This window comes from Coloeus monedula (genome assembly GCF_965178545.1).
Source record: "Coloeus monedula genome assembly, chromosome: 2".
Classification (NCBI taxonomy): Eukaryota; Metazoa; Chordata; class Aves; order Passeriformes; family Corvidae; genus Coloeus; species Coloeus monedula.
This window is the reverse complement of record NC_138782.1, coordinates 70,782,436-70,854,524: the sequence shown is the minus strand read 5'-3', so window position 1 is coordinate 70,854,524 and position 72,089 is coordinate 70,782,436. Positions and strand designations below refer to the sequence as shown.

At 38.0% G+C, this 72,089-nt stretch overlaps 1 protein-coding gene across 1 annotated transcript; it reads right to left on the bottom strand.

Moving 5' to 3' along the window:
* Positions 1-17,625: 17,625 nt before the first annotated feature.
* On the bottom strand, positions 17,626-66,662 carry FRK (fyn related Src family tyrosine kinase; the record flags this gene model as incomplete). The annotated part of the gene is made up of 8 exons (XM_082276755.1): positions 17,626-17,819; positions 19,691-19,856; positions 21,998-22,179; positions 27,069-27,227; positions 35,989-36,157; positions 36,790-36,950; positions 44,676-44,797; positions 66,232-66,662. The coding sequence occupies 8 exons, from the start codon at positions 66,660-66,662 to the stop codon at positions 17,626-17,628; spliced, it is 1,584 nt and encodes a 527-aa protein (XP_082132881.1).
* Positions 66,663-72,089: the final 5,427 nt, after the last annotated feature.

Here is a 72,089-nt window from a genome sequence, read left to right as displayed (position 1 = left end):
AGGTGGCAAAGACATTTTTCCTGCAGTTTTGTGGCAATTTGAACAGATATCAACATATACACAGTAGAAAGATTGCCCCCAACTTTAGCCTGGACAGGCTGGTCCTTTGGAAAGGCAAAAGGGCAGGGAAGCTTCTTCATCTCTGGCATCTTTAGCACCTTCTTTTACAAGCCTTGTCCTTGGCAGGAGCACTTGAGCTGATGAAGCATGCATTCACCATGGGTTTAGACTGAGACCCCCATGCTTTGGCCTGCTGTATTGTGGCCATGGCTAGGTTGGCAGCCCAGCTGTGTTTTGGAGCTGATCTCAGAGTTCATGTCTGCTCAGGGGTCACCTGGCAGAATAGGAATAGCTGGCCAAACCTCAGCTCCTTTATACTGACCCAAAAGGGACCAAGAGATGAGAGAGCCTAGGAAAGGTTTGAAACAAGTAAGAAAGAAGTTCTCTAACATTTGAATCCAGCGTTTAAGCCCAGAGGTGACATACAGTGTAAATGCTGCTATAATATTATGTATCCTAAGATTTGGATTGTTTAGTGCTAGTCCAACTGTAGTAGGTTTTCATGCCAGTAGTGTTTAGACATATGTAAATAAATGTTTACTGATAGAGTAATTACTACAGCTGTAGAAAAGTAAAGAAAGTACAAAAGCCTTTTTGCAAGCCATTAAAAGGTCACTAATTTTGTCTTCCCCCAGTCTATTAGCTGACATAATAAAAAACAATGTCTGCATCCACAGACTTTATCCCACTTTGCATGTATACTTTAATCTATATCTAATAGCAAAATCCTGAACCAAACTGTTGATGAACCTTTATATCCTTGTAAAACTACTTTAAAGTGCCCCCATGGTACTGCAAAGCCAAAGAGGTACCAAATTCACTACTTTGAGTCCATTGTTGCCAAAATACTCACAGGCTGGACAAAATAATTTTCATTTCCAACATGATAAATTGATAATATGACTACAAACAACTCACAAACTTTGAATTCTCCTTCCAAAATAGATGACTACCTAAAGATGGGATTAAGTCCAAAGGATATTTCAGTTTTTTCATAAATATTCAATCATTTCATGATTGAAAAGTAAGGAGCAAAATATAAATACATGGTCAGCAACATATTTTCTAAATGTGTACCCATTTCATTTAATTATTTGATTTTGTGTTGATTTATTCTTTTTAATAGAAAACAAATCATGGTAGAAAGCTAGTACATTTCATATTTTCTGTCAAAAAATCACATCTTTCTTTTTTTATGTTGCACAGTACTTCATTCATCATCGATTTAGGTATTTTTCTGTTACAGTCTTTAAAAGTTGACGAAGGAGAAATGTCTTGTTTAGAGAAAAGTGAAATACTACACTCAGTTTCTTTTTTGTTTTATTTAAAGTTTCAACAGGTCTTCACTGCATGTTAATGTGGAATTTGTTATTGTTGCTGTATTTTCGTGTTAAACTCTACAGGTTTGTTGGGCAATTTCTAAATCTTTAATAGTAGTTCTAATGGCATTACTTGTTACAAATTAGAAAAAACCAACTTGGAATGCCATCTTAAATTATATAAACCCAGGGTTATTCATGGTTCTAAAACAATATAACATTTGATAGTTCAGAGGTTGTCTAGATTAGAGATAATTCATTTGACCACAATATCAAATAGTCTTGGGATTTCAAGAATATAAAAATGTGATTTTTATGTGTCTAAATGTTCACTGTTTTAATTTCTTTCGGGGAGTTGGAAAATCTCTTAGACATTATCTGTGTGAATTAGGTTATTTAAAGAAAAATGGCATTCTATTTCTATAGAAATTTTAAGATTTTCCAGTTGGCTTACAATTAAAATGAAAAGCAGAAATTGCTGTCTTCGTTCAGAGCAAATTTCAAAACCATTAGCTTAAAAAGAAGTGAAAGATGTTTCTATTTCTAGTGAAATAAAAAATTTTAACATCTGAAGTGAATTTAGTATTTCACATAATTTTTAACAAATGATATTGACATTGTAAGAAAAAATATTTTTATTTGGATACACATTTTCAAAAGTTGTCTAATCAGACTAATAAAAAATTTGGAAAAAGTAGCAAAACTGGTGTATTTTTTCATATTTATATATATATATTAGATTTGTGTGTGTGTGAAGATGTTTTGAGTAGTTCTGTTGCCTAACTTTCAAGAACAGCATCTAACATCATCTTTTTACACTGGACAAACAGTGCTTTGCATAAACAGCCTTTTCAGTGGTGATAGCTATTCTTCCTTAACCACTTGGAGCAGAAGGAAGATTAGAATTCCGCTTTACCCTAATAAATCTGATAAAAATTACACAAGTATCTTCTTCAGATTATACAGAAAATGTCTTCAAAGTGTGACACAGAGTAGTTAAAATATTTTAAGTCCTATTGGTGCTACAGATTTGCAAAACCACCAGCTCCAAATGAAGGAAGGCAGAAGTCACTTGAGAGATTCTCAGCTTGAGAAACCTACTAAACTCTTCAGGTTTAACTACAACCTGCTCAGCAAACTTGTGCCTACCAGCAATGAGGAAGTCTCATTTTCAAGGGCACCATGAAGGACAGAATACTGAAGAGCAGGTTGAGGGATTCCAACAACTTTAAAGAGACAAGAAATGATCAGCAATCCTATCCCTCCACACGTTTCTTCTCTGTATGCCAGGTGCTTCGCTTTGAACGCAAAAAAGCTTAGAGGGGTGAGACTTCTGGATAGACACCAAGGGTTATAAACCTTGCAGTTAAAAGAGTTTTCAATCAAGCACTTCCTTTGCCTCCAATATGTGGCCTTTCATTATTTTTAAGAACGATCCTAATCTATGAAATGAAAACTAGTTACAGTGCAAGTGTTTTGGGAATTTTTTTCAGGAAGATGTCTGTTTTCACAAAAAATAAATATTACGGAGAGAAATAGATATAAAAGAAGTAAACTGGCATATATTTGTGTGGTCTGAAGGACTATAAACAATTGCATATTTAAACCATATTCTAAATTATAGGCAAAAAAATAAAAATAGTAGGAAGTAAAATGAAAGTTTGAAATTGAATATTGAGTTAAAAGGAGAAATAATTTAAAATTGATAGAAAATAAAAAAATTTAAATTATTTTTCCACTGTTACGAAGTTACCTATTTAACCCACTGAACACTAACCATTACACAAAGTGAAATTTCTTTAACACATATAAAACATTGTGAAAAATGTTATTCTTTCAGCAATTTCCTTGTAGTTTAAAAAACCTAACCCCTCACCCCAAAAAAAACCCAAAAAACAAAGCAACAACAAAAAAACCAAAAACAACCCAAAAAAAGCCCCCAAAAAACCAAACCAACCAAACAAAAAAACCCAAACAAAAAGAAACACCTAAACCACACCCAAAAAAAAGCAACAAAATCCGCCTTTGGCTAAAATAACCAAGCCCAGGCACTAATATAACAGCTTCCAAAATCTAGCCTCCCATCCCCAGTACTCTGTATATAGGGATTTGTTTCTCTGAATAGAGCTGGACGATTTTCTTACCCCATATTTCTACCCAGAGGTACAGCAGAAGTTCTGCACATAGGTCAGTTTCAATACATTTTAAGATTAAAGGCTAAGATGCTCTGGTCAAGTCTCCTAGGATTTTCTTCTGTATTATTATTTGGAAACACTTTTTATCCTCAGTATAGACAGAAAGCCATAGAAACTGAATGGTGTTTTTCAAATACTCTTGCAACATGCAGATTCACCCCAGACATCTCACCTCAGTTGTGATTCTCCATGTGATATCCCTTTTCATTATACCATACTGCATAATTTATGTCTATGTTTCTCCTGGATTTTCTTGAGCTTGATGCTTCTCCTGGGCCACCAAAATTGAAGCAAGTTATTAGTATTTCATCTGCTGTAGATATCCATTAATGAATATTGTTTAAAGAATTCCATGATTAGGCAGCAGCACATCTCCATTTTCCTTTCACTTTGCTTTGCATTAACCCATTTTGTTCAGAACCTTACGGTAAGTCCCAGGCACAGAAGGACACTGGGCTCAAGGAAAGACGGGAGTCTCTGTAATTTAAGCCATGGCAGAAGGCACCACATTACATGCTAAATTAAAGTACTTCACAGTGATGCATTAGCAAATCCAAGGGCAGAATCTGGCCCTGAAAAATAATAATTTTGAGAGGTAGAGGATGCCGTCTGCAATTGTTTCCTTGCCTTAAAGACAGAGAGACATTCTGCTTTCCCAGCACTTTGTGTTTTTATGAAAGCCATCAGCATTAGATACATCAAACTGCATTCACTCCAAGCACCCCTGGATAATTTGCTTATTTCCACAGCCTCCAGTCTGACTTGCTGGAGAAGGTCTGCCAGCCCAGCCTGTTCTATAGCCATCTCTGTGAGTCGTAACACAGCAGCTCCAGATGGAAGACAGGGCAAACATCTCCCTCCAGAGTTATCACCAACTCAGTTCCCATCAATCAACCAGCAGCTGGGACTGAAGGAACATTCACTGCTCTGCCTGGCTCCCTCATGCCAAAGACTCAGCACGTTAGAGCTGTGCTTTCTCTCACATCCAGTCCTTGGGGGTGGAAAAGCCTGAAGACTGTCACAGATTTCCCATGTGGCTACTCAGCCCACCACCTTCAAACATCATGTCAAACTTAGTGTACAAAAGCACTGTCTTAGCACTTTGATTTGGTGTTTTTAATTCAGGGAATGAAGCTTCCTGGCCTACAGGTGACATCTTGTCAGTCTTGCCTCCATCCAAGACACAGAGGAGCATTACATGTATTATTCTAACGGCACAGGAGCAAGTGATTGGCAAGCCAAAGGCATGTCTGGGTTAACATGTGGGAAGCATGCACGCTGAGTAAATGCAACTGCTCATGCCCATTCTGCAGCTGGTAGAAGTGGTAGGAGTTGGCTGATGAACTGCAATAATGGTGGGAATCCAGTTTTTGCTCTACAGTAGCAGACGTGGCAGGAGGTTGCTGTTCCTTGAGCCAAGACAAAAATGGAGAGTGAACAGTTGGAGCACTCCAGCAGCAGAATTTTGGCACGAAGCTTCACACAAATGCTGCCTCTTGCCAGGGTGACCTGGTGCACAGTGTTCTCAGCCATCACCTGTGTGTGGGGAGGGCTGCAGAAGCTGATACCTTGGGGGCTACAAAAGAAACAAAACTTCATGGAAAACAAATACATTGAGTGAATAGCATCTTCTGATCTGTTACAAGCACAAGCTGCAAACACCAGAGAATACTTCTCTGCTCAGAATTACCTGGCCTGGCCTAGATTTCCTGTGAGTTAATAGCCCCTCACTCCCAAACAAGAATGTTTGCTTTTACAGGAGATGATGGTCTTGTCTAAGCGGGAACAGGGACCTGGTCTGCAGGTCTGACTGCTGTTTTCAGAAAGAAAATTCAGTGCTCTAAATTTGCCCCTCCATGAGGTAAGCAGGCCTAAAAGTCTGAAGTTTTCTTTTGGGGCATTTGAGAAAAAATAACCCAGGATTTTCTGGCCATGCATTCAATAACAAGAGGGAGCTAAAACAAATTTACACCACAAAATTTAGGGTCCATTTTAGGGGCGTCTATTTCATAAAAATTTAATCAGAGACATAATTCTGAATCTTACCTTTGTCTAACTATGAAAAGGTGTTATTTTCCTGTGCTGCCTGGACAAAATGGGCAGGATAACTTTGCATTATTTTAAATGTATTCATCTGTTAAAAATTTGACTCAAATACTATTGTATATCTGAGGAAAAAAGGAATGGTGAGCAGATAAAAAGAAAATCATACACTGCAGGACAGAGAGGAGAAAAGAAGTCAGCCCAAGAGGAACAAAAACAGTAAAGAAAGAAATTCAGCTGGGAAATGAAATCATACTGTATACAAATTATATATGGAAAGAGAGAGAGAAGGAAATCTACTTCTGTAGGCTGGTCTTTTGTGAGCATCACTTTTATGCCTAGCTTCTGTATAGGTAGTACACCTTGCTTTTGCAGAAAACCTGCATTAGGAACAGAAAGCTTGAATCACCTATAGGGAAAAATAGAAAGGCCATAGGGCTAAATCATAGGAGAGGAAGATTTGAAACATTGAACTAAAGGTACAAAGCCAAAAAATACAGTGACAAATTCATGAATTCTACATAGTTGCTCCATTCAACATAAGGTATTCTTCACTGTCTCTAGTCCTGGAAGATATTTTATTCACCTGGAAAATTGCCTTCAGTCTATCCAAAATACTATTTTAGTTCTAAGATGTAGGAATGTCATTAAATAGAGGGCATCTGACATTGCCCTAGGGCTTCTCTATTGCAAAAATGCGCTATCAGATAAGGGAATTTGGCACCACTTTATTGTTACTATCTACTGAGACTAAAAAAAATTACACCTTCTTTGCACCTCTTGTACTTTGGAGTCTCCAGGGAATTCAGGCCAATCACAACCAAGTTAAGATTCCAAACTGTCAATCAGAAGAAAAAGGAGTTTTCAATATTTTAAGTTGGTCAAGTGGATCACTCCCCAGTTTCAGCCAAAGGAGTGAAATAGCAAAGAAGCCCAGTTTGACTCTTTTTCTGATTTCCCATAGTAGCACTGAACAGATCTTTTGTAGCCTATTGAAAAGAATCTGTAAGATTTTAATATGCCTTTTTTCACCCCCATCTCCCTTTTTCCCAAACTCATAAACACTGGAAACTTGTGTGAAACTCAGTGATAAAGCACGTTTGTAGTTTAAAAAAATGTCTGTTTCCTTAGAGCACTGTTCTGCTTGTTCTTAAGCTTTCTTCTCTCAACCCACCTATCACAATTCAAAAATGTCATGTTAATGTTTTATGGGCAGACTCCTTCTGGATTCTTCTTAGAAATAGCAGCATCCTTGAATAATTTATACCAGTCTGTTTCTGCTCTACTTTTTTCCTGCACTTCAGTAAGCTTCCATGAAGGAGGGGGAGAAGGAATCAAGTAAGCAGCTGCTGGCAAGTGTCTGCCTCTACATCCAGCTTTTGTCTTCTGTTATCCCCATCCCCCACCACGTCAGGAAAGACAGGAAAGGAAATTCTTCTCTCAGAAATATTAAAGGTAGAATTCAAGTTCAAGACTAGCAAGGCTTTTCATAGCTGAAAGGATCACAGCAGGTAAAGTCACGATGAGCGAATACCTGCATGTCAATAGTGTGTGTGGCATCATAACTGAAAGATGATTTAGTGAAATTTGGAGTGAGAAGGGAGTTTGACCATGCAGGGGTCTCCACACAGAGTTTTACATTGCCTCCCAAACTGTTCTATAGCTTAAATTGTTTATGCTTTTGCTGGAGAAAATTCAAAAACAAAGCAAAGCAAAATCAAACCACACACATACAAAACTCACAATCGCACACCCACCACCTCAAAAAAAAATATATATAACCTGTAAATATTGCAGGACTGCTGGAGTGTCCCTTTTTAATCTGAAACACAAAGCAAGAGAAAAAGCAGAGGAGGCACCAGGGTGAAGTCCAGGCTGGAAAACCCCTGCTCTGAAGGAATGAACTTCCTGGTTGCATTTTCCACAAGTGTGAAAACTAGAACTACATTATTATTTTGTAGCTTGCTACTGATTACAGTAGAAACCAAGTGGTTAATGTAAGCTGCTAGGTGCTGTGAGATGTGGGTCTGCCCCAGCTATGCCCTGTGCCAAAGAGCCTGGAGACAGAAGTGACAGAAATAACTACACAGCTCATCACTGCACTTGCTACGGAGACTGTACTGAAGGCTTACTGATGTCATGCACCACATAAACTTTGAAAAAGCCTTTTATAAATTTTATACCAGCACTACTACCTCCTATTCCAACACAAGGAAAGGCAGTCAAACTGCCAAAGGAATTTGTGCCTTTAAAAAAAACTTGATGGCTTTCTTTGAATTATTCTTTTCTAGCCAAAATAAACAAAGGACAACTAAATCCTACTGGACTCACAGTAGTGTCACAAGGAGACCCAGCCTTTTAGTCTCATTATTTTGGAAACATCCAAAGGAGGACTGCAGGTATTTAGCTGTCACGTTCTTGACTGCAGTGCTGGTCTTTAGACAGGAACATTTTATTCCCATAGTCATTCTCCCTCTTTGTTTGTCTATTAATCTTACCTTCACCCACTTAAGGCAGACAAATTCTTTTCAGTGGCTTTCATTGTAAATCAAAAGTAAGTCTGCGTTTTGTGCAGGTCATTCCTCACCCATTAACTGAATCCAGTAGCAGCATCTGCAGTAACACAGGGTAAAAACAGCCTTCAGCAGAACACCTGCAGTGTACCAAGATCCAAGTTACCTGGGATGGGTAAGAAACAATGGCATTTTGAGAGCTAGCTCAAAATGTCACTCAGGAGACTTTTAATCTTTCATCTTCCACTTTTGAAACCAAAATACCGAACATGGATGACCAGGTGATAAAGCCTTCACCTGCCATGGTTCAGTTGAGGTGGTGTTAGGGCATGGGTTGGACTCGATGATCCTGAAGGTCTCTTCCAACCCAGTGATTCTGTGATTATCAGTTTCTCAGAAGTACAGAGAATATATATCTTCATTACAGTTGTTGAAACTTATGCTAACCTACCTGATATAGCTTCACCAGCTAGGGCAGGAGTTGCTAACAGCTAGACCAAATCATCACAAAGTTGCAGAGGCTAACTTGGTGATACATTTTCCCAGTTTTCTCAGAGAGGCTGGTAATAGGTTCTAATTTTCTACAACTATTTGGTGATGGTACCAAGTTTCTCTATTTTAAAGTAAAGCTTTCTCTATTTTGTCCACAGAGAATGAAGTTACACCTTTGCCTGCAGCATGAAAATACCATAGAGAAAAATGATATTTCTTAATTTCAAAAAGCCTCTTTTGAAGTGCCAGAAGGTTTCTAAGCTGCTTTCGTAGCCACAGAAATGTATTCATGTAGAGAGTGTGCAACTGTAAATTTTAATTTTAGAAGGGCAGAAGTTTAATTTTGCTAATAAAAGATAAAAGATAATAAAGTAAGGGGTCAGATGTTTGTAGCCTTAAGAAACAGCACCATTATGACTTAGATACCAGTCATAAGTCAACTCCAAATCAATATCTGACACTTGCACTATATTTAAATTATATTGCTCTAAAGTACATTAAGAATTCACTGTTGAGAATACAATTATTCCACAGATCAGGCTAAAGAAGGATGAACATTATAAACAACTTATAATTGTAAGTATGTTTCCCAGAATTATGTTTCAAAATCCATCTTAAATAAATAATTTGTAATTGTAATTTATAAATCTCATTATAACTCATAATTTAGTTATATGAAGAATTAAAGAAATAAAATGTGGTTATTGTCTAATACTCTGGATGTTTTATCTTTGCCCTTAAGAATCATTTCACATGATAACTGATTGCTGGAGCCACATTTCTCATATCAAGGGTGATTAGGAAAAACACAATTATTTTAGAGTTTTGGGACCTTTAAGAGGATGTGATGTGCACTTATCAGACCTCCAGAAGCCACAAGTATATGAAACCTCTTATCACTGTATGAGGCAGGCATTAGCAAATACCCTTCCTTTATTAGCATGACAATTGATTAGAGGAAATCACAGCTACATTGCATGGTCCTGAAATGGAGAGGGTAAGTGTTTTCAGGAGACAGACATGCAGAGATACAAACGTGTACCACTGCAGTGGCAGGATGGGAAGAGCTGTTGGATCATCCTGAAGCTGTTTCATCTTACCAGTGACCCTATGACCCAGCCCTGCAATCTGTGGCATTACTGGGATATACAGGGCTAAAACTACAAGCTGGATAGGAAATGAGCTTGGTGTGGGAGTGCTTCCAACTTTTATCTAATTCAGTCAGTTTGACACTAAAAAGTTTCACTTGCCAAGCTGAATTAAAATAAGCTATACATTCGAGACAATAGTAATGCCTTTGGTTAGGACTAGCTTTTCCTGAGAGGGAAAAATACTCCCAAATTTTGGATGTTTCTAAGCGTATAGGATAAAATGAAATAACCATACAGACTTGAAGATTTAAATGGATAACTGATTCAAAACCCAATTCATTTATTGCTCTGAACTTTCAGCTTCCTTTTTCACCTCTTATTTATATTCTGTTGAGAAACAATGCTAACTTACCTAGGTCATTGTCTACTTCTGCTGATACAGAAAGTCAGTGGCTGTAGGACTGGGTCTTCTGCTGCAACCTGAGGTCTTGTTAAATCTCTCAAAGATCATGGGAAAGCAGCTGAGCAGGGTATAAGCACTTTCCAAAAAATAAAAAGCTTTCCCTGCAGAATGTTGTCTTGGTTGTTGCACCAATGTTATTTCAGAAATCAGATGTCTCATTCACATCAAAAGTCAGAATGATCCCAATCAGGAACAGCTGTTTTCACATGCCATAGCCAGATGACAGCAGCGACTGAAGGCAGACAGCTGAAGCTAGTTGAGATATTCCGACACACATCCACAGTGTGCAAACAAATACTTAAAATTTGTCACCAGTGTTTGCCTTACAGGATTGTAAGGCAGAAGTGTTCTTAAAGGTAATTGACAGTGGTGAAATTTCCTCTCAGTTTTGGTCTCCAGTGTGTGTGTGTTTGCCTTTTGTGGCAAACAGCTTAGGAGCCAGACCCTCCTGTAGTCACAGTACAGATAGAAAAAGAGCTTGCCAGCCTTCTCTGCAACCAGCCATGATTGCAGATTTATGTTTTACTAACTCCTTAAATTACAGTCACCCCTGTACCACTGGTTTTTCCTACACTAGAAGTCTAGTCCATTTTCTATTTCTAGTTGCACAGGAAAATGCCAGATCAACATTAAGACCCTGACATCAGGAATTTAGGGAACCCTCACAATCTCTTGCACCCTGACATCAATGAATTTCTCCTTCCATCACTCCTTTCCTAAAGAAACAGGCCTGTGTTTCTCTTTCAGGGAATGCTGTTGTGAAGCTTGTAAAGTAGCAGCTCTCGTACCTCATTTATTCTAAATTTCAGTACATTATTAATCTGACTATAGTAATGTTATTCATTCATAGTTGAGGGTTCCCAAACATTTGTCTTGACTCATTTCTCATCAGCTCCAAAGGCAGTCTGTCAGCTGCAATAGGAGTCTCTGTTATTATCATAATCCAATGTATGTGTGCATGGCAGAAGGACACTTAAATAAATCAGGGAAGACTTCTGGGTTTCTGACTTGTTACTGCATGTCTCTCTTTCCATAACTGATCTGGTATCTGGCAGAGATGATAGTATGGATGAGAGCCAGCTTGCTAAGGAGACAGCCAATGCTGACGGTGGAAGAGGAGACAGTTATTATCAAAGTGTTGTGGTAAGAGTGTGGCTTCAGGTAACATTGCTGACTTTGGAGGACTGGTGCTTATGTTTGGAAGATGAGGTAAAACAAACAATGAAATGCATATTTTTCCAACTTTTGATTTTGGTGCAAATTAATCCAGAGCTAAGGAGTTCCAGAAGAACATGGAAGCTCAGTTTTCATTATTCTGGCTTCTGAGAGGGCTGTGGAACTAAGATGCTGGTGATGACAGAGAGAAGACAGGTATTTCTTGTAAGAAGCTGCCCCAGAGAAAAAACAACCCACCAAATACTTTGTGTTCTATTTTTGGTCACTTTAAACATTTGGCAGAGTAATAGAGCACTTTGGAATATGAGTGGGTTTTGCTCTTTGCAAATGTAAATAAATAGATCATAGCATAAAGGCATCCAAGTAAATGATTTTTTTTAAATATCAAGAACAGAAAAAAATAGTGAGAGGGGAAAAAAAATGTTGAAAACCATGAAAATCATCATGAACAACAATAGAAACTTTAGAATGTTTAGCTATTCTCTTAAGCAGAGAGGTATAACTGTCCAGCTAGAGAGAGAAACAGGAAATGGGTTTGATATTGCTGCATATATATATTTGAATTCTCCAGTATATTAAAACACAATTCCAATCAGTATGCTCAGATAGTCATATCAAAGTAATTAAAGAACAAGAATGCAATACAATATGCTTACCTTTAATAGTGTAAATAGCATAATCAGCTTATTCCAAACATTTGTTACAAATTCAGTAGCAGCTTTCTGAAATGCTCAATTTCTTTGCTCTGAAATGTTCACCACTGTATTTTCTAAAGACATGAACACTTGTGAAAGTATGAAAAACTGTTCCCATCTCTCTCTCTCTCTCTCTCTTTTTAATGTAGTTTTAGGAATACTCTTTACGGCTCAACTTATTTTTTTTCTTTATTTTAGAAAAAGAACAGAAGAAACTTCTTTATCTTTAACTAAAGAGTCTGTTCACTCAGTGGCAATTCTAATCTTCCTGTAATGATATTGGTAAATAAACAGGGGAAGGGGAAAGAAATCAAGACGTTGTATGTCTGTCTTCTCCATATCTGCTTAATTTTGGAGAATTTATTTTGTTGAAAATAGTGGTAGGAACCAAGGTACAATTTCTATCATGGTTTTCAATTCTAGTGATATTGAGATCCAGAAATTGGCTAAGATTCATTTCTAGGCTACTGAATGCTTCAAATATACATTTTAATATTCTCTATACCAAACTAAGGCCAGACTGAATTCTTCAGCCCAATAGAGCCATGAAGATTAAAATGCCAAAGTACTTTTCAGTGATTTCCCCAGCTTTCTCATACATGCCATTGATTTTTTTTATTTTGCATTATTCTTTCCTGAAAAGCCTGAGACTGAAAAAATAAATTACATGGGCCTGCTAATAGTAAGCATGGATAGAATTAAGTCTTTTTTCATAAACCCTAGTACAGTATTTTGTTCAAGCAGAGACAGAGTTCTTCTGAGCAAAGTTTTGCAGCAGTGGCTGAGGCATACACTGGCCCAGATGTTGTTGGAACAGAATGGAAACCACACAGCTTTCCATAAAAATCTAACACACACTTGTATCTCTTCGAGCACAGTGGCACAGCTCCTACATGTAGCATTTTTATCTGCTCCAAGATCCATACACTACAAGTAGCTGACCAGTCACAATGGCTGGGGGGCACTGAGTGGACGTGTTGCTACTGCAATTTTTAAAGGTGAGAAACAGAAGCATGTAGGAGAGAGAGCATAAGGAGCAATCACTTGAATAAGTCATGTGCTTCATTTCTATGTGCTGATAATTTGTTGAGTCTGAACCACCACAAAATTATGCACTCGGTTGGTTCAGTTTCTTGTTTGCTGTAAGTTACAAACATACACAAAGAAAATTTCTGCTCATAGTCAAGTAATTCAGAGAGCAAGCATGGGATACAATGGCTGGAAAAAGAAAGCAATACAAGAGGTAGAAGATTCCCTGTTATCACATTTAATATCCCTGCATATGTTCTTGAATGCAGATTAAGTGAGCAAAGTTCTCCAATAGAGGTAAAAAAATAAACACCAGGGACTCTCTAACACTTACTGCTCAACTGCATTTTTCCATAACTTTCTGAAGAATGGAGAGTTTAAAAAAAATAGAGGTTCTTTCTTTATGGTTGGACATCTTTAAGTTATCATTTGTAAAACCACATAAAATGATTTAGTTGTCAAAGAATAACTGAATTACATAAATAAAACATCACATAAAAGACATCTCAGCACAATTTATGTGAAGTGAATTTCACAAGGACCAGTCTATTGTAGAAAATTCAACTTATCTCTTCCTGGTCCTTTTATTCTATCTAAACACAGAAATTTATGTCAGTTCAAAAAAATCTATTACTGTTTCTCATAACTGAATCCATTATTTTCCCTCCATGATCCAGCAGGTAAAAACAAGTGCAATAGAGAGTTCTAGCAGAGCCTTGAACATAAAATGCCTCAAGAATAGAATGAGATCTGTTAAACCTATCTTGCTGTGCGCTGTAACTGGAAATGATAACCTTGAGGTTTAATTTAAAACAAGTCATAGCAAAGACTTCTGACTGTAATTGTTATCTGTCATATAAATAAAATTATTATAAAATGGAAATGGGCTTGAAAAGGTACAGTTTTCTTGTAGCATTGCCTGTAAGCAAAGTGAACTCTGTGAAGGTTTATCACTCTTTGCTGCCTTCTTCCTCCAGTCTTTCTTAATAATGGATCCATTTGACTGCAAAAATATGGAAAGAAAGAGCTGAAAGCAAATGATTAATTTTCCATATTACTTTTTATTTTCAGAGCTTTACTGATTCTGTTGCCCTTAGTGATTTTTGTCTCCTTTGCTCCCCTGCTAGCCCAAGGAAAAACCAAAGTCCAAAATTAGACCTCATATTAGAGTGGCAGCATTTCCCTTGTACAGCAGCAGTTTCCAGACAGGCAAAATGAGGGCATGAGTGCAAGCGCATGGATTTAAGCCAGAAAGAGGAATCAATGGATCTGAGATCAGCATCTGTGGTATCCAATCTTGGATTGTTCCACTGGATTGTTCATAGTGGCAAAGGGACTCTACCAGGCACCAGACTTAGTGCAACCCAGAGAAAGGGAAAGATGAACCTACTTTCCTGCTTTTCCTTGCTTTCAAGTTTGGTATGAAAAAAAAGTGCACTAGTCTCAGGACACACATAAGTGAGGTGGAAACGCAGCTCATGCTTGGAAGACAAAGATTCACTGCACCTTTTCACCTACAGTACATTTTGGGGAGGCCAGACATACGGAGGCTGCCTCAAAGACTAACTCAAAATTAACTTACTTGATGTAGTGCCTATAGTGAGACACACCAAAGTGAACCTCCCTGCTGCTTTCAGCCAGCACTGCACGTCTCCCACCCCAGGCCAGCACATGGGAGAGGCAGCTGGCAGACCCAAACTCCATTAACCAGCTGTGGCTGTGCAAGCACGCAAAGAGGAAGCAGAGGTGGAGTGGCAGGATGCAACAGCAGGGAAAGGTGCCTGCCAGCAGCAGTCCCGAGTGCCAGGCTGCATCACCTGGAGGCCATCACATGCAGGTGCCTGCCCCTCACACAGCTCAGCAGGGCGCAGCTCACTTGCAGCTCCTGCTCCTTTCAGCCTAAGGTGGCTGCCGAGGCCACACTTGGTAGAGGGAGCTTGAAACAGCTGATTGCAGTTTGCAGCATGTGGACTACACACACTCCTCTGCAAAGGGTCTCTGCCAGATTCCTTCACAGCAGCAAACACAGAGCATGCTGTCAAGGGTGCTTCAGAGAGAAATGCAGTTTTGGGGCACTGATTCATCGTTTCAAGGACCCTTTTTCTCTCTCCTTTGAATATAGAAGAAATTAAGGAGACAAAGAAGTCAATTTAGCTGTACAAATAGACTTTCTACTGCGTAAATGTTGGTTTAGGAATATATTCATTATTCAGGTGGGATTTCTTCAGAATTACTGGTGTCAATTCAGTGGGGTTCTGCTATATCCTGTTGACTTCAACCCAAGGGCAGAGGTCAGCAGAGAGCAGCTTGGACCAGTTGGTGTAATTTGAAATTCTGAAAACTTTCCTATTTCCCTGCTGTCAATTTTTTTTTCCTAGCAATTTGTCTCCTGTGAAATGCACACATCTGTGCTTTTTAAGATTATATCTTTTATCAGCAGTTTTGGGTGGATTTTTTTTGATTGGGAAAACTCAACTTTTATTAACAACATTTTTAATGTTATAAGTCTGAAAAATCATGTTAGAAATATTACTTGAACATGAAGATCACAAGTTTGACTCAGAGATCTTTCCAAATAACAGCATTAGTATTGTTATTACATAAAACCCACTCTGTGGGGTTTGTTAACCTCATACTGCAACAGTGTTAAACACAGCTCCTAGCTAGATGAGAGACGCATGGGTTGATGGAGGTTTGATAATCATAAATAACATCTTGTTGAGGCCATGAGCCAGTAGCTAGCACAAGTCTCAAAACAAGCATGGATGGAGGACAGCAGGAAACTGCCTGGGAATCTCCCAGATCCTTCCATGCCAATTCTTATCAGATGGGTTTGGCAAAGCCATTTAACCTCTTCTTCTTTCAGAGTGGATGATTACTTTCCAAAATCACATGGATGCTATGACAGCTAATTAATTATGGCCGTATTATGCTTTACAAATTTAATTAGTATAAAGAGGGTTAGTAGAGAGAAACACTGCACAGAAAATTAAGTTGAACATAGACACAGTGCTGGAAAGATGCTGTAGTGAGATAGAAAGAGGAGAAAAACAATAAATAAGGAAAGGGCTTTTGAATAATGAGTACATAAGAGGTGTGTATGAAAGAAACAAGCGGTGTTCTGCCTTCCAAAGGTAGAGAGGGAAAGGAAATTAAAAATTAGAAGCAAGACAAGCAAACGAGATTAATAGATTTGAAATATAAAGCAAAGAAAACAGTATGAAAAAGATGTAATAAAAGCCACCTAGACCTTAAAGTCATGAACATTTCTGATATTAGAGGAAAATGGCAGCAGACTTATACTGACCTCACACTGTGTTAACACAATACAGCTCTTAATTCCTGAATTATGCTGTTAAATAATTAACTGATGAATCATAAGTAAATAATTAAAATTTGGTTCTGTAAACCTCACAAATGAGAATATAAAACTGTCACAGTGATACCAGATTTTAACAGAACCAATATTGTAGTTAGGGAAAGGACAAAAAAAATTTAACATCTCTAGCTATAAAGACTGCTAGAAGAAACACCTGGGCTCCATTTCTCCATGGAACACAATAAAATGGATTATTACTTAAGTCTCCTGTATTAGAGCTGAATCTGGAGAAGGTAGAAGAAGAGATTGCTAGTTACTCTGTCAAGTACATAGACCTGCCCTGTTGGAGTGGGTTCATGATCTGGAGGAGCAGGATTGAAAAGGCTGTCACTCTAAAACACTGAGACAGTCTTGAGTTCATGTTAAAATATCTTTTCCTCCAATATCTCTACAATTAAGAGCCATAAAATAAATCCTTACAGTACAATGGACAATAACTCATAGGTTCTGTAGCACTATTTGATGATCTTAAGAACAAACAGCTTCAAAAATCTAATAATAATTTTGTTTATTCTTGTAAAAGAAATACAGTAGACAAAATATAAAAAGATCAGCTTGTGCATCCACAAAGCAAAATAATTCCTTTTCTCCCATGAATATCTGTTTATTTTCAGATATAGCAAAAGTACATGTACTTCAAGTCTAAGCAAGGCAATTAATTTGGACTCTGCCAAATCAGAGTCATCACAGTCACGGGATTACTTTTATTATTTTTTACAATGAGAGGACTCAGGGAGCACAGATCCTGCTGTGTAGAGCCATCACATTCCTTCGTGAGAACAAACTGATAGGAATGAAAAATCTAAGTAACAGCAAGTAATTATTCCAATAAAGAAATGACAAAAAGCTACAAGAGTTGTTTAGCTAGACTCGTTTAATTTGTTTATTCTTCCAATCTGTCATTTTAAAATAAATAGAAGACACTTTATTTTTTAGAAACACCCACTTCTCCAGCTTCCTGTTGCTTTGTTTTGCAAAACACTTGCCAGCAGCAAAACTTTTAAGAGTCTTTTAAGATCAGAGAAGGGATTAAATGTACCAGGATTTCTCAGCACCCCCAAATAACCTACACACCTGGGGTTAGGCTGATTCCACAGCCCCCTATTAGCCATGTTGGCTAGGACATGTCCTTCAAGAATTTCCTGAGGGTTCATTTACCATGGCCTGGGCCTAGGCATTGGAAACGGATTCGATGTCAAAGTAGCTCTCCAGCTGCTTGCTGAGGGCATCGAAGGTGGGCCGCCCACCGGCCTCCGCGCTCCAGCACCGCAGCATCATCTCGTAGAGCTGCACTGGGCACCTCTCCGGCTGAGGAAGTCTGTACCCGTTGTCCAGCAGCTGGATCACCAGGTGTCCTGGCATACCTGCAACCCGAAATGAGTTCATCAGGCTACTCAGGGCTTACTTAGGGATGCCATAAGTTCCTCCCTCTCTCCATCATAGAATCACAGTAGAATGGTTTGGGTTGGAAAGGACCTTAAAGATCACCAAGTTCCAAAACTGGGACACCTTCCACTAGACCAGGTTGCTCAAAGCCCCTTCCATCCTGACCTTGAAAAATTCCAGGGACAGGGACTCATCTCTTACTGTTTATCAGCAATTAAAAACCACCTTCAACATTTCCCAATCACCTCACCCTGACTGCGCCACCTGCAAAGCATCACAAATAGGTTTGTCTGGGTGCGAGGCTTTTCCTCCACTATTTGGGTTTGTCAAAATTTTTCTGTCATCTATTTAGCTAAAATAGTTCCTAAATCCTTCTAGTCTCAGTGACTGCAAAATCTCCCAAGAAAACCTGTCCTGCTGCTGAATTTTCCTCACATTCAGGAGCTTTCCCTAAAGTCAACCCTAACTTTCCTCAAGGACATCTGGGTAATGGCATCCTGCCTGCTACATCGCCACCAGTCATGGAGAAGCAACCATTCCCCTATCTTTGCTACACCTTTATATACTCTTGCAGAGTATACTATTGTCCTGTTCCCTTCCAATTTTTCACTCGTTAAGTTAAATTTTGAGTTGTGTTAACTTCTTTTCCTTAGATCTCTGAATGGTGTTTCCTCTGCACATTACCCACTGCCACCACAAATCAACACAACCTCTTCTCCTAGCTGATTACTGAGAACAAACTCCTGGAAGTAATACCAAGTAAGCAAATAGCCATGGCAAAAGGACATTTTCTACTTTCAAGATACCGATAAACTTTGCAAAGAGGTAATACAGAATAGATTTTCAGACAATATCCAGAGCCACAGTGTTACATATTTTTTTGTACTAAAATGATTTATTTATGTATGTGTGTCCACATGCACACACCTATAGTTTATATAAGACTTCAGGATATTTTGCTTTCTTTTTTTTTCTTCAGAACAGTTTTGCAGGGGATGAGGATGGGAATCAAAAAGCAAAATCAATTTTTCCTTTTACAGAAAATATCAGTTTGGGACCCTGTGAAATGTAGTTTATGGTGAACACACCACCCCTCAGGCCTGTATAGATGCAACATAACTTTTTCTTTGCTTTAGTCCTTCCCTTGAGTTCTACTCACCAGCACAAAATGAGTCACAGTCAATCATCTCACTGATACCTTGTGTTATTGGAGCCACAGTTCTTTGAGCATTTCTCACAGTACTAGAAATAGTAGCTGCTCTCAGACTACTATATCTACTTTGAGGCTGGTGACATTTCATTTTTTAATTATTTAAAATCCTTTCTTTTATGAAGACTTTTCACTGCAATAGTCAAATATGAGGGAAGGGGGTAAAAATACCCTGATTTAATTTTCAGACACCTTCTTCCTGAAGTGCTTGTGCAGCGCTTCATACAATTTATTCTTCCATCGGATATACTAAAAAAAAAAAAGTAAAAAAGGAAAGGTTGGGCAATAAAAACCCCTTCCTTTCTTTCTTCCCTTTTTTCATATTCCAAGAATTGGCATCTTTGATCTGATGCTGGAAGAAAATAGCCAGCTGGCTTAGGTGCCTGTGCAGTGCAGGTTGACTCCAGCAAGAGAAAGCTTAAATGTGTGCTAATCACAGCCTTTGCAAAGCTTCCAGGGAGCCTGGGGAAGCCAGAAGATCTGACCCACTAAATTCACCTCATCTGTACAGCCTTCTTTCTCTCTTTAAAGTTTTAACCTTTTAACATGCCTGTAGTACAGGCATTCAACCTTCTTTTTTTTGTGTCATTCTGAAAGAAAGAAAAAATTAGACATCATTCTTTAGGTAAAAGTACTTACCAGCATAAGGCATCTTCCCATAGGTGATTATTTCAAACAGAAGTATCCCAAATGACCAGACATCTGATTTAATGCTGAATCTGTTGTAGCGGATTGCCTCCGGGGCTGTCCATTTCACTGGGAGTTTTGTTTCCGTCTTAGCTTCATATACGTTTTCATTTTCTACCTGTCATGGGTAAAACAAAGCAAGCCTGGTTTCAGATCTGCTTCAGCAAAGCACTTAAGCATCTGACTAAGCTCAGTACGTGCTTTATCTTATCATCTTTTATCCAAACTCATGTCTTTCATGGCATTAAAGTACCCATTATCTGAAGTCTATCATTGGATTCGGCTTCACAGTTGAGAAATGCCAAGGCTTCATCAGAGGCTTTTCTAACACATTTATCATTTCAAGCAAGCACACAGCATTGGAGTGTCTCCTGATTAATTATGACTTGTTACTGTGAATTCTGGACTGGGCATGCAAGATTTCAGAAGTCTGTCAGGAGTGGCAGTGTAAGCATCCTGCTGACACTAGAGACCAAATGTCGCCACGTCTGGTCTTCAGTAAACAGAGAAGGCAGGAGCAAGAGCTAATGAATTTCAGAACCTTTCTTCTGTAATTTATTGTGGTGCTGAAGGGCCATTGACTTTGATAACAGTCACTTAAGCAGTTTTTTGGGGACAGAAGAATAAACTCTGGCTGATTCAAATTAACATATTAGCTCTCAGTGAGTCAAATTAATTAATGTAAAGTGTAGGTGAAAGACACATAGAAAAACTGTTGACTTGCAAATTTGTAGAATCATGTCCTTAAAGGTTTATAGCACAGACATCTAAATTTTGTGAACATTTATTCCCTCTTTAATTGCTACATGTAATTTACTGTACACAAGTCACACTCAAGCCTTGGTGAAGTTTTTCACATGTAAATCCAGGCATACATGTACCAGATTTTGCTTTTTTGATTGTTTAAATACAAAATGTATGTTTCCCAGCTGCAATGCTCTATAGTTTTGAAAATACTGGTTGTTACTGATTTCTATCTCTATACTGATACTGATACACTCATCTTTAGAAACAAGAAATTATTTCATTATATAAATAACACATGTGAAAATACAGATTTTATTTCTCACACTTAATCCTTTGTATGTGACCATGTTAGTGTTTTCACTTAGGAGACAAAATATTCCTAAGAAAGTCTGCCTAAATGACTCTATGACTGAGTATTTTAGTAAAGTTCAGTTTTAACAAGAAATGTCAACAGCTGTAAATTATTACCTTCTCTAGTGAGGACAAAAGAGAAATATCCATTATGAGCCTTGTTCATTTAAAAATGTATATTTTTTTATATTAAAAACTTGCAATATGAACTAATGCATACATAGAAGAATCAAGCTAAACTGAAAAGAATTTTCAGAGTCCCTTGATGCTGTTTTTAAGCCATTATTCTATACTTCAGTATGTAATAAATCTAGTTCTGTTATGAACTTCAATTTCTGCTGCTTGAATGAAAAAACCAAATGAGAAGCAGAGAACTTTTTTCTCCGTTTTTCCTTCTCAGTGCAAGAACATAAATAAATAATAAAAGCCAAACAAACACAGACTCACAAATTATGGATTTCATATTGAAATCCATAAAATATGGCAAATTAAATCTTTCCAACACTGATAAAATCATTTTTAGAGGTAGGAAATCTCATTTCTAAACCACAACTCTTTCATAGGGAGATTTTGGTCAATGATACTTGGCATTCTCTGCCTTCAAGGACTAGAGAAAAGAAAACAAAACAGTGCAGTGGTGAAGAATTTGTGACCGCATCAGATATAAAAGCTCTGAGAGCTCACTTTATGAACTTTGCTGTTAGCTGTGGAGAGGAATAAGGTCATTTTATGATTACTGCCTGCGCTCGCAACCATCATGGAGGCAGTGGGGAAGTGAACAAGGGGAGAATAGCTGTCAAGACATTTTTATATGCCTTCCCTTACAGGCCCAGGTGTATAATCTTTCCACCATTCCTCTCCATGCTGTGGATAAAGCTTGTCCAACAAAGGGTATTGCTTGCCAAGCTCCTTCCTGGGTGGCTGGGTGGGAAGCAGACACCAGGATTCTTCAGACTGACACAAAGGCACAGGACAAATTCTAACCTTATATGGGATAATGCAGGTAGAAGATACAAATGAACATTTTATAGGTCCTTTTCTCCCTGAGTTTGCCTTTTTCTGAATCCAGCAATTCAGGGCTACAATTCATTCTTTAGTTGGCCTCTTCCACCTTGTTCTCCAGAGTTAAAAGCAGAGACAATTAACGCTCTCACAACCTACCTTGAAAACTCTTGCAAGTCCAAAGTCTGCCACTTTGTAAATATTGTGCTCACCAACAAGAACATTCCTGGCTGCCAGATCCCGATGGATATAGTTCTGAGATTCAAGGTATGCCATCCCAGAAGCCACCTGAGCAGCCATGTCTACTTGATGTGTCAGGGAGATTTCAGAGCCTCCATCCTCTGTTTAAAAAGGAGATGACAAGAGCAGCATAAGAACAAGAACAATGTGCAGATTTCAGACATAAATAATTGAAAATCTGACTAGTTCAAACAGCCAACATGAACAAACCAAACCATGTGATACAATAAAGTAACAGCCCAGCCAAATGACAGGGATTAGCGAATGACATTACTTATTTCACAATAACTGAGTAACAATGCCTGTCCCATCTTCTCTAAAACAGTAGATACTAAATGCAGGAGTTGATCTAGGCCAGGAAGGAGCTGCTGACATAGTCCAAAGAGAAAATCTTTTATCTTCTGATAGTAACATAGTATGTACCTTTCTGACAGGTTCATAAAACTGTTCCAAACTGTGAGCAAGAGCTAATGTCAGTACCCAGTGGCTGTAGCCAGAGCTGACTAAAGATGGAAAAGCACAGAATTATCCTTGTTCCCTGTTCTCTGATGATTCTTATTAGGAAAAACTACCATCTGCTATCAAGTGTAACCCTCATTTTCACTTTCCACTCCACTTGACTGCTTCATGCTGTTATCTCTGTGGTTGCTACTCAACAGTAGGACTCCTTGAGATGCTTTCAAACTGCCTGCTTCTCCAGTAGAACTTTTTAAAGCAATGTGCATGTCATTCCCACCACACTAAGATAAGGAAATCCCAGAAACTGAGATTTGGCAGTCATAGCTCATTGCTCAAACAATGCAGTAGAAGAACTTTGAGCTGAGCAACTTGCCTCCACAGATGAAGGAAAGAGTCTTAGGTCATGAAAAACTGCAGCCAAAAGTTGTAAGACAGGCAACCAAAAAAAAATTCAGTATAACAGAGTACAAATTCAGGGCCTTTGTGGGATTTAAACTGTGAGGTAATCGATGATAAACAAAATCACTGTTATGTTCGAGGACCACTGTCACCCGATCCCAAATGCTGCAGCACTCAAGCCTGAGTTCCTACCCCTGTAGCCTCTAACACTCAAAACAGTTTCAACTTTTTGTTTCAGAACCTTAATATCAAAAAGCTGAATCATTACTGCTAGGCTTATTGTCAGTTCTTCTTTCTCATCAGGTTGGTGACTTTTACTTACTGCCTCTGTGTTAGAGAAACAAAACTGTTGTAGCTGGCAGCTTTCTGTTGTTTATTTTTAATTGATTTGCAGTGATAGTGTGTCTTAGCATTGTTTTGCATAGCTTCCTCCAGTTCTGGCACTTTATCTGATGTAACCTTGCAATCCCACCTTACAAAGAGTGTGAGATACCACTGTTTACTAATCAATTCTGCAATCTCCAGGCCTTGAATTTCCTGCTCATCTGAATGTTCTGACACAATTATGCAAAAAAAAAAAAAAAAATTATTAAACTTGTCCTGTATGTGTCTTGCCCTACTTTCTTTTTGAGGCTAAACTCGTCATGATAATTCAGCACTGAGATTATTTACTTCTATTGTTGACTCAGAATATCTTTTCCTCTCCTACAGATATGTTTCAGAGGTGCCTGAACTTTTAAGAGAGAGAGGGACAAAAATCGGGCTTTGTGAAAATCCATCCAGTCCCCAGAATAATACAACACTCTGAAGATTTTCAGTTCTGATAACTGACAAGCATCAACATTTATTATTCATCTTGCCAGACAAAGATATAAGTCCACAAATGACGCTCATGTTGTATTTAATTGAAAAATAACTGTGTACAAGCACCTTGCATTAGTACCTGGGTTTTGGAAGTTAGCCTAGGTGAGTCAGCTTCAAATATTCCCTTTCACATGACTTCATCTGTGCATGTTGTGAACTGCCTGCTGGTGAGAGCAGACAAGGATGCTGGCAAACCTGAGCACAAGTTTGTCACTGGTCTGCCAATGCTCCAGGACAGCCTGACTTAAGCTTGCTCCAAGAGACAAAATAAGGCAATGCCACGGGAAGAAGGGCTGGCTCATCAGCCTCGTGTTTAATGAGCTGCTTTCAGTGCAGAATAGGAGTTGGAGCTGCTAAACCCTCCCTGTCTTATTCGCTGCAGGACTCTCAGGGGCACCATGCTAAAGGACAAGGATGAGATCCACCTCTAACACTGGAGTGGCAGCTGAAAAGCCATTTCTTTCACTGAAGCCTGTTTGGAATACCAGACTGGGCTGACCTACTGCCTTTAGCCTGTGGGCTGAGGTAGGGGAAGAGGCCACTGCTGCCCTGGCTGCCACAGTATATCTTGGATGATCTCTCTCTGTAAGATGGTTCTGCACTGCAGCTGTTCTGGACCTAAAGAAGGGAAAGTTTTAAGGAGGAGCCTCAGCTGACCAGGAACTACAACTTGTGCACAAATGCAGAGGATGAAATCACGGGTCTCTTTGGGATCTGAAGTGTAAATCATGTATGTCTGTCTCATAAAGATTTCTGAGTACACCTCCAAAACTCCAGGCTGGAGCAAAAAACTCCAGACAAAGCACACAAGTTCAAGCACAGCATCTCTGGACAAGCTGTCCCAGTGCCTCACCACCCCCACAGTGAAGAATTTCTAAGAATTACCTAATGTAAACCTACCATCTTTCAGTTTAAAGTCATTCCCCCTTATCCTATCACTACCTGGCCTTGTAAAAATTCCCTCTCCACCTCTTTCGTAGGCTCCCTTTAGGCACTGGAAGGCTGTTAGAAGTATATATATATATTACTTCCCATGGATTATTGTTTAACTGATAAAGAAAACATAGCACCTCCATGTCCTTTTTTACTAATATTTTTTGACAAAAGCCTCAACCTCATATAAAAAATTTATTAGAGGAAATATTAAAGAAGTCTTGGGGTCTGTACCCTGTTCTAAGCAATCAACCACAATATCTCATACAGAAAAGACAGGAAAATATTCTCATTGACAGATAACTGACAATAAAAAAGTGAAAAATAAATAAGTGGCACTTTCTCCAGTGGGGGCATTGCCTCCATAATAATTCACCAAACTTCAAGACTGCATTCCTGCCAGAACCAGCCCCAGGTCAATCAGAATTGATAAAAGCACTCATGCATTTATGACAATTTCATTCACTTCCAATAACAAAGAAAACGTTTCAGGTGCATTTTCCTTGTACTGGTGGCAGGTCAATAACTCTGCAGAGCAGTGTTTATCATGAACTCTCCCAAAGTACATTTACAGTGTGCACAGGGAATTCCCATGTCTGTCATTATTAAGTAGCTGTCATTATGGGGAAACGTGATAGTAACTGTGAATAAAATATTTTAAAGCCGGAAAAGCATACCATGCATTTCTTGGAGGGGAATAGGAACAAAGAATATCTCTGGACTTTCTTCTGCTCTAGTTTGCCATACTTACCCATAGTGCACACAGAGGCAGAAGCCTGGAAATATTTTCATGTTCCTTGCAGAGGCTGAGTCTCAAGAAAACTTATCAGTAGCTGTGCACTCCAGCTGATACAGATCACTTCCAGTCACAGAGCTCTAGACAAGCTTCAAATCTCTTTCCTTATTACTCTCACTGACAGCAAAGACTTTTCTCTGGCCACAATACCTATCAAAACCCTTGGATCTCTGCCTCCACCTCCTAGTTCTGTGCACCTCCCTGTGCATTGGCCATCAGACAAGGAGGGACACCTCTAGGCTGGGTTTCAACCGGACGTTAGTACGGATATCTTGATGGCTGCCTGGAAACCAACTGACTTTCCACAGTGTCTGATGAAGAGCTACAGGAGTGAACACTTAGGCAAGGAGCAGGGTGCTGTGCATATGCTGGCAACAGATCCACACACAGGCTGCAGCACTGATGTGCCCTGAACATGTTTAATCTATGCACATTTACAGGCCAGTTTTCACCTCTGCAATAGCTGTGACTCATCCTGGCTTTCTCAAAGCTATTTCTCCAGTGCAATAAATGTTTCCATGCACAGCAATCATTTCCTGATGTGCCAGGCTCTTTCAATCACATAAGCTGCAATCTGCACACAAAGGCACCAAAGATGAGGATTTACAGGAAATTTGTGCCTTGCTACCTCTGGCCAGTAAATGCCCACAAAACTGTAGATGATCTGGCCCAAGGTCATGGCAAACCCACTCTGGGCAGTTTCTGGTATGGCTGTGCCTGTGTCAGATATTTCTTTAGCTGTAATTGTGTGTGGACAGACCCCCATTTAAAAATGGTTCCACAGAGAAGACAGGGGAAGACTTGTCATGGTAAATGCTGTCTGTGGTACTACACAGGGCTTTGCTTTATGGGCTGGAAACAGAGAAGAAATTCAGCATGACAATCGCAGCAAACATTTTGTCTTCAAGAGATCCTTACAACTTTGAAGACATTTAGCATCTCACAGACATCTGCTAAAATGAAAATGGGTAACAACACTAGAATCAAGCATTTCCCAAGAACAGGAGTGAACTTAAAGAGTGCAATCATTTTGCTAGTCTGTTCCAGGCTGTACAATTTTATTTTTAATTATTATTTGCCTTCAAAAGAGCACTTTGAAGTGCTGCTGAGATAAAAGCCCTGATGGGATAGGTAAGGGACAAATTTGTAGGGAAAAGATATCCCTGACTAGTAATAGTTTTCAAAGCTGTTAAGTACAATTTTGTGGAAGTGCCTCTATTTCATGTCAAATATGATGACCTATCCTTCTGGATACTTATATTTATTTCTTTGTGTATGTTCCCATCTACGCATAGAACTGTGTGATAAAATATGGGCCATTATAAGGCAAGAATCAGACTGTGAATGTGTTTCTTTCCTACTTCTCAAATATTCTGGCATGTCAAAATTCATAAACCTTTCTTTCTGCTTTTCTCACCCCCACACATGAAAAATAATGCAGCTTTTATATTAAACCAGAGTGCTGTATTTCTGTCTTTTATGTTAGTGTATTTACTAAACTGCAGCACTCTTAAAATGAGTTTAGAGTCATTTGCTTACTTTGAAGGTATTCTAGAAGACTTCCATATCTCATCAGTTCAGTAATAATATAAATTGGGTCCTCCAAAGTGCAGACAGCATAAAGCTGTATAAGCTTTGGATGTCTCAAGTTCTTCATTATTTGTGCTTCTCTCAGAAAGTCTTTTGGATCCATTGAACCTGAAAAAACAACATAAAACATAAGCTGAGGTTATTAAAGGCCTTCCTACCAGCCTAGCAGTCTTAAGGGAGTAACTGAGATTGTTTTCTGTCTTTGAAAGTACATTAGCATCTCAAATCTTCACAGTTCCCACGGAAAAGAGACAGTGCAGCTGAAACAAACAGTTAATGAGTGAAACATGCCAGTTGCATAGGGACAGAGAACATATGTGTCCCAGCCACCAGAAATCTAAAGGCTAAAATCAACCATCCCCAGGCCTCCCCCAAACAGGAAAAAAAGTGAGGCTAGAATGTTAAGGGATACATTTTAAACAAACAACTGGTTAACAAAAGGATCAGAAACTGAGGTGAGACTGTCTAGGTAATGAGCATAAAATTTCTGAGAGAAAACTAGTGCTGCAATCAAAATTTGTTGCACTATATTTTCAGCTTTGCCAATCAAAGCCTGAAAGCAGTGAAATCAGTTTAGCATATGCAGAGAAGATGTGTGCATTTTATAGATACAAAAACAAATAGCTATTTATAATGATCATGTGATAGCAACCTTATTAGAAATACCAATGTATGCACAGATGTAACATTAATTTTACAATCTCTTAAATACCAAAGTGTCTTAACAGCAAATGATGCCAACTTTGTAAGTGTTATATGAAGTCATGACATCTCTAATTCTCTTCATATACATAGTGAACCAACGCAGAAACTATGTCAAAGAAGCAATCAGGAACGGCACAGGAAGGTAAAGTCATGGCAAATTTAGGATTAAAGCTCATATGACCAGAATCGGGGATTGATTAGGAAAACATGTACAAATAAAAAAGCAAAGCTTTCTATATGAATGATCCAGTTGTGACCAGATATTGTCAGATGTTTGAGGAAGTTGGTAAATAATATCTGCTTCAAAATGCTTGTACAAACAAATGTGAAATTATTCAGCTACTGAAATGTCTCCTTCCTCCCAAATCAAAACACTTTAATTAAAAAATATTACAATGAAGACTGGGGAGGCAAAAATCTAGTTATCCAAGTTATTTTTCTCCATGTCATATTTAAAAATGAACTCAACTTACTCAGTAAGCAGACTGAGAAATTAGAGAAGCCAAGGCTGCAAGAATAAGAGTCTTTTTTAATATTAGGTAACATAAAAGGTTTATCTGGGAGTTTGACTGTTCCAAACACAGATGTTTAAATTAAGTAATTCTGGAAGGATGTTAAATAGCTCAGCAATAAAATTCCAAAAGAAAATCTGTTCTACAAAATGAACTAGAAAATCAGCCTACCCACCCAACACCTACCTTGGATGCCACCTCCTGAAAAATGCTCCAAGCTATTTCCCAAAACATATTAATGATGTGTGATTTCATATCCTCACATCAATACAAGAGGAATGACTCAGAAATGCTCCTGACACAGATTTTATGAAAAAAGAGCCACTTGACATTGCTACTTGGGAGGCCAAAGATTACACTGCAAGGAACAGGACTCCTCTCTTCTGTGTCCTCATACTTCCCTTGGCAATCCCATATTGCCCAATTTGGCAACACTTTATAGGATGTCATTAGGAGTAATGGTCAAAGTTAATGGATTTCCATGCCATCAATAAGTGGCAAGCAGCCAATAACACAACTCCTCAACAGGTACAAGCTATTCTTATTTTCTCATTTCCCTCACTCTCAGAGGGAAGAGGGGGCCTTCACAAAGAGTAAATGATCATCCTTGGTCTGGATAAAGCAGAGATTATGGCAGAGAGAAAACACCAAATATCTGTAATGCTTACTCTATGTCCTTTTCCTGTTTACAATAGCACAATCTTTACAGATTTACTTGAACTTTTCACCAACTCCAGATTAAAAAAGAATTTTTAGAAGTCTTGGGTTGTCTTTATAAGGTTTACACTCACTTTAATATTGTGAATATATTAATAAAATTGTGCCCCATTTGCTTACTTGTTTCAAGATATAAGCATTGTGATAAAAATCAGCCTAAAATCTACAGAGAGGCTGCATGGTGTGAAGCATTCTGCCTCCAAAAGCAAAAACATGAGTGTGGCTAATGATTTAGCATCAGTGCCAAAATTTGACAAGTTGATCCTAAAAAGGATAAAGTACTTGCTCCCTTAGGGTCTACCAAATCATGGACCCTCTATGGATCATTATACAGGGTTTCTTCACACCATAGCATATGACAGTCTGATTTGTTCCCACCATCAAAGTTTGCCTACAAGGAATTTCTCAGTTTAATCATGCTATAAACTTCTTCCAACAAACTGAAACCAAGCAACATGTTTTTCACATATGATAACTCTCAACAAATTGATCAGGAGGGAAGTATTCCATTAGCTGAATAGCTGCAAATCCTTTTCTACACTGTAATAGAAAATAACAGTGATAATAATGATAACAAACCAGAAAAAAGATCAATAAATATTTCCTGAATATTTTGAAGAACACATGTAACCTTCAGTTTTACTTAGTTTATATCTTTAAATAGTACAAGTAGCAGACAGTGCCCCAACCCCCCAGAGCCCTGTAGATCTTATATTGTACTTAATAAGAAGATTGGATGCCAACTGAAAAAAAAAAATAAAATAAAAGTGTCTTTATGAGCGTTCTGCCTAAGATTAGGTTTTAGCAACTGAATAAGCAAATTAAAAACTGCCTCTAAAAGCAACCAAACACACTTGTTACAAATTAGTTGGATACAGCCTGTCACAATAGTGGCAAAGAATTTACAGTGCATCCTTTTGAGGAAGGAAACACACACCACATGGAGTTTCAAATAGCTGAGAGGGTTCTAGCTTGTAGTTGAATATGTGTGTTTTTAATGAAACGTACATTTTCAGCTGTAAGTGGTAAACACAGGATAAAGAGCAGGTTACTGTAAGAAGAAACCACTTGGTCATAAAACCAGTTATATTCCAGATTCCACTGGCCTAAATGTAAATGGCCCTTAAATACTAGGTAACCTCCTCACAAGACCCTTTGTTTGCAACTTTCAATAAACCTCCTGAAATTGCTTCAAAGTAACCTTGTACTTCAGCGCAACCTAATTTTCTAAAGAAGCTTATACAAGATTAATTTTCATGGAGACTACATTAAGCATATAACTATGATCTCCTGGAGAAGTTTATGAGTAATAATAAAGAAATAACATTTAAAAAACCAAGTATTTGGCAACACAAGAGACTAAGAAAACCTATTCACATTAACAGATGAATAATATATGTATCTGGATGTTCTCAAGCAACTTTGTCACCATACAGAAATAAACTTACAAGCTAGTATAAGGTCACATACTGAATTAAATGGAATAAAAGAATCTCTTTTTTTCAGGGAAACTAGGGGACTTCCCTGAGTCCAAAGCTTTTTACACTGCACATGGATTAAAGAGATGGCATACTGAAAAACTGAAAATATTATTAAAAACTTCGCTTACAGTACCAATTCAGACATTGTTTTGGGAAAGCCTCCTGAAAAAAAAACCATGCTTGGGCAGCTTTCGTGCAGAGAGAAGCTTGGGAGAAGCTTTACAACGTGATAATGACAAATGTATCCGTCAACTTCAATAGGCATAAGGAACTTTATAAGATACAATTAATTGGTGATGATAGATGTCTGCTTCACATGCTGACAGCTGGAGAAGCAAGCTAGCCCAGACAACAGGTTCTAGAAAATCCATCACACTCAACATAGGACAAAGTGCAAATCCCTGCTGCAATGATTTCCACTTAAATAGAAAAAACAATGCCTCAGTGAGGAAATAAAAATAGAAATGTAAAATGACATGTTCAGGGACCTGCATCAAGACAGTGCTGTGCAGAGCCAAAACCAGAAATAACAGCTGCTGGTTTCTAGACTATTCTTCTATCCACTGATCCCTACACCTCTTTGAAAACTGTGGGTCAAGAGCTCAAACTTCAGAGATGTTCCTTAAGGAAAAGATATTCTTATGTTTTGTTTTATCATTCACACATTCATGCTATGGTTTTGGCTGGTAAAATGTCATAGATGTCTCCAAAGCAGAGACAAGTGAACCAGTGAACAAATAAGAGAATTATCTGAACGAAGGCATCACATTACTACTGCTTCTTGTTTATAGTCACACTGATCAACAGATTGTAAAGGGAATAAGGAGAGGTAATGGGCAAGATATTGACAGAATGATATTTGAGAGCAAAGAGTTGAATGATCACAGGGAATTTCAGTTGTTGTAATTGTGTTGAAGGGACAAGGGGTGGATTGTGTGCAAATTGTTGACTTTGGTATTGTGATTATGGTATTTTGCTTTTGGTGCCGAGAATTCTTTTTCTTGATAGTGAAGTTTATGAAGTTTGTGTGACAAATATGGACTTTAATGATAGCTCTTACATATAAGAAACAGAGAGCTGAGGTGCAGAATGTATTTGGTTTAAGTGGAAAGCTTTTGGTAATGGGGGGCTGCAGGGTAGTTTCTGTGAGAAGCTGCTAGAAACTTCCCCCATGTCCGACAGAGCCAATGCCAGTCAGCTTCTGGATGGACCCGCTGCTGGCCAAGGCCAAATTCATCAGTGAAGGTGGCAGCACCTCTGGGAAAACAGATTTAAAAAGGGGGAAAAGAAAACCTGTGCAACACAGCAACAGCCAGAGAAGAGTGCAAATATGTGACCCACACTGGAGCAGTCTGCTCCTGGAGGACTGCATCCCATGGAGGAGACCCACACTGGAGCAGTTTGTGAAGAACTGCAGCCCAGAGGTAGGACTCAAGCTGGGGAAGGTTGTGGAGGACTCTCCTGCGGGAGGGACTCCGTGCTGGAGCAGGGGAAGAATGTGAGGAGCCCTTCCTCTGATGCAGAAGGAGCATCAGACACATGTGATGAATTGACCACAACCCTCATACCCTGTCACCCTGCACCACAGCGGAGGAGGAGGTAGAGAGTATGAGACTGAAGTTAAGCCCAAGAAGAAGGTGGTGGGGAGGAAGGTGTTTTAAGATTTTTGGATTCCTGGAATCCAGACTTTACAATCAATGTAAAGAAATGTGCTTTAACAGCATGTTATTTTCTCATTGTAATGTGCATTTTTAATCTCTAATATGTTTTATCTGATATGTGAGTGCTTATTCTTTCCTGCTAATTATTAAAAAATCCTGATACATCTGAGATGCTAGATACCTAAGAAGAGGGGAAATTAGCTAGTATGCTGCACATCAATGTTTTTGAAAGAAGCAGTTGTGAAATTTCCAATTGGTGTAAAATATTTGAAAAATTGGCTCTTGCTCCAAATTGGAATGGAAACAGATTCTGAATACCCTAAATACTCACAAGTCAGGAATCACACTTTTGCATCAAGGGAGAACTGGCTTTGGGGAAAACCCATTACTGCCATCTCACCAGAATTCTGGGAGATTAATTTTTTCCTGTATATTGGAAGGTCATAGAGTCATAGAATCATAGAAACATTAAGATTGGAAAAGATCTATAAGATCACTGAGTCCAACCATTCACCCAGCACTGTCATGTTCACCACTAAACCTCAACCCCAAGTGCCACATCTGCATGTCTTCTGAGCCCTTCCAGGCATGGTCATTCCATCAGTACCCCAGACAGCCTGTTTCAATGCTTGACAACCCTTTCCATGAAAAAAAAAAATCCCATTATCCAATCTAAACCTCCCCTGGCACAATTTGAGGTTGTTTCCTCTTCTATTGCTTGTTACTTGGGAGAAGACACCAGTCCTCACCTCACTACAACCTAATTTCTGGCAGCTGTAGAAAGTGATAAGATCTTCCCTGAGCCTCCCCTTTTCCATACTAAACAACCCCAATTCCCTCAGTCACTCCCTGGACTTAACCTCTGGACCCTTAACCAGCTCCATTGCCCTTCTCTGGACTCATTCCAGCACCTCAATGTCCTTCTTGTACTGAGGCGCCCAGAACTGGACACAGGATTTGAGGTGTAGCCTCACCAGCACCAAGAACAGAGGGACAATCACTGCCCTGGTCCCCCTGGCCGCTGTTGCTGATACAGGCCAGGATGCCATTGGCATACTTGGTTTTAAGCCTTTTAACAGCAACAGCTAGAGATTAGTTTAAATCCAGAAAAAAACTGTTTGAGAAATAAGGATACTATATAACAAGAAACTACATTTATCCTTTTTAAAGACAGCTTAAAATTGGTTTAACTCACTCTGTTTGTATCTCCAGAATGGAAAGAAAAACTAATACATACAAATAGGCTTTTATTTTATTACAAGAAGACATAGCGAGGGTTAAAGAGAAGATATCAGGCAAATTCAAATGTGAAATTAGGTCCACATTCTTACAGTACCTTCCACTTAGGACTAGAAGACTTCACATTATTGTTTAGTCGAGAACAATCTGTGTTTTGATTAAATATAAATACTGATCTCAGCAGAGGGATGATGTGTAATGGCATATAACAGCAAATTATTCAGACTATATATGGTCTAGAACAGATGCACACTGCAAAAAATGCTTAACAGAAAAACTCAAAATAACAGAAATCTTTTCTGGCCCTCAGGCCGATAAATCTATGACATGCTGATTGCATTATGCTCTTCTATATTGTTCACCATGTGATTACCCTACCTGATCAACCTGCTCCTGCTTGGTAATAAGATCATTGCTCCATTTCACAATTTTTCTGGTGGTAAAGCCTTTTTAACAGAACCCTTTCCATCTCATCCCCCTATATTTGCCAGATCACTTCAAGTTTAACACACTTCTCCATTGTTCTGATGACTGTCTTGTCCAGAGAGTCTACACTGTAAAATAGCTTAGTGAAATGTCTGTTGTTTAAAACACGCCCTCTCCTGCCACAGTGTAAGACAAATGATTTAGATCTTTGAGCCAAGCAACAGGAGAGGATCATTTTACAGTGTGTTACACTTGAAGCCTGAAACATTGCTCATGTGAATATTGGAAGCTTCAGTCATCAACACAATGTATTTCTTGATTACTCATTAACTATTATGTTTTCCATTCATTTATCAACTTTATGTTATGGTGAATGAAATTACCAGCCCTACCCTTTGCGAAATTTTATTAGTACCAAGGTAAACATTTATTACTCAGATTAGGGTGAGGGTATTGTGGTTTGTCTTTAATTAGCGAAGTGTTATTCCTCATGAGTAACAATGAGAACAAGCTATGGAAAACCAATGTGCTGATTACTGTAAGGCCCTCCAAATGGTGAGAAAACCTGTGTAGAAGAGGCTAATTCCCTGGAGAAGGAATACTACAAGGTTAAATGCTTACATTTCTGACTGAACTGTTTTTGCAGAATGAGATAGTTCACAAAGTACAGTGATAAGAGATTCAGCATTAACTACATAATTTATCAAGACAGCTTTGGGAATCAAAGTCTTCATTCTGAGCAACACTACGTGCAATGCACAGCTTCCTTATCACAGTATTAGGTCACAAACTCTCTGCTATCCAGGCATCGCATCTGGATGAGGCTTCTGTCTGCCCTAACTGCATACAACCCATCATGCAATCAGTGAGACTACTGCTGTTGACCTTAGCATGAGTCAGAATAGAGTGGAAAAAACTGAGATAGAAAAAGTATTGATTAATCGAGCCCCTTTTCCCAGGTGAACTATGATACATAAAAAGAATCACAGTTGAAGGAATTTCTTCCATTATACTGTGATAGTCTCTATGTGATAACAAGTTTGCAGTGGGTCTTGTGTTTATTCCAGTGAGAAAGAGATTGCAAGATGGTTTCTGTTTACTGAGTCACTAGGGACATGCTCCTGTTCACTGAAAAAAGTTCTGTCTTTCATATGAATTACAGAAGGTCTTTAGTCTGAGAAGTTTTTACATTTTTAGTTAAGCAGAGAAAAAAAAGGTGCTTATTTTCTTTCAATTTGCATGTCCCAAAACACAAACAGTACCCTGATACAAGAGGGCCTTAAAACACATACTTAAATTCCTCCTTGTTCAGGAAACCATTCAAGCAGTGCTCAAGCATATTGATGTTATTCTGAATCAAAGGTCTGAATCTGTTCTGCTTCCTGAATCATGTTCATTAGCGCCCAGCACAAGCTTTTTCAATTAACCACAGCTCATGTTGTTATCTCTTTTTAAAAAACATGTATATCATCCAGGCTACCTCCCTTATCTATGTAGTTCTTGCCATCTGCTGGCAGATATTTTATGTTGTCAATTTAAAATGCACAAATTACTTGAAGTTAATGAAACATAATTAAGAAAAATGCTAAAAGCTGTATTAGACAGTCTTATATTACATGCAAATAGTGGGTATAAATGTTGTGTATCAAAAACTTTGAGAAATTTTATTCAAGCAATACTAGGATTAAAGCACTTCCTCAAGACAAACTTAGCATAGTTAATATTATATATTACCAAAGAAATCACTATACTATATCACCTAATCACTAGAAAAATTCTACAGATGACAGACCAGTAGTAAATCAATTACTTCACCCACAGACTACTCAATCTAAAGTTACTCAGTTCCATACAAACAAAACTGTACAAAATAGGTACAACCCTTGTTGCAGCTGCCTTTTTATTGAAGACAGATATTGAATTAACTCAGCTCGTCTAGAAACAGAAATCTGTATAAAATTGTAGTTCAAAATACCAAAAGAATATCTGGACCTAGAGCTTTATTAATCTTCATGTTTAGGTGTGTGGATTTTAAGAATGAGTGCATATATGGATAGCTGTAGCATTTAAAAAGGGAGCACTCTTGCTAGTATTTCATATTATTAACATTTAAGAATAATGCACATACCTGGTTTTAATGTTTTGATAGCCACAGGGGTGGTATTATTCCACAGTCCTTCCCATACTTCACCAAACTGACCAGATCCTAATTTTTTCACAAATTTCAGAGATAGTCTGTCTATCTCCCACTGATCAACAGTTTTGTAAGACAAATCAAAAGTAGCTGGAATTTGTATCTGGTAAAAGAAAATAAATAATACAATAATTGAGACTTGCAGCATTTTTTTCAACAACATATACAAATCATTATTAACTATGTCTGTTAAAAGCTGGAACAGATGTAAATAATGTTTCCTTAGAGTAAAAACATGCAATAAAGTGAGCTGAGAACATAAAGTATAACCCACATACTGGATGATTTTTGTTAGAAATAAGAAATATGCTGAAGAAAATATCCTTCCATTAAAAGCAAAAATTAGAAATCATCCCTCTAGCAAGCTTTTTGAACAATGACGTATTGTTTGCCAGAACTTTGCGGTTTTGTCTCAGTAATTACTTATGGATAGCTAGAGTTATGAAGTTGGAGATTTCATCTCCATATATTTTTGTACAAAGGTATTCACAAATCATGATTTGGCATATTTTCCACCCCAGACACTTAATGATTTTTTAAAACTGCATGATATTTTATTGTTAATTTGTCAACCTCAAGAATAGAACTATAACACTACCCTGAACTTCCTGAAAACAAGCAGATTATCAACATTCTGAAATGGCAGAAGCAGACAAGGAGTCAACATTTTCTGACAGATATGTGATGAGTTAGCTCACAAAAAATATTTTGCACAGTGTAGCATCCACTCCTTACCTTTAGGCATGGCTGTCTGAGCAACACACAGAGGCCATCACTGTTCTTGCTATAATAGTCAACCAGCTCCTTCAGAGTTTTGAAAGTTTTCCTTTTGCTTAGGAAAAAGCTACCATCCAGCTCTTTGATCCTGTAGTGCTTCACAGATGCACCATCAAAAACTAAAAAAGATTTAAATATATTAAGCGTCCAGGAATTATTGCAGTGGTACAATATCATTTATGCCCAAACCATCATAAAAATCCTAAATATATTTATGAGTACCTTAAAATAAATTATTTTAGTTTCAAATAGGACAACTATAAAAAGCCTCTTTCAAACCAAAGCCCATTGCTCAGATGGCTTAATGCATCTTTTCTATTAGTCTTCAGCTATTCAGATTTGTAGATTCTCCACCATTAGAACTGATGTAGAAGTACATAAATACATCTTCTGTGAGGCAGCTCATGTTTCCTATCTTTGAAGACACCAAAACCAGCCAAAAGCATCTAATTGACAGCAATCAGTTTTTAATATTTCCTTTATCCTCCTTTATTTTAGTGTTAACAGTCCAAACAGCAGCTGCTGGGCTGGCAGGAATTTTAGAGGAAGCTGATATACCTTCCACATGGCCTTGATTCTCTGAAAAGCACTCACATCTTCCAACGGGTTTTTTGAATTTTGTGCATGTTTGGAACACATAAAAATCAGGTGAATAATGCTCTGTTTCAAGTAGTTGATTAATTCATTTCCATTTAAATGTGTTTTGTTCTAATCTGTTGTTCTTTATCAATAAGACCACTCCTCACCTCCTGTAAGTTACTTATCTGCATATCTTGACATGCAAAGTGTCCCTCCCTGTGAACATCAGAACACTCTTTAGATGTGTCAGCAAAAAAGTTGAGCTACTGCATGCTGGGGCTAGACCTGGACCAGCACCAGATCAGAGAGACAAAAAATGTATATAAGTCTCACCAAAAAAAAAAAAAATTAAAATTAAATAAATTTTGGAGATCACTAGAGATTTCCTTTACAAAGGAATATCAGTAGAAGCAATAGTAGGCTCAGAATCATCAGAGAGGGCAGTTCAGAAGAGCTGAAAAGGTATTTAGTCGCTTATGTGGGTGTCATTTACAAGACACTCCACTCTTTAAACATCACTGTGCATGTCCAATGGGCAGTAGAGAGTTTATATTACATACAGAAGAGTAACAGATTTAGCTCCTCAGAAGGCCACAGCTCTTAGCTTTAACACGAAAAGTGTTCCACAATAAACCTAAAAGATGGATTCTTTATCCTGTACCACTGCATGGATCTCGGCAATAATTTTGGTTATAATAACATAGGAATGCATGGTTACATATTGTATCTAGAAAACATACAGAATTGGTTGCATGAAATTAACAAAGCTGATATGAAGAACAATTTCTCTCACGATCTAAGTGATGAAATTAGAAGGGAAATCTGTCTTTCCTTAAGTATTATCGTGGATGATCAAATATTTTTTGCACTGTACTCTGTGATTGTCATCCCAGACCACCAGAGAGCAGACAGGAGCTGCTCAAAATAGTCCACCTCAGGCAGTATTTTCAGGGACCTGAGAATTTACAAATCTGCATGAGGACAGGAATGAGATTATTTGTAAACAAAATCCGTATTATATCGCGCTTTTCAAATTATATTTATTTTTTAATGAACACCCATAATTACTACTTTTTAACTATAAAATTTATGGATGATTTTGTGATGTATAATTTGGAAATGCAGCTGAAGCAAAATGAAGGAAAGAGTAATTCAGTAACAATGGACTGAAAATGTAATGACTTTTCCAAAGTTCACAGGAAAATCAATCCAGATAAATTAATTAGTCTTTATGATGCAGTGAACAGAAGGCCAACAGGATGACTGAGTTAATCCAGTCTCAGTTGTATATCACAAGTAATAGTAGTTTGACTACGTGATTTATTTATTAGCAGTATTATAACTATTACTTGTGAAGTAGCTAACATTAATAATGCAAGAGCTGGTTTGAAGGATGTGTTCTAATTTCTTAAATGAGCCTTTTACAAAGCCTTATGATTGACAGCATCCAGGTCAGATGGTGATGTGTGTGGAGAAGCTGGAGAAAATTTCTGCACTGATACCGTCTCATCTTGTAATAAGTAGCTGAGATTAGTGCAGTATTTGACAGGGGGTTGTTTACTTGTATCTCAGGGCTGAGTCTGGCTGTACAGGTCCTGCAGCACACACTTGCAGTTCTGCAGCACGGTGTGGCTCCTCTGTCTACATTATACAGAGCATATGTCACTCAGGAAAGAGCTATCCATAACCCCTTCCATTCATCTCTACATCCATGTCAGACTACTACCCAGGACAGGACTGTAACTTCAGTTTCACACAGCTTGACAGTAGCTGGGTTTGAAGGCTGCAGAGGTTTTCTCCTCAACTTGCCCTTTCCAAAAGAATTATGGCTCCCTGTTAGATTTCTACATGGTTTCAGTTTAGCAGAAGGATTATCCTCTCCTAGCTATCCATCTTCACATGATTGGATTAAGCAGAACTAGATTTTGCCACCTGAAAAACGTGAATAAAATAATTTACTACTCCTTCCCCAGGGCGCAAAAATTTATGGTGTCATCAGCAGAATCAACACCTTCACCAAATGAATCATGAAGACACTAATGTGCCATTACTGCCAAAAACGATGTGTCCTAACATGGCTCCTGTGAGCAGTGCTCCCCCAGCGCTGGCCATGCAGCACCGCCACCAGCACCTCTGCTCTGCCTCCACACCCAGCGTGGATGTGGGAGGAGGGTGACTCATGAGATCACTCTCACCAGCACAGAACGGGTGCAGAGGCAGATCCAAAATCATCCCCTTAGTATGGCCATGATTTGCCAGTTCTATGATTCTGCTGCCTTGAACAACTACCTGTTTTTGCTATGCTGGAACCCAGCGTGGCCTAGAGGAAAGCACATAATATTCTTTTAGGAGCATGGAAAAAACAGCTGAAGAAAACACAAACCATTTACATTGTTATTTAATGCAATAAGTCTTTCAGATACCATTATTCAGTGACGGGGCTAAGTACAGAGCCTCCTGCTATCATTGGCAATGACACTCAATTAAGCTGAGCACATCTAAATTATGGCTTTTAATTAAAAAGAGGCAGCGTCTAAGATGGCACCAACATGTTTAAAATTTAATGCATTTCACACCAGATGCTGGAGTCATCAACATAAAAATCTGTCGACAACGTGCATTTTTAAAATGGGAAAACCTATTTTTAAAATGTCAAACATTCTAAATTTATAGTAACATATCTCAGTGGCCTATCTGGCTTGATGAGCTTTCCATTTAACTATTCACAAATGATAAAAACCTTTCTGAACATGAATTTTTGTTTTTAATTTAAATAATTATTTGTTATCCAAATCTCACAAACTGAGAGTTTTCCCAAAAATGCCAGTTAGAAGTAAAAAGTGTAATTTTCATGAACGATTGAAATTTTTTTAAAATTTTTTTTTCTTACTACGGAAATCATTTGTCTCCTTAATTAACATTAAATCTCTTATATATCTCCCTGCCCATATGAGTATGAAATCAAGCATGAAAGTTATAAAATCAGTTTATGGGTTCTTGGGTAAAAATCTCTCTTCCTTTTCAATTTCTTTTTTAATTGAATGGCATGCTGGACAGAGAATCAAAATATTTTCTTAAAGACCTTAATTCTGAAAGTCAGGTTGTCACTCTTCTAGCAATTATCATCTACCCTGCAATGAAACCAAAACGGCAAAAAAAAGCTAGAGCAAAGCAAATCAGACCTACAGAAGATGGGACTTTTGAGGTCTAATGTTTCTGGACTGAAAAAAATTGGAAATAGAATTTAGGGACCTATTCCAAAATATTGGGTTGTGACTTCTCCCCTGCCAGAGTATCAGCTACCATGGAGATAGAAGCCATCCTTCTGCCTCAGCTTCAGTGTCTCATAATTCCTATTGATGGCACAAACAGGATAGATGCAGGAAAACTGCCTTCTCCTGGTGAACCAAACAGCCTTCTTTCCCACTAATGCTTCCCATAATACAAACCCTTTCATCGTTTGCTTTAGAGTGGACTAGCTTTCCAAGAAGTAGACAATAAGTAATGAGATTATGGACATAAAATATTGTATTGGGTTGACCCTGAGTTGATGGACAGTCTTTAAGACCAATTACACTTCTCACAATTTACATATTTAAACCACACAGAAAGGCGGGACTTCCCCTTTTGTCGGAGCTCGCTTGCTGGGAGGTGGGGGGGGCTCCGAGCCTCCCGGCCCCACCGGGCTGGGCTGGGGCCACTGCCCCTTTCCTCCTTTCCCAACGCTGCGGCACGGACCCTGGGTGGCTGGGGGGGACTGTCCCAGAGCCGCAGGCAGCTAAAACCAGCCATGGACTGCTCACAGCTAAACCAGCCATGGACTGCTCACAGCTAAACCCATCCAGCGCGGCTTCTGGGGACCGGCGGGTCCCTCTCCTCTCCATGCGGAGCCGGCGGAGTCAACGGGAGCTGGCAGAGCCTCCTGTCTGCAGCCAGCACACTTCGTGCTGAACTGAAGAAGACACCACGCAGCCAGCAGCACAAAGGGAGCGAGGCTTTCCCCACCGTAAAGGCCGAACAAGAACACCCTTCAACATGGCGGCTTCAGAGTCAGAGAGAAAGAGAAGTGAGTCCCGTGGGACGGAGCTGGAAATGGCGACGGGAGAAAAGAGGGCAGTGCCACGATTCTGGCGCGCAGCTTAAAAGAAACCTTCTTGCATGCCGTGGTAAGAAAGTGTAATACCACAAACTGTTTGTCTCTTTAATCCATTTGAAGAACATGGGGGGATGGAGTATCTTCGTGTGCCTGTGAAGATTGTGAAGAATGCCTATGCCAGGCTATATAGTAGTAAGAGGCTGCTAGAGACTTGTGGTGAAGAAAAAGCTTTTGTGTGCAGGCCAAAAGAACTTATCCTTAAAAAGATGAATAACCCCATGTGATGGCCCATGTTTTGCAGTGTGAAGGAACTGTGAGATTTTTCATGGGAGAGATGTTCTACACACAGCAGATTGTTTGTTTCCGGGCGGATCTGCTGTTGGTGGCAGTTTGGGAACCACGTGCAACTGAAGGAAAAACCCTTTTTTCCCTTAAGCATAAGAGAGAGACTTTTCAAGAACTGGAACACTGACTAACATCCCATGTTCTGTTATCCCTTGTGTGAGCTAGGTAAAAGGAGAGATGTGCTGGGGGGGGGGGGGGGGGGGGGGGGGGGGATTTGCTTTAATTTTGTTTTGTTATTGTCTCTTTACTTTAAATTCTATTAGTAATAAAACTCTTTCATTGTACTGCAACTGTTTAAGGTTTGTGCCTGCTTTGCTTTTCTCCTAATTCTTATCTCACAGAAGGAAAATAAGCAAGTAATGAATATTTTGAACCAAAACCACTACATTTAATTGGTGTTTCTGCCTGGTTTCGAACTCAACCCGCTACAAACATCTAGACCATGATGTGTACTATTAGGTTGGAAGTAAAAGAGCTTGCACAATACAAAAAGGTGCCATTCAGCTAAGCTGATACAGTAAGCAGGAAATAATATTTAGCTCTTTGGGATGAAGCAGTATGTTAAGGATAAATTATGTTCAACTCTGGGAAGCTGCTAAAAGATCTAGCAGCACTGGGAAGTGATGCCACCAATAGTGTCTACAGATTGCTTCAGAGTTTATCCTCTTTCTTTGCCTAAAAGAGCACAGATGTTTAATAAATCTGAGATGATACATACATTCATGCATACATGCACAGAGGACAACCCATGTTTGTGCATGAAGGCCCCTGCAGCTGGAGCTTTGCCTCTGTGTATATTATTTTCTTCAGTGCCGCTCTTACCTTCACTAATCAAACAAACCACCATGAAACAAATCCACACTGTTGTGTCATACCTTACAGTCATCAGTCATCACCAAATCTCCTGTTCCCAAATAAGCTTATACAAAAATGTAAAAAATGCCTACCACAAGCTTTTGTAATTGAATCAAGTATACTAAATCAGATAGAATAAATTTTCCATCCAAAGTTTGTAAGGAAAAAAACAAACAGCAGCATCAAAAGATGATCCTATCCCACTAAAAATGCTGGCCTAATATTTATTTTCATTCTTCTGGATTTTTCTCTGTAGTATCTCATAGTTTAACTTAGATACTGCTGTTTTCCTGTTAGAGAAGTGGTGAGAATGCAGCATAAATAATCAATATTTTAAATCTTTCCTAAAAGGCTATAGTTAGAGAATAATAAAAAGAAATTGCATTTCCACCCCTAGTGCATAAGCAAAAGATTTTTCATTGATTTTTAGTAATGTGTCATGTATTGAAGTGCCATCATTAAGAAGATAATACCAGCCTATCTTTCCTTCCCTGCATATCACCACCCTGTTATCAGTCTAGCCCAGTCCTTGGATGAAATCAGTTCACTGATGAAGAACACTTGGAGGAAGCTGAAACCATGTAACACAGCAACAAGTTGGCACAGGGAGCAAAAACATTTTGAAAGGTCTGTGGCTGTAATGCAGTCCTTGGATGAAAGTGTGCATGCACAGAGGTCAGTTCTGTCCCAGCTCGGGAGCAGTCTGATTCCCTGCTGATGGTAGTTTTCCTTCAAGCGCTTCATGGCAAGGACCAGCTTCCTTGAGGACAAACTGAAAGCTGTGGCATAAACTCTCCCAGAACTGTAAATATGACATTTATTTCAAGAAACTTCCCTGTATTTCACTCCATATTTCTTTGTCTTGGCAATAAAAAGCATTCCTCCCCTTACCACAAGACATTGCAGGTATATACACTTTACTTATAATTGGGAAAGTGAAAGCAAGAATGTGTCAAAATTTCATTAAGCTGTGTTTCTGTGTAATGTTTAGAAGGTGAAGGACACATAATCATCCGGGCAAAAGAGGAGTCAATATGAAAAGATCTGGTTATGGACAAGGTACCTCTCATTTTACTGACATAACTCTGCAGATGACTACTCATGGTTTATTCACAAACATCAAAAGCTTTTCCTGGTCTCTGGAATTAATATAGGTAGGGCACATTAGGAAGTTGGGGTATATAGCTCTGTTGTCTCAAGAACAACACTATACTCCTGGCTCACAGTTGTATGACAAGTTTGATGGGAAATGTTAACAAAAAACAACCAATGAACAATCACATTTACTATCTAAAATGGTAGATATCTAAAGCATGAAAAAACATTATGTACTTAGATGCGAGTGAGCAAAATTATTAACAAATAAGTGTCCTAATTTGATAACCTTTCAGATTCAAATAAAGGAATACATTTCAAAATGCATCATAATCATCATCATCAATCTAATTTTTTTACTGATGTTTACAGTGAAATTTTCAATGAAACATCACTGATTCTAAAGTACAGCTTTGAAGATCTCCCTAGAATTTTATCCCTGAAAACATATAAATAAAACCTAAGTGTGAGCTCTAACAGAAATCTCCTTTCCTTAAATTGCAGATATCTGTCAACATGCTTTTATTTTTAGTTTTGTTTTGCGTGCTAATCAGAACGGTAGTGTACAACTGTAATGTACATTTTTTATGCTTTGATCACAAAAATACTATCTATTTTAAGGCAGCTAGAACATTGGAAGTACTGACCATAAAAAAGTTAATTTCCATTCTGAGTTTATTGATAAACAAATTCTATAAAATATAAACTCAAATTACTTTTTCCATATTTTCTTTTTATATCTACTGGGAAAAAAATATTATTGTGAACTTAATTTACTTTTCATGCCCACAGTTTATTGTTCTTGAAGATGAAAAAGCCCAGATCACCTGAGAAATTTTTAAAACATTTCTTCAGACGAAAAACTAGAATATACCTGAGAGAGAGTATTCGCCTTTTAGACTTTCGCTTTCTCGGATTAGGAAGGCTCCTTCCTGGTTTCCAGGGTATGACAGTTGTCTCTCGGCATCTGCTCGTTTGATTGGGCCAAAGAACCATCTGGACAAATAAAACCCATTAATTTTACCATTCAGTGAAACATTCCAGGAAGACAGTTTAGCTTTTATAAACATGCTGCATATTTACTAAGAGATAATCTGTGCTATGTTAATTAAACGTCAATAGTATGGGGGAAAAAAGCCAACAAGAACCACAGAACAAATTTATTGCTAGAAAACATCACTTATACATTTGAGTGAAATCTGGACTTTATTGCTGACGAAAAGTCTTACTGCTTTCAAGGCAACGAGCATTCAGAAGTGACAAACTGGTCTTGTCCCAGAAAAAAATCACCAAGAAATTTTGCCCAGGCTAAAGAGGCAGAAATTGATGCCAACTCCATTGATGGCCCTTGAACTATGTAGAGTTGAGGGTATGTGATTATATCCTGACATCTTAAAAACCAAAAGATCTCTGAAACTGCAGATGGGCTCTTGGGTTCCAAGGTTTAAAACACCCTGCTTCCGCATTCCACTGCCATGTCAATATCTCAGAGGAGTTACTGGCAATTTTTCAGCTTTGTTGCTTTTTGGCAAACAAAACCAGTGTATCCCCCAAGTCACTACAAACATCACCTGTGTTCTGTGAAAATCTACTCCTGTCTATGCCTTCTAAAACATTTTTCCTCTCTCACTAAACCCTGTAGTTCACAAAGGTTTGTTCAAGCAGTAATTTTAATTTGCTCCTCTGGAGATAAGGTTTAGCTCTCTTGCTGCTTTGTGCTGTGTTAAAATTAAACGGAAATAAGACAGAAATGAGTCAGCACTTTCAACTGGGGTGGCATTCAGCTTCCTTCCAACAAACATGCAAAGCTCTTTCCAAGATTAGCTCCACCTCTTATTTGAAGCAAATGATGATAAATAGGTATCAGAAATATGCCATATACTCATAGTAGAATTCCTTTTAAATTAATCATAGCTAAAACTATTACACAAACTTCAACTATAAATCAATGCACCACAGGTAATTTGCCTACTTGATTTGTCAATTACTAGTGAAAAGTACAGACAAAGTCATCAACAATTTTAGTATCTGCAAGGCTTGTAGTCATCAAGAGGAATGGAGGAAATAAATGAGTATACTGGGTGATACCTTAGCTGATCAAGCATGAGGACTGATAAATGGTTTTGTATTAAAAAAGAGGAAATAAAAAGAGGAAAATACAGACAGCACTAACCCACACTGAATATGATTTATTAACAAAAGAAAATCAAAGTCAGATTTTCTGGACCATATTCCTGTCCTCTGACTTGAAGATGATTTGGATAAAACAGGTCTTGATACATATTTGGCAAGCAAAGTACTTTCACTAGAAAGCTGGAATATGTTAGTAATAATTTTAATTAGTTAAATGTGTTCATTAATTCAACTAATTAATTTAATTAATTCATTCATTAGAGTGCAGAAAACTAAGTAATCAATAAATGTTCAAATCCTTGACTAAGGTTCTTGTCAAAGGAACGAGAGTACAAGTTCAACTGTATTCAAGTCCCAAAGAAAATTGGTCTGCCCTAAAATCTGAATTAGAATCTTTCTGAAATTTCTAAATATACCTGTTCTGAGAATAACATCTGAAATCTAACAAACTATATGAGCCAAAAAAAAAATTTTGAATATTTTTCCCCTTGAAGTATTAGATATCACTCAATAGTGTTCAAAGTGACCGATCCTCGTAAGAGTGTGTAAGAAGAGGTGTTTTATTTTTTGTGTCCTTTCCTCTTGGGTTACAAGGATAGCATCTTTTCAAAAGAACTTAATTTTGTACAAAACTCAAAAGAGTTTCCAATGCATTGTAAGCAAGACTGGATTTTATGGCCAGGATAGTCAAAATATAGTCTTTGTGTGACTCAACATTTGAACATACACTGTTTGTAAGTGAAATTTCTGAAGCTGAAAACTTGAGCAGTATTACAATCTATGCAACTAGAGGAAACTATTAGTTTATTTTGGAAATATAAATTAATATACTATTACTCTGTGTATGTAGAACCATGTCTACAATATAAACCATGATTTGGGGAAATAATATGCACATAAGTGCATTGCATTTAGACATAAGTATCTGCTTCTTTGATTTCAAAACATTTCAACGTATATGTTTGTTTTTATTAGGCTGGAAAAACTTCACTTAAATTGATATGAAATTACCATTAAAGATTATATACAGGATATATAATATGTATATTCTGACTCCAGATAAGCTTAGGAGTTAAAAAGATCCTAACTTTCAAAATAAGATAATTAGAGCAACAATATTAGAGAAGGTAAGTGTAACTGAAGCGATTATTATGGAAGGTGAAAAGTGGACGCATATTGTGTATTACCTCATTTGTCTGACTTTATATGATCTGAATAATGTTTCAGAAAAATACAGGGAAAATTACTTTTAATAGCACTTGAATATATGATTCTTAGTTCAAAGCCATTTGGTTTGTAATAATAATTATACAGTGCCAAAAGTAATATTGAATGTGAAAAAACAATCTCTTAACTTCAAAGCAAATAATTTGTTACTCACTCTTTTTTTAACAAAAGCACATCTGAATTTAAAGTACTATTTTCAGTGTAATGGAAGTTTAAATTCCTGTTATAAAGCGTGAAGAGCTTATTTTGATTTCTAGCAATTGAACTTATGCTTCAAAAGGTTTAATATTTTACTTCATCCAAAAGTGTGTATCTTAGAGGGAAAAGTGCTCTAAAAAGTAATAATGAATCAAAGTAATTGCTCACTACGAGATATTGCTCTGCAGGATAGGAAGGTCAGACCAAAACAACACCAAATCCTTAGTAAATCTATTCTTGCTTTATAGCTCAAAGACAGATGAAGGTTTTAAAACAGAACACTTGGAAAACAAGAACTAAACATGAAACACTCTCCATTGCACAAGGTAAGTAACTGACTGCAGTGCAGTGTAATGGCACCAGACAGTCCAGGAGAAATTTGAACCAGCAATTCTTACATAGCAATTCTTACATGGAATCTGAACTTCAGCTCACAGCCAGGTCACTTTGGCTCATGATTGACAGTGCTGGGTCAGTAGATTACCAGGTCTGGCACAAATGAGTGCATTCAGAATTGGGCGCAATTTTCCATTTCTAGCAGGAGATGTTTAGGTAGCACATCAATAGTGCTCTTCTGTCAGCAAGACCCAGGAATATGCTTTCTTGGCCAGCACTGCATCCAACACCCCAACTCCCTTTTAAGTGTAGGATGCCAGATCTGTTTCTTTAGGATTGTTTCTAGCAGCTTCCTCAGAATCCCTTGCTTACACCATCATTCATAGCCATCAGGAATATGGTCATTAAAAATTCCAGGGTACTTACAGGTTACTTCTGGCCACCACATATAGGAGGACTTTGGAGGAAGAAAACATGACCTTCATGTAGGTCCATAACAAACACAGTCCTCACTTGTTGCAGATGATGCTTAATACTGGAATACCAGTGAGATTTGTTGTAGTTATTGATAGCATAGTAATCACATCTGCATTTGCCATCAGTTCCTCTGGCAAGTTTATGGTCACCATATCACATCATGGATCACAGCAGGCTTTGTCATGGCATGTTCCCTGACTGTCACTGTATCACTGCTGAGACCTCTAAAGATCTTCTTCCAGCAAAGGAAACCTTCATCTAGCTGAATGCTGGTGGTTATACTTGAAGGGCAATTTTTTTAAGAAACAGAGATCACATCACCTTACGCTCACTCCTGCCTACCTATTCAGCCCAGTTTGAGTTGCAATGGAGTCATGAGTTCAGAAAAAGTTGGTAGTTCCACCTGGCTCTATCACTCCCTTTCCTGAGAAGCCTTCTGTCCTCCAGGGTGCAATGCACTGCTGACCTCCACCTAAATGTCAAAGCCCCATTTACCTGGCTCTGCTTTCTGTCCCCCTGTGCTTTGCTACATAAAAATCTGCTAAAATAAAAATAGTCACTCCTACTTCTGCATTTCTTATAGCAGGAAGATACGGCAGGAACTTTCACACCGGAAAGTAGAAGAGAGGAAGAGTAACATGGGCCAAGAGCTAAAGCAAAGAAAAATGTCGAGGCAAAGTTCCCCAATGCTATGTCACTGGCAACATTTCCAGTGCCTGGTAACATGCTTAGAAGAGAACAAAAGCTCCAGTGGAAAAAACAAAACCCATAAATATCCCCATAACAAAAAAAAAAGAGTATGCAAAAAGAGTTTTCTTCCCTCTCATTAATGCAAAATCCCCTTCTGATCAAATCAGTGCAATGCACATATCTGAGACAGAGACTGAAGATTTTACAGATCTCAACTACTCTGGGAACTATGGGCTTTTTCTGTTCTGAAATTAACTCTATCCAACATTCATAACTACACCCCCTCCCAAAAAGAAGGATTCCCAGCCATGCTCCAGATGAAAATGCTCTCAGGGGAAATATTTTTTTGGCAGCCTGCCATTCCTTGGACACCGCTTTTACAGACCCCACACCTCCCTACATTCGACCTCTCCTCTTGGTCTCTCCTAAATCCCTAACAAGCTAAATCCTGACTCTAACATAAGCTGTGTGTTGAGCCTTAGCCAAAGCACCCCTGTCATGAGCTAGACAAAATACTTCTTTGGACATGTCAGTCCTTGGGCAGCTCCTTTGCAATTGTATTCCAACAGAAACTCTATGATTAAGGACCCTGTGAGTATCCCCTTTTGGGACGTGGGTAAGATGCTCATGACCAAGCTAAACACCAACTCTGAAATAACACCTGCAATCTTTAACTTTCTTGGAAATCTCAGTAGATCTCTCACTGCTCTTTTGTTATCCCCACTGAAAACCAGCAGAGAAAATGATGTGGCAGTTTGTTACCCATTTCCTTTAAGGCTCACCAGAGAACAGTTTCCCACTTTTATCCTCTACCATTACTTAGATTTAATATGTACAAGAGCAAAGTCAGAATCTCCATGACAACCCCACAATGTCATACCTGAAGTTACTGAATTTGCTTTAATAACTATCTGTAGCTGGGATATGGTGGGATTGTTTCAGTTTCTCATTGAAGCTACAGGACACTGGAGGTAGGACAAGGCTAAAAGCAGAGGTCTGTAACATATTCTTAATTTTGTTAATGTTCAATTAAAAGCAAAAATCCTGAGGGCTGAGTCAGCTGTACAACCACGTATAGAAACTGTGATCATTACAATAGAAATGAAGAGGGAGCAAAGGGGACAAAAAATGCTGAGAAACAGCATGCAGAAATAACAGGATGAATAACAGCATATCAGTCACATAACATTTATTTTCAAAAATTACTGAAGATGTTAAAATGGACAGCATAATCCTACCCTGAATCAGCACTCCTGGATCAGCACTTTGTGGCATAAGGGCACCTTGCTTTTCACTTTTCAGAAGTGCTTATCACTGCGATTTACTTTCTCATGCTAGGGTAAATCTCATGAGCCTGCTAAATGTCAACAGCTGAGAGGGTTTGCTGAGATTCCTGTGGTTCTCAACCAGAAGTCTCCATTAGGGAGCAAATGGTGATGACAAAAAGGTTAGCTGGCTCTCCAGAAGATTAACTCAAGTGTGTTAACTGTGTAGTACTAGGCTGAGGAGAACAGTTTTCTCAACTGAGAAGAGCAAAGAATTATTGCAATTAGAGCAAAATTCTTGGGTGAGGACAAAAAAAACCCTGATAATATCTATACCAAAACCACATATATCGTAGTTTCTTCTGGAATGCAGAAAGCTTATGTAAGAGTTAAAACAAATAAAGAAAAGCTCCAACAGCATTATGAAGTTTACATTTTAAATGCCTCAAAATCTACTGTCATAGAAAGCTGTAACTGCACATTCAAGTACTTTGAATTTAGGAGATGACAATATTAATATTGCTTTCATGGCATCCACTCAGCCATTTACAGAAGATCCAGTGTGATACCATCTTTAATTACATGACCATATCCAGTGCTCCCTGCAGTGTTAATATGAATGCTGCTCACTGAATAGTTAAGTTACACTCTATTTTGTTTCGTCATTGCATAGATAGAGTTCATTTACTGTTGTAAACAGTTTACATTGTTTAGACTCTGCTCTCAATGCCAGTTACAAAATTACATGAATGGATTCTTTCCTAGCAGCCTCTATTACAGTTCATGACTGTAATATCCAAATGCTTTACAAATATTCATTAAATTCTTTTTATGGTGCTTTTCCCTTGTAATATACTTTCTGTGGTGGAGAAGCAGCCCAGAAAGGGACTAAGGCAATAAGAAAATATTATAAGTATTTTCTACTAATTTTGGATTCTAACTTGAAAAGTCCAGGACCTTTCAGCGAATTTAACATTCTGCAGTATGTAGTAGTTTATTTGGACAGCAATAGGTGCTAACTTCTGTGCCACAGAAGACAAGGAGAGATGTACAGAAAGTTAAAGAGACAGAGACAGGGAGATCCTCCAGGGTCTTACTCAATTACTTTCATCATATGACCATCCTGTGATCACTTCCCTTACTCAGCACATGGAAACCTGAACAGGCTTGTGTGCAGCACTCTTCACTGCTGTCATCCATGCAGGACAAAGAGGACTGCTGAACCAGCTTTAATCCATGCCAGTTTTGCAGTCTGCTGTGGGTAAAGAATAGTGCAGAAGCTGGAGCAGAAGTTTACCAAGGGAGCCACCAGCAAGTCCTCTCTACGCTGACAGGAAGGCTTCAAGCACTTTTGGGTTTTCCCAAAACACCAGAAATAGAGAATGCAACTGTCACATTTTAATGAATATGTTCAGTTATTACATGTAAAGTCTAATTGTATTTTCAAAACCTTGGTTATTTTGAAGCAAAGTTTTCTTAGATAGCAAAAAAGCACAAACTTTTAGTGCAGCGATCTTCCCTACTAAATATCAAGCCCTTTCTCCAATGTACACGAACAAAATATTTCTTGTATTGTTCTGAGCCACGTTTTTTGCTTTTAGGCAGAGAAAGAGGCAGCCCATGCCTGGTATCAACGCTGGAAAATTCACACCCAATCAGGTAAAGACTGGAAAAATTAAAAGCAACTAAACAGGCTCTTCTGATAGAAAATATTAGGTTGTTTTAATTATAAGACTAATGAAGTAATAGCATTTCTTCAAGAGCTGATTTTTAAAAACATTAGGAAATATCACTGCAGAGATTAAAGCCTTCCAGATATAACATAGTTAAGAAACAGATGTGCTTTACAAATGATGAGCTGTGTGCATTAAGGAGGCTGTGGGAGATGAGTGCTGGCTGCTTCAATTTTTCCCTATATAGTATACAGTGAACATGATGACAGTTTTCAGGGAAAAAAACCAAACCAAACCAAACCAAAAACCAAGGAAAAACACAAAACAAAACAAAAACCCAAACAAAACAAAACAAAAAAACCCACACGAGGTAAAACATACCAAAACCAGAAAAATCTTTAGTCTGGCTAAAGCATGAAGATGAACATTTGCAAGCAAGATTCCTTTCAAGAGCATTTTCAAAAACACAAACCTTCCCAGATACAGCATAAGAATCTACGCAGTGAAAAGTCAGGGATTTGTCTAGGGCTTCCAGACTTCAATTGGGCAGAATCTAGAAAACCTAAGACTGGGTTTCAGGCAGAGCCCTTCCTCCTTATTTCTTTCTACAGGCATGCCTGGGATCATTTTTAATTCTGTCTGTCTCTCACTGTCATTTATTATCAGATACTGAAGGATACATGGAAGGACAAAATTTAAGAGGAAGGAATTTAAAGTTAATGATAAATGGTAAGGGAAGTCATAGGACATTGCAGGAGGAAGCGAGAAAACAGGACAGTAAAAATTCAAAGCTGAGAGGACCATAGAACACTAGCAAGTGGATGGATTGAGAGAAGAAAGTCAGAGTTAGTAGGCAATGATGAGAAAAGAAGGACAAAGCTGAGGACTGGATTCAGTGCCCAAGGGCTATAGCCTGCTGCTGAGCTGCTGCACTGCTCAGCAAATGCTGGTTTTCATCTTACTCTGCCCCCACAGAAAGTCTGGCCTTTGGCAGCCATTCCAGTCCTACTTGGGAAAACAACATTACAGAACATCTCTTGAAACAATTTCACAGACTAACTCTCACTGTGAGGATTGCTCTATACAGATCTTTTCTCTTTCTCAGTTCATCACACCACTCATTCTCGTACTTGCCAAAAGAATACTTTAACATTAGTTTTCATCACATATACTTATTGTCTAGAGATCATTGCTTTAAACCTCATTCACCAAAGTACGATCAGCAAAAAGTGACTCAGGAGCAGTTGTTAAAAAACGTTTATGTAACAACACCCTTCTCTATCTTAATACGTTATTACATAAGTAAATTATCTGAGATCTTAACACACTGCAGACAGTACCTGACTTGGACTTGAAATAAAAAAATTGTTTAAATTGTTTATGTATAGTGACGCAGCACAGTTCTGATTACTTATTTACCTCAATTAGAATCTAGTTCCCTCCAAGTGAAACCAGAAATTCAGGTTTTCAGGAATGTTTATGTCAGGGCATCATCCTTAATCTTTGGCAACTACAATGAATTTTCTTCATACAGAGAGAACTGAGTGATGTATAATGCTCAGAACCCTGTTGAATAACTTATCACAAACTAAAAGGAAGACTATATTGTGTTCATTGTGTGTGGGACTTGGAGCTTCTGAGTCTTTTCACGGTCACAGTGGGTGGATTAAGTTTGTTTTTCTTTTTAAAGAGAAAAACATAGAACATGTGAATAGTTGTGTATCAAATAGTTGTGTAAAAAAAAAGGCTCATTTCTACACTATGTAAGCAGCAGAGATCTATCAAAGCAACAGAACAGCACTAGTTTATGTTTTTAAATGTCTGTCTGTATGTTTGAAAGTGGCTGTCTGTAGCAATACGGTCTAAGTTTCACTGTATTTTCCATACTTTGAGATCAACACTGTGATTTTTCTTTGAATAACCATTACAGTGTGAAATACAGTTTTGGAAAATAACAGATCCCATTTTTCTCTTGGCTTTTGGATAACGTTTTCTTAGCGTTCTTGTTAGCAGATATAGCTGACTGGTTGGTGTTTTTCCAGAAACAGTAAATTTATGTTAGACTTGAGAGAGTTTTATTGATGAGATGGCAGAATATAAGAGAAGATATGAGAAGATGCATAGAAGCAAAAAGGGAAAGAGAATTAAATTATACTTCCCCACTTATTTTCTAAACAAAATATTACAGTTTAATTTGGGAAAGTACTCAATTTGAATAATTTTAAAATTTAAAGGGTTTTTGTTTCTATTTTCAAAGGGAGGTTCAAAAATACATAACACTTTTTTTATTTTAATTTTGTTCAGCAATGATTACATTATCTGAACACAAGATAAAACCAAGCAATACTCTTCACTTTATTTCAGGGAATATTTTGATTTCATGCAAAGCTAAAATGAAAGACTCTTGATAAACCTCTCTGCTTCTTTCTTCCGGGATAAAGAAGACATTTTTCCCTTCTCCTGTCCCATACTTATTTGATAATGAATGTGTGCACTAGAACACAAGTGATAGGTTCATCCACGTAAAAGGGGACCTTTAGCTAGAAAGAGGTGATTTAAACCTATGTTTGTAATATATTATAGTCACTATCCTGCTGGAATTTACAATGTGCATAGATGCTTAATTACAGTAATATGGAAAACAGCACTTTAATAAACAGAGGTAATATTTTGGAGACTGAATGTCTATGATCTTACCACCAAAATTAGGCAGAACTTTTGCTACCATTTCTTTGTAGCAAGACGAGAAATTTCAGGTTATTGCCAGAAAAAAGTCTTTATACTGCTAGACTGAAGGAGTAGATTCACCATACTTTCATTATGCAGTGCCTTTAAAAACAGATGGTTTCAATTTTACTAATCACTGACAACTCGACTGTAACACTGAACAGTAGCTTACTCCACACAATCCCAATGGCTGCAAGGTAACCATAGCAAATGTAAAACTCCCACCTACCCTGGCACACTGACCTTGTGTGTATCTGAGACCCAAAAGGAGCCACAGGTTCCACTAAAAAATCACTGGGGCGGAGATGAAGAAGCTGCAGGAGATTACTGTCTCATGTAAAGAGGGCAAAATGGACTCCGAGCCCCTAAAGCCCGTTTTGGTCCAAGAAGTATCTTTGGTTTGTGTTACACCATTGTTTTTATAAGAAATAGCAAGCTGTGCCCTAAATAAAGGGCCTGTCAGGGCTTCACAGGCTTTTACAATAAAGTAACTGTGTGGGATTGTTTAGATAAGGGAAAATTCAACAGTGAGTAAGATAGTTTAAACCCACCACAATGGCAGGCATTTCCTCTTCCAGTCTAAAACAAATTTACTGTCTTGTAAATACCAAGATTACTTGTGCATTAGTCTAAAAATCTGTGACACGTTGTGCGTAAACCTTTCCCAGAAGGACTTTGGTGGGCCATGACCGTACTGTCACCTGATTGTGTCGTAAGGGATTACGCACAACATTACATTCATTTTTCAGTAGTTGATAATGGCAGCTGACCGTGCCCCAAACAGAAATTGATTTGCTCTGAGTCTGCTGCAGGATGACAAACCATGGCACCTTTGGCTACTCTTGCACTCAGTAATGACTGGAAGAGACTGTTTCTTCTGTAGGAGGAGTATTACAAGGCCAAGCACATGAGTTGTGGAATTTAGAATAGCCCACCCAATACTGGGTTCACTGCACAACAGGAGCAAAAGATAATAAACCAGTAACCAAATCACAATCTGATAGGTTAATTTGCAGAAATATCCATAAATTAATCTCATTTTGTGAGTGCCCGCTTCACTACCATGTAATTAATTTTAACATTTGTATTCATTCTCCACAATATTAGTCATCTGCATGCTGCATTATTTAATCTGCTCTGAAGTTCTTCCATATGAGAAAACAAACAGTAGGTGAACGTGATATCATATTACTTTTTGTGATGTTTCAGTTACATAAGTACAATTTAAGAGACTAAAGTCAATCATTAATGTTTGTTCTCTGTTGTAGTTTTGCACCTGGGTAAGGGTTCCATTGCATTTAAAGCTTGTTCTGATACAACTACTTGCATTTGGAGTCAATGAAAGGCTACCACTGTTTTTAACACCCATTGCTTTGGGATTCAGGGTGTGAAATACAGCCATATTATCACCTCTTTAAAAAACCCTCAAACTTAAGATGTGTTCTTGAGATCCTATTTCTGCTGCATAGAGTCTTTCAAATAACACTGTAAAATCTTGCAACAATGTTAGTAGTACCTGTATATGTTTGTACTTCTATACTGACATAATATTCTGCAAAAGTAGCAATAACTGTGCTGTTCATAACCGAGGAACAAAGTGGAAATCTTGAGGTAGCCTTAATGTTAGCACAGTACAGAGAACACAAATAACATGAATTAACACTCAGGGAAACTCAAATAGACAAGAAAATTTTCAGTCATACATTCATTTAAACCATTACAGCTTCCAAAAGCACTCAATTGATTTTCTTGAGAAAATCATTCCAGAGAAATTATTTTCTTTTCTCACAGAGAAACTCACCTCAGTACAGAAGTAATAGACAAACCCTGGGAAGCAAAAAGCCCCCCTGTGCCTGCCCAAGACACTGGTGGCAGAGCAGATATCTCCATCCATTTTGTGCAGAGCTCTCTCTTGGACACTCACTTGGGTTCACATCTCCTCAGACTATTGCCAGCAGTCTGGTGGATTTGTGTGATCTGTTGGGTCAACTTTCAGTGGAGGACAACCAGAACACTCTGTCCTCAGAGGGATTCCGAAAGGAGCTGTGCAGTCTGGCATCCTCAGGTGACTCTAAGCCAAATGACAGAATGGTTTTCCATGGAGGGACACATTTCTTAAATAAAGGGTCTCTCAGCTTTCAGACTAACCTTGTCAGGGTGACAGATGGGAAAGGTGACATACTAAAGATACCTTTGACTTCCAGAAGTAAAGCTGGAGCACATCAAACTCCATATCAGTGTGTGTATTTTCAGCCCAAGACACAGGATTTCTTTTGCAAGAGATCACACCACCATGTCAGAAAGGTATGTCGGCATCACAGGAAGTTTCTGGGTGATTTTTCAAGCATTTTAGCTCTGTAATAAGAACAAGATCTCACTTTCTCTTTTCTTTCCTTACAGATATTCAGAAAAGTAATAATTATCTTTCCATTTTAATCAAGTTGTTATTCTGGAATAACATCCTAAACACCCAGGTTTACACCCTTATCAGTTGCACAGTCTGAGTTTTCCTGTCATTTCCTGATAGCTCATCAGCTAGTGTGACTGAGTTTATTTCTGGTTACTGTCTTTGTTAACATTAACTTGTCAGGTTTGGTGCCTGTGTGTCTCCCTCCCTTTCCTTGTTGGCAAAGTCCTCAGATAATCCTGAAAAGAAATGTTCCCACACTCCACATACCCATCTCTATGAGTGCAACTGAGCAGCTCGTCCTCATCACCACCACCCTCCTCGTGTGTCCCTCAGGTTTCTCTGCGTGTCCTTGTGTATGGCTCGCTTCACTACACACCCTTAGAGAAGCAAAGACTCCTTCCATATTCCCTTACAGAGACTTCCACTAACTGAAAAGATCAGTAATTTCAAAAGGAAAATTGAGGTTGGTGTGTTCTCAACATTTCTGAAATTCATGGTACATATTCATTCCAATATGTCAGTCTTAGATTTCTTTTTTTCTCTTCTTTTGCAGTGAGGTTTGAAAAGTTGTGCTGCAAAATTGTTTGTGCCATAAATACAGAAAAAAATATTATTAATTAAACTAGAAATATATCTAATTTAGTGAGAGAAAGCTAAGGAAAAATGCTTACCAACATTACTGCAGATAAATTTATAATGTAAAATATTATAGAGTACTCTGCATAGAAGTAGTGAAATGTCAGTTAGTGCAATCCTTTATGGAGCCATCACTTATCCTTAAATCACTGCTTTGTTTTTCCAGTTTTTATTGATTAGGATTAGTGTACCAGCATGAAATAAAGTATGTATTGCTATGTGGTTTAAATGATAGAGAAAACAAATGCTTTTTCATGATCAATATTTTGTTTGATCTTCTGAAAAGCTATTTCCAGATGATTTCTAGGCCTGTCTGGAGAACTGAAAACTGCAAAGATGTAAATTTCCATTCTAATTTCTTATAACACTCATGTTTTTCTTTACACAGATATGAGGTGAAAACCTGAATGTCAACATTTAAGAAAATTCTGATGAAGGATAAACTTCTTATGTAAAGAAGTTTAATTTTAAAGATTTAACACAAGAAGGGCCTTCAAATATATCCTGTATAGTATTATTTAAAAATAACTGAAAATTGACAGTTCCTCATTCCCAGAGTAGTAAATATATAATAATATTTTTTCTTTTTTTTTAAATATCACCCAATAAATTATATTCTTTCTCTGCTATGCATACCTTGCTTACATAGCTTGAAAAAGAACAAAACATTTTACTATAGAAAAACATCTGAGTTTGATGAAACGTATTTTCTCTACTAACCTCTTTTAAAATTAAAGTGCAGGTAAATTTTGTATCATCTAAACTATGCTGCTGGAAGGCTGCTCAGCATCATAATGTTTGCAGTATCTGCTATAGCCTCACGTTAGAACATAATGCCTGCAGAATAATAACAGGACATATCCTGGGTTTAGCACTGCATCTTTGGTAGAGAGCAAAATTAACAGATGGGTAAATCTGTGAGGGTAAAGTCATTGATGCCTGCAGCCTGGCTTGACTTAGAGGCATTAGTGTAGATGGGGCAGATAGGTGTGATGCGTAAAGGACCAGTTCCTGAATGGCACAGGGACCTGTGCAGTACTACCACTTCCTTTTGTGTCTATTTATTTTCAGCATGTCTTTTTTTTTGTGCCACTCATGAGTAAGCAGTCAACCATCTAGAAAAAAAAGCCAAACACTTGTTTAGAAATATAAAACTTCCTGCAGAGATGAGAGGGTTTTTTGTGGGGTTGTTTTTTGTCCTAGTAGCTTGGTCTTTGCCCACTGACAGAAATAAAGAATTGTACAGTGTCAGCACCTATGGTTTTGCTAAACAAACTTACAATAGGTCTGTAATTAGACATGGCAGTGATGTACCCTTGATATTGCTTATACAATAGTTCCAGCATTTGGTGAAGTACAAAAGTAAGAGACCAAAGTAGAGGGGCTTGTGCACTTTTCACAAAATCCTATCTGAAAGTAATGGGGGTAGAGGGAGCCATTGGTTTGACCTTGTAGGGTATCTCTTATGTTTTTACGTCTTAATCTCTTCAGTATGATAGAATCTTACACAAAGAAAGTCTTCTATAACCAACAGTGCTTTTCATATGTGACAAAATAATTCTTCACAGTGATACCTGACCTAGTTTGTTTAAAATGAGCTCAGCTTTAGGACTTCTTAGCCTAGCTGAACTGCTGGCTACTATTTCTCAGTTCTAAACCTGCTCAAAGATCACTCAGCTCTGCATGGCTCTGTATTGCCCTGGGCAGAGAGCCATCAAAGACAACTATTGAGGAAACATTGTACAATACCTGGAGAATGTTTTTGCCAACAACATTACTCAAACACAACTATTCTATGCTAGCATGTCGAATGTTTATTCTTACTGAGTTGGAAAAAAACTCACCAAACAGGACTATCGAGTTCTTACAACCAGTATGTGGACTTTTTTTTTTTTTTTTTTCTCTAAAAGGTACTGTAAAGGCCAACTGAGTTTCACCAAGTCTTAGGGAAAGCTAACTGGCTGTGTTTGCAGGATGTGTTTTAAGGATGTTGGTTTTCACATGATTCATTGCCAGAAATTTCATAATAGGGTAATGAAAACTAGTAGATAATGATTAGAATATATAATGTTCACACTAATGTCAAACAAAGACAAGGTAGGATAAAATTTCTTAATTTCTCAGAATTTGAATGGATAAAGTCATATATATTTAGAAAACCACATTGCCAGAAAATAGGTGACCTTAATTAGACAAGTGTTCATAAACTGCTCCTCTACAATGCCCTAATTCCTTCCACTTTTCTAAGAGACACATTTTCTGGACATGGATATGCACATGGATGTATAAATAGTACTGGCACTTGAAAAAATTTGACTCTTCACAGTTTGGTAAACAATTTCCTTTTGTGTTCAGTATAGTCTTTGAATATTTAAGAAACGAACAGAAATTAAGTCAAAGTTTGATATGTGCTTGAAGACAGCACTGGAATGCTCAACCATAATTAAAGAAATTAAGTCAATAAATTCATGGCCTTTTTGCAGTATTCCATCATTCAAATTCAAGAAAGGCACTTCCAAGTCAAAAAAAAAAAATCAAAAGCATGATCTAGCTTTGCAATACACACATCGTCTCATGGGACGATTGCATGATCTTAAAAATATCAGTCTTATAAACTTTATGTTCTGTGTGTACACATGTATGCACACACAAAAAAACACCTGAGATAAAGCATATCAGTTGAAAGAAAAGATGGAATTTCACATGCAGCCTTTTCAATGTTTCATAGTAAATACATATTTTGGTGATAGAGACTTTTTCTACAAAAAAAAAAAAAAAAAGAATGACTTTTGTACTTAACAGGTTCCAAGAATATGCAAACAATCTACCAATACTTTGTGTAGTGAGGTTAGCAGTGAACAACTTCTACAAGTTCATTTCAGTACAAGGATTAGTGGTGATTCTGGTGGTGTCCTTAGGAGTTTGTACTGTGACGGAAAGGAGAACTATGAGAGCAAGGGAGAGGGAGCACACAGAAACCACAGTGGATTATGTTCAGTTTTCTGAGGTATTCAGTAGAATCTAAGGTTTCACTTTTAAAAAAGCCTCTAGATATTTTGACTGTAAATACCACTTTGAAAAATTACCCAGACGAACCAATGAAACCCCAAAAGCCTCACTTTGCAGGAAGTCTAAAACAAGTCATCCCAATGAAAGCTTTATTGTTCACTTATAGTAACTGAGATTCAGTCAATGTATGAAATAGTTAAGGCTGAGTCAGGCAACAGGAGGTGAAGGAATTAAGGAGATTGACAAAAAATAACCTACAAGACACTTCTGCTTTCAAAAGGTTGTTTAAAAAGCTCACTGTGGAATTGACTGGTGAAATTTCATTGATTAGGTTTGGGGCTCAGTTTCCACCAGCTGGGAAATACCTACATAAGGTATAAGAGATAAGAAATGTTTTCAAAACTGACAAAAGTTAAAAGTAATTGCTGTGATCTCCTTTGACCTAATCTACTAGGAATCTGTATGAATTTGCTTCCCTCAGCAGAGCAGTCTTGTGTCAGTAATGCTGGCATGAACACGTGGAATGAATGATGGCCAATGGCACCCTGGCCTGTTCTCAACAATAGTGTGGCCAGCAGGACCAGGGCAGTGATTGTCCCTCTGTACTCGACACTGGTGAGTCCTGTGTTCAGTTTTGGGCTCCCTCACTACAAGAAAGACATTGAGGTGCTGGAGCATGTGCAGAGAAGGGCAATGGAGCTGGGGAAGGGTCTGGAGCAGAAGGAGGAAGAGCAGCTGAGGGAGATGGAGTTGTTTAGTCTAGAGGAAAAAGGGCTCAGAGGGAATTTCATTGCTCTCTACAGCTGCCTGGAAGGCAATTGTAGTGAGGTGGGGGTTGGTCACTCCCAAAAAACAAATGACAGGAAGAGAGGAAAAGTTGCACTAAGGAAGAGAATTGGCTGTTAGAAGAAGTTTCTTCATTAAAACAGTTGTCAAACATTGGAACAAGCTTCCTGGGGAACTGGTGGAATCACCTTTGGAGGTATTCAGAAGACACGTGGATGTGGCACTTGGGGACATGGTTTAGTGGGAAACACAGGGGTGCTGGGTTACCAGTTGGACTTGATTATCTTAGAGGTATTTTTCAACCTCAGTGATTCTGTGATTTTATGGTTGTAAGTTGACTTTCAATAAAGAGCCAACAGGTCCATCAGGATAGCAAGCAAGAGCCCTCTCTACACTCCATCTTTCCTCTAACAAAAAAGAAAAATCATGTCACTCCAACAGTGAGGTGTTTTCTTTTATTTTTGCTTCATTAAAATTAACTGTGCAGCTGGGCTATATTTTTTCATCCAGAACAATTTGCACTATGTCATTTTCTTGTTTAGTTTAAACAACTGGCAGTAATAAAACAAGAGCAGGTGAATGTGTTACTATGGTTCCTGTTTGTAGTGCAGAATAACAGACACAGAAAAAGAGCACAGAGACAGGAAGGTCACACTCTTTGCCAAGACGATTTATCTTTTAATTCCAATTCTGGTATTTGTCAAGTTATTCTCTCTGATCATCCTTTGTTGGATGTGCAAATTAAATTATATGATTTTATCTCCAGTAGAGTTTTTTGTTTGCCTTTTTCTAAGTGTTATGTGTCTAAACACAGAAAGAAGAACATTCCAAATTCATTGGATGCAGCAGATACAACCTCATTCAAACTACCTTAGAAATGAAAAATCTGTCTGGCTCATGGTTTTGACTGCTACCTGTGACGCAGAGAAAACAGAAGCACCAAGTGCTCTTACAGTTGCTAATTTATCATTAGCATAGTTTGTGTCTGCTTTTGGTCAGGTATTATTTAAAATAATGTTCTCATGGTACCAGATTTATTTCCTTGTGAAGAGAAAGTTCACTGTGCGACTAGGGTTTGCCAGATGAACACTTCGACTCCCCAACTGCCTTGTCCCACCTACCCCAGGTGGGGCCAGGAGAACACACCTGTCTCCAGAGACACTACAGACAATTCCTTCACAATCTCTCCACCTGACAGGTGTGTACTTCTTGGATGTATTTCATCTTGTGCAGCACATGTTGGGACTGAAATGCTGCAGCAGACAGAACCCAACCCATGGATTTACCATTTTTTTCCTCTATTCACACAGATTGTTACTAATTTCATCCAAGTCATCCACCTAGGAAGGGATTGCTCAAGCCAAAGGAAGGAAGTAAAATGACCTTTTTTTAAACAAAAATAAGAAGTGTTTGACTCTTGGCACAATTTAGTTCTACTATGTAATATAAATATACTAGCAAAACATAATAAAAAAATTCTCCCTTCAGCTTTAGCATACAACTTCTACCAATAACCCTTGGTCTGAGGATAGCAACACAGTAAATAAATTTCATTCTTTCTCAGTTCTGACAGCCAAGGATACATGAAAATGGCCTTTGTTATGAATAGTGTTTATTTTTTGTTTTCCCCAGATGAGATGTTGCAAATATTTTCTGCCCTTTCCCCCAGATATTGATCGACCTTATCAGCTCTAGCTCAGTCATATCGGACAGTCAGAAATATCCAGGAAAAAAAATTGCTATCTAAAGAATTTTCTCACTTTCCTTCTTGCTTTACTTCATTGTCTTTTTTACCAAGGAAAAGTAAAAAAAGCGTGCCTTTGTCCCTGATAAAAATTCACAGAAACTTCAGCAAGGAGACAAACTGGTCCGCTGCAGCACTTGCTGAGAACAAGCAATGACCCAGCATTATTCTCTGCCAGAACTGATAACACAGACCCAGATGGACTATCAGATCTCTAACTGTCCCTATAATAAAGACCATGTCAATATGTTGATAAAAGAGGGCCAGATATATTTGCTTGTTAATACCTCTGAAGGTCACAGGCAAAAGAAATTTGACTACCCTGCAAGCAGCTTTCAAGTTTTTATTGGCTAAGCGTAAAGAGTGGCCCTGTCATCTCTCACTGTAGAACCTTTTGTGCCCCTCTATTCCTTTGTTTCAGTGACTTTATCGAGTAGCCATGCATGCATATGAATGCAATATTTAAAATAGTTTCTACACAAACATGCAGAAATCAGCTGCTAAAGAATGTGATTGGTTTGGTTTTCTTCCCAAGCTTCCTAAGAGTCACACCACGAATCAAGTCTGTTTCTCAGAACAGAATAGCCAGTGTTTATTTGTCTAATAAGATGGAGATGCAATCCAGAAATAAAATTCCTGTTGTCTCTGCAGATGTACAGAAGCTGGCTGGTGCTACAAAATGTGCATTCAGTTAGGTCAAAGACTGTTGATCAACTGTGCCTGGCAAATATTGAAAGCATAAAAAATACACTGCAAATATATGGTAAATGTGCATTTTGGCAGGTGAACACGAGACTGTAAGTCTTCCATTCTTTGTCAGTTCTGTGCTGGGACCACAAAGGACTGCTATACAGGATGCAAGGATGCATTAGAAACTTTGCCTATTTCCACAAATGGCTATATCATGGCCATGAAAAATTGGCCAATGCCAAGGGGAATTAAAATCAAAATAGATGAGAGAAGATAAACTTAGGTCAGGGCAGAGAGTATGATTTAAGCTTTGAATTTTCATTAAAGAGACATTAGAACAACTTTTTTCTAATTGCAATCTTTAAGGAAAACAAAGGGTAGTTCTTTAAGCCATCATTACTCTTGTTCTTACTGTTTCACTAGGATAACAGAGGTGTGAACTACAGAGGGTGGGTGAAAGGGAATTCTTGGAGGAGATTGCAGCAAGGGATCTTCCAATTTAAAACAAGGCAATAAAAATCCTATCCATGAGGATGAAGAGCTCAACTGGAAATGTTCAGCAAAGCAAAGAGGTCTATCTTTATTTTGGCCATGTTTGAGTTGGGATGACTCTCCAAATGTCCTGTAGAGGTCCTTTCTAACCTCAGTTAGATTATTGTTATATGTGTGTGGGCTGATAGCAGAAAGTCTTATATATATATATGTAGATCACTAAAGCCAAGTGAATTAGAGAGAAATCTGAGAAAAGACAACATGTTTAGTCAGATTAGGCTTGCTGTGAAATTAAAAGCTCATTTTGGAGAAATTACTTCATCTGAGGGCTGGGGAAACTCTTCATTTTTTCCTCTCCAGTGTTCTACCAATCTATAGAGAAAAGTGTTTTCTTGTAACTTAGTCTTTACTATAAAGGGAAAAAGGTATATAAAAAAGTAAAAAAACAGTAAAATTGATTCAGTAACAAGTAAAAAACCAGAGGTTATACAACAATGCACTTTGGCAAACTTAACTTTGTATTTGAAGCTCTAGATATAGAAAGATAAGGACCTTAGGAGCTGAGACGTTGTAAAACTGAGAAAAATTACGTTCAAAGTATTAACAGCATGAAGAAATCTGATGACTTCTAATAAAACTAGCTCTTGAAAGAGAGCAAAGGCCAAGCTGAGCAGAATTAGAGCCTACCGCCATTTATCTAGTGATTCAGAAAATGCCTTCTCTGCAGATTAATTTCTCCAGTTGGAAGAATTTTTTTGAACATGACCATTGAAAATGTTGTCTGGCTGAATACAGAAATAGAAACAGCTGGTCAGACTCTAGAAACTAAGGTCTTCGGGTTAGAGATTAATCTTAGAGTTGCCCTAAAATGCCTCTAGCACAAATCCTACAGCTGATAAAAGACTGGCATAATCATATCTGAGCCAATTTTCCTAGCCCATTGCAGTACAGTGGGCAGATCAGGTCAGAGATGATGTTCCAGGTCCAAATGAGATTTAACTAAAAAGCTGCATCATCATCCCTCTAAAGCCAACATTAATTCTGAGACTAATAATGAATGTCGCTTATGCTGTTTCTTTACACAGTGAAAATTTTTGCCAAAACATACCTCTGGAACTACAGTCAGACCTGGTTCAGCAAACACTGCTTCTCACTGCAACACACAGAAGTAACTGTGCAGCCCAGGCTGATTCAGATCTCACTCATCATCACCAGGGAGCCAAGTAACTGATTCTGTGTGATTCCTGATCTATTTCAGAATATTTAAAAAGATCTGGCATGTTTCAAAGGGGCAGAAGAACACGGGATGGATAATTAAACTCTGTAAAAGTTTAACAACTTCATTTGTACTCTGTTGCTATATCAACTTTTGCTCTTTGCAATACTTGCTCTAGTTAAGTTTGTCCTGAGAGTAGAGATTTGCCTCCAGGGAAGATGCACATAGTCTAGAAGAAACCATAAGAAACTTAGGTCTTAGAGACTCACTCATCATTCAGAATAAAATGGAAAGGTGCAAAGGTAGCTTGCTTTAACTGATTAACTGGTAACTTTGTAGCTGTTTAAACTGAGCACTGTTCAGGGCAGGGGTCATATATTTTCACTCTCTGGGTAGCACAAATAAAAATAATGAACCATCACAGCAGTAACCAACTCCACCATTCCCAGATGATTTTTAAACAACTGATTAGGGTATACAGCAGAGGGAAATTATTTAAAACAAAATAAAACCCCTTCACACTCTTCCTTTGGTAATTTATTTTCCTGTGACCACGATGTCTTTTCCTTGCACATACCAACTAGTGCTACTACCTCTAGGACCACCAGCGGTTGAGTGTGGCAGGGCACTACTCAGCAAGAGAAAAGGCCATGACCTCCTGTCCCAAACCTATTTAACATAACAGAAAAGAGCCTCAGTTCACATTCCGTGGGTTACTCACGGCTCAGCTTCGATGCTCTGGTCAGCAGCTATGTAGTTGGCAGGGATGTAGCCCGTGAGCTTGCGGCCAGGACAGACTGACCCCGCTGGCAGGAGGAGCCTGGCGTACCACCATCCCTCATGGGATGCATTCAGCACTTCCAGCTTATCGCCAGCTCGGAAGCTCAAGTCCTCCTCAGTGCGAGCGTCATAGTCGAACAGTGCCACAAAGTTGCAAATGTTTGCTAGATCCTGGCCAGGCAGTGGAGGTAAAGGTTTCTCTTTAATCTTACTCTCTAGGTCCTTCTGTCCTGCTTGGAGATCAGGTTTTACCACAGCAAGGTTGGCAAAGACTTGGCCTCCTTTGTCTTCCTGCTCACCATTTCTCCCAAAGAATAAGCAGGAAAGGTAAGGCTCCAAACAGGAACAGTGTTTCCGGCAAAAGTTTCCCATCCTGATTCTTTGTTCCTTCCTCTGCTTCTGCTTTTCTTTTGCTTTTCCTGGTTTCAAGACCCTTAGACCAATTTTTGCCCCATCCACATCTTAGCTTTTTGCAGACTTCTTCTCCCCCTTCTCCTTTGGCACAAAATGAAGCAGCTCTTGGCACAGCTGGAAGCTCCTCTCTGGGTCCCACGTAGAGCTCATTACAGACGACTCCCAGTTAGGGAGTGAAACCTGAGCATTCAAGTGCTAGCACACGTGTGGAGGGAATTTCTCACTTCTTCTTCAGAACAGGAAAGCAACACAACAGCTGTGCTGAGCTCTGAGAACAGGAAAGTGTGGAGCCCCTTCTGTTACAGCAAAACTATAACGTCAAAACATGTAAATAAGGGAGGCTTTTCAATTCCTTCTGCTGGGGATGGGTGTTTTCTTATCTCAGATGTGGTCTGGTCATATGATCAGTGGTAAATGTCTGTCTTGGCAATGATTAACCAAACTGACCTGTCTGCTTCCTCAGCAGTCTGACGTGGACAGCTTGAATGAATATTTCTTTTTGTTTCCTGGTTTCTACTGGTTTCAGTTTGCAGTGGGAAGCCATTGCTCACCTGAAACTGGCAGACGCCCTCACCGGGAGTGCACCTGTAGCTCCCGCTCTCACTCACACCTGGGCACATTCCCTGCCAAATACCTGCCCCTCAAACCAACCCACTGGCTTTTCTTTATTCAGCTGGGATGGGCTCTTTTTACAAAGAAAACCAAATACCTGTGGCTTATAGTAATAAAGCAGTATATTTTAATGCATTCCTTATTCTGCATTTTAAGGAAACCAAGGCACTAGCAGAAAGCATTTCTCTAGGTGGCTGTCTAATTAGATAACCCTATATAAAAATAATGGCTGTTTTCCAGTCACCATGTAAACAATGACATTGCATTGACCAGTATATTCCCATTTCTAAAGCATCTCTAACCCAGCATATAGACCAAGCATGGGTGTCTGATACTGCTGTGGCAAAGCAGGCTGAAGAGTTGGCTGCTATATCTCAGTGGTGCAACCCAAGATTTGTAACTCCTGGAAATTGCCACAGCCTCAAGGACACACAGTGCTTGGAGCAGGAAGTGCAGGAGATAGCCTGTCTGCACATGGCCTTTCAGTAAGAGACAAACTCTTACAGATCAGAGTCTATTTATTGAGATCAATCAAAACTCACACATAGACCTATAACTTCCCAGTGATCAAAACACCTGAGTCCCATATTTTTCTTTTCTTTTTTTTCTTTTTTCTTTTTTTTTGGTCAGGAATATGGTGCTGTTTTCCAAAACCGGTTATACATCTCTCAGTTCCATTTAGAGCTGCTGACTTGTGTTCCACTTTACTAGAAAGAACATAACTAAGTAACAGAAACCAAACTCACTTGCTTTCATCATGGCTCTCATGCATTTGAATGAGGAGACCAGTGGCAGAGGCAGAGGGCTACTGGTGAACTAGGCACTGTGGGATGACTAAAAGATAGCTCCACTGAAAGTGATAGTATTAATATCAGGTGCATCTCCACTGAAGAGGAATGGGGAACTGCTTGCACACACTTTCGCAACACTGAAAAAGAAATTAAATATTGGCCATACCCACTAAAGTACCATACCCATTAAGTTATCACTAAACCTCATCATCTTTTGGGTCTGATAAAGAAAAGGTATGCTGATTTTGCAGGTTATGATAATTGTATTTAGCTTCTGAAGCACCACTGGAGATGATTTTTTGCCAGGAGTTATTAATCACTTAATACTAAGAAGACAAATATCCAAGAGATTTTTACTTTTCCTAGGTGTGAAAAACAATATCCAAAGGAAGGAAAAGCCTATATTGATAAAGAAACTATCTTCATTAGTCTTGTTTAAAGAATTGTCTACATTTACTGAAAGCAGAGAATATTAGAAACTACTACTAAGTAATCTGGTAGTTTTCATTTTGCATATTTGATTGACTTTTCCTGTAATATTTTGTGGTTCTGGCTACTTGGGCATTGATTTGGCGAATACTTGCAAACACATTTACTGCTCAGAATAGTTTCATCAAAGCCATTTGCATCACACAGAATCAATCTGTAAAATGCACAACTCTTTCCAGTATCAAGTCTCACCTTTACACTCAGGAACCAATACACAAACACATTGGAAATCACACTGCATTCACTGAGACCACTCAGATAAGTATTTATAACTGTAGCTACAACAGGGTTTAAGCCTACAAATATTTGTGTATATGACTACCTTACCTCAAAGAGCGCCAGGCATTAAATTCATCTTCTCTCTCAATTTGTGCCCCTTGGCTTTACAAGAATGGAAAGAATTTTGCTTGAAGTGATTAATAACTATAAATCAGGTTATTTTCATCCTGATCTTCAGGACCAGTTCTATGTATTAAACAAGTAGACTTTAACAAATAGCCATTAAATTAATTAATCAGATTTAAAAGTCTTCTCAAAAAGAGAGAAGATTGGAGTTGCTGAGAACCACTGAGCAGATTTCCTATCCCATGTGGGAAAGGAGAGTAAGTGAGCTGTGGTGGCCACACTGCAGCAGCTACTGCAAGGGTCTTTGCTCCCATCCTGGTGATTTTATTGAGGATTCACTGCATTTCTGAAAATAAAGAAGTACTCTTAATGGTTTAGAGACTATATAATTTTATCACAGGCAAGAAAAGAAAATTAGCATGTAATAAAAACGTTCTTGCTGGTTTTACTGAAAAACATAAAATCTGATAAATCCCATAATCCTGATTTTCATATTCACAGTTTGGAACAAATGAGGATAATCATGTATATTCAGGAGCTTTCAATATAAACTGTTGTACAAGTCCTCTGCATTTGTATTACATGTAATCTAATAGAATAATCTTTGCATTACCTATTCCTTGGCTTATTTCTTTTGTCTTGCATCCTACTATATTTTCCTTTTTTTGCAAAAGGAGGCCAAGCAGTTCTGCATTGCTTATTGGCCTTCTGTATCTTTATATAATTTTTTGGGGAGTCTGAATATCAGAGCAGAAATTGTTCAAAAAAAATAAGCTACTGGATGTAAAGTGACTGTAAAAAACTTAATCAGAGATATTGATAAATTTTATCAGCAAAAGTGCTTTAGGAAGGATACAAGGGTCTCACCTCATTCTTACAGCCAGCACTAGCTAGTGAGAAAGATGAATTTGTTATAACCAGAATGGCACATTTACAGTATGAATACTGAAATTTAGTACTCTGGTCCCTATATTATAAAAAAACACCAAACACTAATATTGCAAGTAATTTCTTAAAATATGCAACTCCTTGAAACAAAGATTGATCATTTAAAAGCTGTGTCTGACAGGACTATATAAACTTAGACTTTAGAAAAGAGAGCAAATATATTCGGTCAAGTAGTACTTCCACTTCAAACTAGGTAATTTCCCACTGCTTTTAATGTATATTTCCTTGTTCCATAAAGAAAAGAGTGTACACTGATGCTATAGGTTTGAGGATGACAGATATCTGAAGTTACTTGTTATATTCTATACGTTGCCTTTAAAGTCCGGTATAAGTAAGACCCTTGCAAGGAGCCTTAGACCTGCTTAAAGGATTAATTTGAAGTCCTCTAAATCCATTAAATCAAATTCTAATTAACTTAGAGTCAATATCCCTTAGGCCTTGTTTATTCTACAAAACAATCATGTTTAAACATGGTGTTGAAACATATTTCTCTTAGCTGACTGAATGGACAGAAAAATAATGTGTTAGCACTACATCCTTTAGTAAACTTAGTACAAAACTAATCTGCAACACTGATATTAATTGAAGTGATCTTGGAATCAGGTCCTGCTCTGCATGAATTAAGGTATCAGACTGAGTTGTATTAAATAAGTACAGATAAGATATGAATCCATAATATTTCAAAAGTCTTGTTTTGATATGAGTTCTATTTGTGTTCCACGCTCATTACTTTGTATGAGTTTGCATTACAGATATTTCCTATGATTATCAGTTTGTATGTGCTCTGTACAGAACTATTGGCATAAATACATAAAAACTTGGAGTTTCAGAAAAAATGAACCCTCCTTCAACACATAAATATGCTGGTCCATATTTCAGAGACAAGAAGTGAACATCACTGAGACTCAGTCTTCGGTACTGATGATACATGGTGTTTGAAACCATTCCCCTACATCATGCAGAGAAGAATTGTAGTCTGAACAGCGCCCTGCTGGGGAAAAAAAAGAATATTCCAAGGCAATATCCACCAACAGTTTTGTTAAGATATATGAGTCAGTTGAAATTGGAAATTGAAAAAGAGCGTGGTTTTTCTTAATGAGATCACAACAGAAACAAACATTTTCCTTCATAACTGTGTTGAATTCTGTAAAAGGAAAAACTCTATGCAAGGAAATGAGAAATTAAGCTATAAAACACAAGAATTGTAATTAAATAATCTATGATCCCTGTAATATCACTTTCTATATTGTATAATCTTTTCCAGGCCAGAAGCTATACTGCTGCATTTAATGTATGCTAGTTTAAATATTTGACATTATATACCTTGCTTAGAAAACCTTCTTAATGCATTATGATAAAGCAAGTCAAATCTTTCAGCAAAGTAAAATATTCAAATAATGTGATCTTTAAAGAAATTAGCAGAAAACCAAAAGCATATTGTTTTGAATCTGTGCTTGGGAAATAATTTAAATGACTAACCATTTTAAAGTTGTGTAGTTAAGGTAACAAACTGAAATAAAGCACAGTGGGTTTTTTTATTACAGCTGTCTTTTCAGCTATATTTCTTTCCATTTGCACATTAAAATGGAACACATTACTACCACTTTGTAGCTTTTTTATATTCCTTTTAATCAGCACTTCCATTTTGTTTCCTAATTTGCAAATTGCCATTTTTTCAGTGGAAATAAATTATGTGTGTAATTTTACTCTTGACAAAATTGTTTACTCTTATTGATGAATCACTTTCCTGGTTTTGTCTATTATCTTAAACCATAAATCCACAAAGACACAGAGTTATATTTGATTCTGCATTTTCCAACTTTGAAATTTTTTTGCATTTGTAATGAGAAAACCCTGGCTATTTATTTCCATAAGGCTGATCCAGTAATCCATCTCTACCCTAGAAAACATTAAAAGTAGACTTTCAAGTGCTTTGGTGATGAGGGCTGCTTATTTATTAGCCAAATTTGGGCCTGCAACACACTACATTTGACAACAAATTAACAGAGAGGAATAAGGTTCTGTCAAGGATTGACAGAACAGAGACTTTCTCTATTTGTTCAAACAAACAGATCCCACTTTGCTCAAATTTAATGTGAGTTTTGCCATTATCTGCAATGGGACCAGACCTCAACCATTATTTTTTATTTCATTGTACATTATTCTAAATTATATACAGCCTGCAGTGTTAAAAATTGTA